The sequence below is a fragment of the Lathyrus oleraceus genome, chromosome 1 (genome assembly GCF_024323335.1).
Source record: "Lathyrus oleraceus cultivar Zhongwan6 chromosome 1, CAAS_Psat_ZW6_1.0, whole genome shotgun sequence".
NCBI lineage: Eukaryota > Viridiplantae > Streptophyta > Magnoliopsida > Fabales > Fabaceae > Lathyrus > Lathyrus oleraceus.
The window spans coordinates 412152504-412224592 of record NC_066579.1 but is presented as its reverse complement, the minus strand read 5'-3'; the positions used below and the strand labels follow the sequence as shown (position 1 = coordinate 412224592).

Genomic DNA, 72089 nt, shown 5'->3' with positions numbered 1-72089 from the left:
ACAACAATCATCAAACAAAAACAAAGTAATGCTGATTGAACAACCTACGAACAAAACAAAAACATGCAAACAAAAACAAATCTATATTTTTTCCGACAACTTTAGCAGAAAACCATGATGTCGATTATGATTATCTACTTAGTTGAATGGATCCTTAATGGATCAACCCAGAATTCAAAATTTAAAAAAGCATACAACTTGAAGACAAAGTCATTGGATTAAGAGAAAAAGGTTTACCAAGAGAAGACAAACCCAGATGAGAAATTAGGAAGAAATCTAAGATCTGAGAGAAAGCATAAGAAGGAGAGAGAGGGCGAGAGGCCCTCTTTTTTTTTCCTCTTTGTTTCTTTTTCTCTTACAAACAACAATTACCGTTGATTCAAGATGATAAATATGTATATATAATGAATGAATGAAAGATGTGTATCACATAGAGAAAGAGATATATGAATGAGAAAAAGGGTATTTGTATCACCTTATATTAAATAAAAAATATATAATTTTTATTATAAATAATTTTTATATTTATTTTTGTAGAGATGAAGAGAGAGAGAGGTTTCTCTTTCTTTCTCATCTACTATCTAATATCTATCCTGTTGTTCAAGAAATACCAAAGGATAGAAGATGGTGACACATTATTTGCCATTTCCCAAGATTGAATTTTTTTTAGAAGAAGAAGAGAAAATAGGAAAAGATTAAAAAATAAAAATAATTTAAAATAATAATATTTAGACATTGTGAGGAAATTTCTCATCATGTCCAAATAAAGATCATTTAATGTTTATTTCTTAATATATTAAAAAAAAAGTAATAATAGTTTTTAACTAATAGTTTTTTTTTTGTTCTATTATATAAAACTTTGATAGTTTAAGATTTCATAATTGATTTAAAATATGATAAATTGGATAAATATTCACTAAAATGTTGTTTTAGTGTTTACTTTTATTTATTTAATATTTTATTTATATATTTTTATAGTTTTTCATTAATCCCAACTAATCTCTTTGATGATTAGTACTAGTACTAGTCTCATTTTAATGGTGGTTCACTTTTTCAAACAAATTCTATATATAAAGGTCAAATATTTGTACCAAACAAATAAAAATATCAATGGTTTAATAAAAATAATAATAATATAATTAATAGTAATTTTTTTAAACAGTCAAAGTTGTAAATAAAAAATCTAAATATTTAATTTTAAACATCAAATTATACTTTAATGTAGTAATCGTTTTAAAAAGTTAGTCTTTATAATTACTTTTATAGATGATAAAATAGAAATTCAATTTTTTATTTCTTTGTAGATTTAATGTTTCAAAAGGACAATAACTACTTAATCTTATTCTAGTGAGTGAAATCAACAAATAGAGAAATAGAAGAGAGAATTTATATCTTGCAAAATGGTAGTACTGATTATTGATTAGGAATAGGAAACGAATAGAGAAATAAATCTGTTAGCATTGCTTGAGTTGAAAGAAATCAGAAATTAGCTGAAATAGAAGATGGTGATGTAATAGGATGAAGAAGAAGTAAATTGGAGTAATTTGGGAAATGGCATGAATTTTAAGGCGAATAGACAAAATGAAGCAACAAGTTGAATAGGCAAAAATATTGATATTAAATACGAGTGGTTGCTGTACAACAACACCTTTCCATCAACTTTCAAATTAAAAATTGAATAATTAATTATTTAAAAAGTTGGGTTATGTGCGAATGACAGAAGGGATTGCTTGTGTATCCACTCATCCGAAGAATAAACAGAGGTATAGGAAGAAAATAAATACATTTTTTGTATAATGCATGTGCATAATCTATTGCTTTTTTCATTTATTAAAAAAATAGTATTCTTCTGTTAATTCATAACCACACCTTTTCTTCTTATTTTTTTATTAGTGTTCTCATGTTTTTTTTTATGATTGATAGTTTATTTGCCTTTTTTTAAAATTTTATTATATAAAAGGGAATATAGTATTTGTAATCTGACGAGATTAAAACGAAAAGTGTTTCTATATACTATGTAAAATATTAAATGATGGTAAATTATGATTATAAGAATGTATAATGAAAGGGTAGTTTAACATATTTTTGAAGAGGATTTGAATGAAAAAAATGAGAATGTATTTTTTTAAATTTATTCAATTCGATCTATTTATTTTGTTTAAGAGTATGTAAAATATGTTTTTCTAATGACCTAAATGATTATGTCAAAAAGGGAAGGACATAATTGTATATGTTTGATTTTATTTATGGAGGTGGTGTTGGTGGTGATGGAATAGACTTTCATATTTTACTAAAATCATCTTTGTTTGAAAATCTTTTCCGGAAAAATCAAACGGGTCAAATTAATTGAAACTTTATTATCATAAGTAAATTTATAAATATAAATTAAATTTTTAATTAATAGTTAAAGATTGTGATGAACCATTGCCTGAAGAAGGACCGGAGCCTGGATCCCAGTTGGGTTTAGTGTTTGATGGAGGTGTTAATGCTTATGGTGATGGAATTGGAGAAATCATCATTACTCCTCAGGGTTCTCATATCCCTTTCACTGCAAGATTGATGTTTGATTGTAAGAATAGCATGGAAAATATGAAGCTTATATCATGGGTCTTGAAGAAGCCATTGATTTGAGAATTAGGATTCTTAATGTATATGGAGATTCAGCCTTGGTGGTTAATCAAATTAAAGGAGAATGGGAGACTCATCATCCTGGCTTGATCCCTTACAAAGATTATGCAAGGAGGTTGTTGACTTTCTTCAACAAAGTTGAGTTTCATCATATACCTCGTGAAGAGAATTAGATGGCACATGCTTTGGCTACTTTGTCTTCTATGTATAAAGTAAATCATTGGAATGACGTGCCTCGAATCATAATTATGTGCCTTGATATGCCTGCTCATGTGTTTGCAGCAGAAGAAGTCATAGATGATAAGCCTTGGTATCATGATATCAAGTGTTTCCTCTAAAGTCAGGAGTACATGTTTGGGGCATCCAACAAAGGTAAGAAGACTTTGAGAAGATTGGCTGGAAATTTATTTCTGAACAAATATGTGTTATACAAGAGAAACTTTGACATGGTCTTGCTCAGATGTATGGATAGACACGAAGCAGACATGTCAATGTAAGAAGTTCATGAAGGATCCTTTGGTACTCATGTCAATGGACATGCAATAGCTAAAAAGATGTTAAAGGAAGGTTACTATTGGCTGTCAATGGAATTTGATTGCTCTAAGTATGTGAAGAAGTGCAATAAATGTCAGATTTATGCTGATAAGATTCATGTGCCTCAAAGTCTTCTCAATATTATTTCATCCCCATGGCCTTTCTCTATGTGGGGAAGTGATATGATTGGTATGATTGAATCCAAAGCTTCGAACGAACATTATTTCATTCCGTTAGCTATTGATTACTTCACTAAATGGGTTGAAGTAACATCTTATGCGAATGTGACCAAGTAGGTTTGTTAGACGATAGTACCGATCTAGAAGGGGGTTGAATATATCAGTTTTAAAATTTAGCGCTTTTTAAAATTGTTTCAACGGTTGTGGAAGCACCCTAGATTATAATCGTCTATACGATCTGTTAATGGAAAGATCGGATATGCGTGAAACCGAATGGAATTACTAAAATAGAGATTATCAACCACTATCTAAATCAATCGATTAACCACTATAATCCTTGATATCGTTACCTCGAATAATACTTAAACGCAATAAGAGATCAAGTAAAATATTACTAAATTTGTGTGAGATTAATTTTATCGAACACTTGGTGTACGTCTGCCCTCAATTCTAAATCGTCCTTGCTTAGGGTACGTCTGCCCTTAATTCTAAATCTAGAATTGAGATGTTTTTATTAACACGTTACAAAGTCAATACAAGAGAACAAATAATCACCACCAATCAACCCCTAGAGTTGTTGTAGATCCTATTATATTCTCTCGTCTTGGTTTGAGTTGAACCAAGTCCTTCAAGCGCTTCGAACAAACCTCCGGTTGCCGCTACCTTATTGCAAGAACGCCACATTCTCCAAAACTTCAGCTCGGCTGATTTCGAACGCAAGTCGCTTGAACCCTAAGCTTTCTTCACAATCCTCTGGTTACCGTTACTTGTTTGACCGAACCTTCCATTCTTCAAACTTTTCACTCGGCCGAATCTGCGAAGCAAAGGTTAGTGCAAAAAACCCCAATTCTTGGAGGACAAAACCCCAATGGTTTTATTTAAGAAAAACACACACAAAGCCCAAACACAAACTAAGATAATCCAATCTAATTTAGATGTTATCACAACAACAATGCCCAATGTTCAACAAAGGTTATTATGTGTGATTATTGAGAAATATAATGAAGTATGAAGATGAAAAGCACTTTGGTGTATATCTTTCACTTTTCTTATTGTAATGTTGAAGAAGAGACTCTAGAATATTTATATGATGCATGGACCAACTAACAGACATAACAAAAATATTTTGCAAAATTACACAGCAGAAAGTTAAGTCTAAGCAGCGGCCACTCGACCTGTTCATACAGGTCATTCGACCTGTATGGACCCGTGGCAAAATTATTCAAGTAAAACAGGTGATGAGTCGACTCAAACAGGAGATGAGTCGACTCAAATAGAGTTTTTTTCAGGGTTGAGTCGACCTGTTCAGACCCGTGGCTACATGGTTCAAATGAAAACAGGTAATGATTCGACGCAACATGTGGATGAGTTGACTCATTCAGTTTTCCCAGGATTGAGTCAATCAGTTAGTCGACCTATTCAGACCCGAGAGTTTTGCTTCGAGTCATGAGTCGACTCACAGTTCTCAAACACCCAAAAATGAGTTTTGAGATGTATTTTGACCAATTTGAATTGATCTCTTGTGAACCTATGATATTAACTATGATCAAGTGCATGATTCACATCTATGATATGATCCTATATGCCTGGACACGTTGCACCTATATTTTGAACATGTTAGAGGATGAATGCCTTCTATGATATGATGATATTTTCCAAAGTACGCGTTATGGGCGATTAAAAAGGTTTGACAACATTAAAATAAGGACTAGGCATATTTTCCCTCACATACTCCCCCTTTTTTATGATGGCAAACTGTGGCACAACCGCGTACTTTGATAGACATCCTCCCCCTAATTTTATGCATGCCTTCAAACATTATGCTATTATCCTTCTACTAAATCATCTATTATGTTTGTTTCCATTGCTTTTCCCCCTTTGACAACATCAAAAAGAGAGAATGAAATGATCAACATGCAGTAAAGATATTCAGAATCACTTAGTCAACGACTTTGCAACATATAGACATCAACAACCATGCACATAACATGAAGTCAATGGAAGAAGTATTGGCATAAATATTTCACGGAGCAAAAGAAAATAAGTAAATAAGATTACAATAATTGTTCAAAAGAAACTATAAGACAAATAAGTAAGTCTGGTAACATGCAAACATAGAGAAATGGAAATGCATTGACTTAAACAATCATTTAAGATCGTCTTTCTCGGGACGGGTCATTTCTGCCTCTATAGCCGTAAGGTGGACGCGAAGCTCTCTCTTCTTCATAGAAGTCGGTTAAGTCAAGGACGTTCCGGTTAAGCGTATTTATGGATCCTGCGAGAGCGCAATGAGTGTTATCAATCCTTTTCATGATGGTGGAGGAAAATGAGTTGAAGTTGTCACTGTGGGTTTGGATTTGACTCCTTAGATCCGAATATCGTTCCTCTTGGAGGGAAGCAAAAGATGTAAAGTTGTCACCTTGCATCTGAAGCTGATCCTGCAAGGCCGTGAATCTCCCCTCTTGAAGTGTAGCAAAATTTTGATGTTGTATTTGCATGTTTCTCAATATTTCCATCACTTTAGAATTTTCAGGTTGAAAAGAGGGTGTGGGCATTAAGGATGAACAGTTGTTGGTCCATCCGGTGTGTTGCCATTCTCCCCAACCTTGATTTTTGAATGGATGTTGTCCTGGAGTAGTACCTAGCCAATCACCATGGTCAGTGACTTGTTGGTCGTGCTCCGTAGGTTGAGAGTTGTCATCATTATTTTATTCCTTATCTTCATCTTCATCTTCATCTTCATCTTCATCTTCATCATCATCATCATCATCATCATCATCGTCGTCGTCATCTTCCAACAACCGAGAATTTGAACCTGGAACTGGTTTACGGGTCTTGTATAGTCGCGTTGTACGATCCCAAGTGTAGCCCATCAAACTTAATGTTTTCTGACAAAACTCTTGATTTATAGTCACGGATTTATATGGAATTCCTTGAACTGAAACTTTAGCTTTGCTTAGGATACTTTGAACAAATGAAGAGTAGCAGAGAGGAATGCCTCTACCTGACTCCTTTAGAGCAAAGGTCCGACTTGCAACATAGTGCGGCCAATTTACTTTCAGCTTGTGTTTCAGTATATAAACCAGGTGCACTTCGGCCTTCTCCACTCTGGAGTAACCTCCTTATTTAGGACGCAGAACATGCGTCACGACCCAGTGTAAAATCCTGTCAAGAGGCTTCAAAAGACCCGTTGTCTCATTTGTGGGGAATATATTACTCGTGACAATATTTGGAGCAAACGGTCTCCTCAGCATTGAGTTTAAGGCATTCCTAAACTCATAGTCTGGAGCAAGCACAATGTCGGTAATCTTGAGATCATTAGGAGATGATAGTGGAGAGATCTCAAACTGGGACTTCCAAACGTCATCATTCACTTCAATAACCTTATTACTAATATTTCATGAAAACTTAAAACCCTCGAATTTTCCATCTATGCCAGTATAAACAAAAAATCAATTCCTTGAACATTTACTCGTTCAGCAATGTCTGGCATGTGCATGCGTCTAGCCACTAACGGTGAGTATACATACTACTTTACAATTATTCTATTTTTGAACTTCGTTTCAAAGGTTTTAGCGAGTTCATCAGAGAGTAAGGATAAAGAAGTTACCGGAGCGTGAGAGAAGGATCCTCTTGCAGTTCTTTTTCCAAATGCTCTTGACGCCATTCAAGAGTTTTTGGTAAGGAGATCTTAGGGTTTTTGTATGGAAGAAAGTGATAGAGATAAGGAGAAGACCAAATGACCTAATGAGTGGATTATGCAAAAAAAAATCTTGAAAACTGAGTCGGCCTAATTAAGACTTAGATTGGCAGTTTCTGGCATCGAAGAGTTGACTCATTGGTCGACCTAGTGGGACCCAAATTTAATGCAATCTCACCATTTGGCAGCGAAGAGTCGACTCACACTTGTAATGAGTCGACACACTTATGTTTGAAATCCCAAAAGAGTAGGTTATGGGTAGCGATGAGTCGGCGCATGGGTCAACCTGTTAGGACCCAAAGGAAATACAAGGATTGAGTTTTCATTGATGAGTCGACTCATGGGTCGACCAGTTGGGACCCAAGGGAAACACTGGGATTGATGAGTCGACTCATAGGTCGACCTGTTGAGACCCGTGCTAGTTTTTAGATGACATGAGATTCAAAAATTCTCCTACCGTGGAATGCATGATAAATAAGATACCTAAGCATGTTCTAGCATAATTCAAGCATAGAAATGGATCACATTTAGTTCAAACTAACCACATGAATGTCAAGAATGACAAAGAACAAGTATATACATACACAGTTGATCAATATAGGTCAAATGAATAGGAACAACATTACCTCCAATGGTGATAGACGACGAGTGCCCTCACATAGCCCGCACTTATAAATCAAGGAATGGACATGCATGATATATATATATTTAAACGTGATCTGAGATATCGAGAACACCAAGTTCCCTACGGATGTGGAGGAAAGGCTCTGTCGCAAATGGTTTTGTGAAAATATCGGCAAGTTGATTTTTGCTATCAACATCCTCGAAGACAACATCAACTTTCTCAACATGATCCCTAAGGAAGTGATGTCGAATTTCAATATGTTTAGTGCATGAGTGTAGTATAGGATTTTTGGTTAAATTGATGGCGCTTGTGTTGTCACAAAAAATGGGAATACGTTCAAAATTGAACATTGAAGTCGAGTAATTGTTATTTAAGCCACAAGATTTGAGCACAACAATTACCCGCAGCAACGTATTCCGCCTCGGCAGTTGACAAAGCAACTAAAACTTGCTTTTTGCTGTGCCAACTTACCAAGGAATTTGAAAAAAAAATGACAAGTGTCATTGGTGCTTTTCCTATCCGATTTGCAACCGGAAAAGTCGGAGTCGGAGTAACCAACCAAAGAGCAATCACTTCCCTTAGAGAACCAAAGCTCGTACTTTGAAGTACCATAGAGGTATCTAAGTATGCGTTTGACGGATTTTAAATGTGATTCTTTGGGACATGGTTGGTACCTAGCACACATACATACACTAAACATAATGTCTGGTCGAGATGTGGTAAGATAAAGGAGAGATCCGATCATACCTCTATATCTTTTTATATCTACGGCCTTACCATTTTCATCTCAATCCATATTAACAGCAGTAGGCATTGGAGTGTCGATTACTTTGGAGTTTGCCATATCGAAGCGCTTAAGTAGCTCATTACAATACTTCATTTGGCTCACAAAAGTTCCTTCTTCAAGTTGTTTGATTTGAAGTCCGAGGAAGTAATTTAGCTCCCCCGTCATGCTCATTTCAAATTCTCCCTGCATCAACTTAGAGAATTCCTTGACCAAATTTATGTTAGTAGATCCAAAAATAATGTTATATACATAGACTTGAACTAAAATGGAGTGTTTTCCTTGACGTCTAATAAAAAGGGTAGTATCAACCTTCCCTCTTGAGAATCCTTGCTCTAGTAGAAATTTTCTAAGACGCTCATACCATGCCCTATGAGCTTGTTTGAGACCGTACAAAGCATGCTTGAGCTTATAAACATAGTTAGGATGCTCATAGTTTTCAAAGCCAGGAGGTTGAGACACATAGACCTCTTCATTAATATAACCATTTAGGAAAGCACTATTAACATCCATTTGAAATAATTTGAAATCTTGAGAACAAGCATATGCAAGCAAAAGGCGTATAGCCTCGAGTCGGGAAACCAGAGCATAAGTTTCCTCATAGTCGATGCCTTCCTCTTGGTTATACCCTTGAGCAACAAGGTGAGCCTTGTTGCGAGTTATGACTCCGTTTTCATCTAACTTGTTCCTAAACACCCATTTAGTGTCGATTACTCGATGGTATCGTGGAGGGGGAACAAGATCCCACACCTTATTTCTTTTGAATTGATTAAGTTCCTCTTGCATCGCTAAAAACCAATGTTCATCGAGTAATGTGTTCTTGGAGTTTTTAGGCTCATTTTGAAAGACGAAAGCGAAATGATAACAAAAGTTACTTATCTTTGATCGTGTGGTAACTCCCTTTGAGATATCTCCTAGAATATTATCGATGGGATGATCCTTTGAAGATTTCCATTCCAAAGGAAGATCATTGTTATTAATAGAATGATCCTCCTCTTTCTTTTAGGAAATTTGATTCGGCTTCTCCTTAGCTTTTCCGGATGGGGTTCAACATGCTCTTCTTCTTGATCTTTTATTATGTTTTCCAAAGGAACACCTGCACCATCAATAGTAATACCTTCTCCGACAATTTTCGGATAAGATTCATCAAAGGAAACATGCACGGATTCTTCAACAATAAGTAACCTCCTGTTGTATATTCTATATGCTTTACTAGATTGAGAGTATACAAGAAAGATACCTTCATCGACTTTTGAGTCAAATTTACCAAGGTTTTCTTTACCATTGTTTAAAACAAAGCATTTACATTCGAAGATATGAAGATGTGAAACATTAGGCTTCCTTCCCTTTAGTAATTCATAAGGGGTTTTGTTTAGAATAGAACGAATGAGTATCCTATTCAATACATAACAAGCCGTATTTATGGCATCGGCCTAAAAATATTTAGGAAGGACGTTTTCATTGATCATAGTCCTTCCAAGCTCTTCTAAAATTCGATTTTTACGTTCCACAACTCCATTTTGTTATGGAGTTCTTGGAGCAGAAAAATTATGATTAATGTCGTTTGTTTCACAAAATTCCTCAAAGAGGTGGTTTTCAAATTCACCTCCGTGATTACTTCGAATAGTAATTATGCTAGTGTTCAATTTGTTTTAAGGCATCTTGGAAAACTTTTCAAAAGCATAAAAAGTGTCACTTTTACTTGCTAAGAAGATAGTCCAACAAAATCTAGAATAGTCATCTATTATAACAAAACGATAGTAGTTTCCACCTAGACTTTTAATTCTAGATGGACCAAAAAGGTCCATATGGAGAAGTTCAAGGGGTCTCGTTGTGGAAACAATATTTTTAGATTTAAAAGAGATCCTTGTTTGCTTTCCCATTTGGCACGCATCACATAAGTGATATTTTGAAATTTTGATTTTGGGAAGACCAGCTACTAGATCTTTTGCAACAACTTTATTTAGCAAGTCAAAGTTGATATGCGCTAATCACCTATGCCAGAGCCACGAGTCTTCACTCATGGAGACGATACATTTAGTGCTAGTCAAAGATATTTCATTCAAGTCAAGCATGTATACATTATTTTCCCTCCAGCCCTTAAGCACATTATACTTATTATCCTTATGTTCAATCATGCAACAATCTTTTGAAAATGATACTTTATATCCTTTGTCACATAATTGGCTAATCCTAATGAGATTGTGCTTAAGACCTTTAACTAAGAGGATGTCTGAGATATTAGTAGAGGATGGATTACCTACACTACCTTTTTCGAGTATAACTCCCTTGTTATTATCACCGTAGGTTACAAACCTTTTCTTCTTAGCCACAAAGTCAAAGAATAAGGATATGTCACCCGTCATGTGTCTTAAGCATCCACTATCGATAACCCATGTTCTCTCTGTATCCTCAAGACATTCCACCTATAAATTTAAACAAGGGAAGGAGGTCCCCAATTTTCATTGGGTCCTAGTGTGTGAGTGAAACTTTGGTTGTATTTGGGCAACCATTGAAAAATTCCTTTTGGGACTAGAAATCTCCTAAATCGACATTTAGCAATAGTATGTCCCCTTTTGTAACAATATAGACAATTTAAGTTAGGATGAGAGTTGCTTTTTCTAACTTGATCCTTTACCACATAAGTGTATTTTTGATGAGGATTATTCATGTTACTTCTAAAATGTGATTGATCAATAGCAAAGGTAACTTTAGGTTGTAAAGCCTTGTCTAATTTGACTTGAAGAGTTCTAGCCTCTCATTGCCAAATGTGACAGGTTTCACATCCAGACCATCTAAACTAAAATCCCTTATCGTCTTCAGTTTTGTATTTAGTATCCTCTATCATAGATTTCTTAAGAGTTTCTAATTCCTTTTTGCAGTCATAAATCTTCTTTTCTAAATAACTGAAGATTTTCTTATTTGAGGCTAAGCGTTTAAAAACTTCCTTAGCCTTGTTGTGTAGAATACTAAAGGCATTTTGCAAATCAACATAATACATTTTCTCAGCATGATCATATTTGGAATGAGTTATATTATTTTTCTTCTTTTGATGAGCCGTAAGAAAAAGATTGACGATTTCTTCTTCATCACTTGAGTTGTCATCACTTGAGGGCTCACTATCGCTCTCCCATGCAATATATGCTCTTCTAGCTTTGCTAGATTTGTTGTGGCGTTTGTCTTTTTCTTTGTCTTTCTTCAACAAGGGACAGTCCGACTTATAGTGATTGGCCTTTCCACAATTAAAGCATGATCCTTTCGACTTAGTTGTCTTACCTTTCTCTCGATTTAGGAATTTTGATTGTCTTCTATAGTTGACAAGGTTTTTATCCGAATGTTGGACTTCATTTTTTCTAAGGTAACAGTTATACCTCCTTACGAACAGCCCCATGTCTTCATTCGAATCTTTATCATCATCACTTGATTCACTCTCACACGCATCATTGGTGGATGACTTATATCTTAAAGCCTTTAAAGCGATAAACTTCCTTTCGGTGTTCTTATCTTTCTCCTTCTTTTCCTTCTTTTGACTCTTCTCATGTTTCTCAAGATTCATGAGCTCTTGCTCATGCTCTTGAAGTTTGCCAAACAATGTTGTCATGTCCAATGTTCTTAGATCATTGGCTTCCTTAATCATGGTGACCTTTGGTAGCTAATCCCTGTTAAGACATCTTAAGATTTTATTAGTAGCAACATCATTAGGGGTAGTTCTACCAAGAGCATTTAACCGATTGATTAGATGAGAAAATCTCTTTTGCATAACGGCAATGGTTTCACCATCCTCCATATGAAAAAGGTCAAATTCTTGAGTTAAAGTGTTGATTCTAGCTAGTTTGACATCATTGGTTCCCTCATGGGTAATTTGCAATAAGTCCCACTTAGATTTAGCACTAGTACAATGGGAAACCCTATAATACTCACCAACACCTAAGGCAGCAATGAGCATATTTCTAGCTTTCCAATCATAGCTATACTTGTTATCATCTTCTTCATTTCATTGTGCTTCATGTTTAGGTATAACAAAACCATCCGCATTGGTCATGGTTATTTCCATAGAACCATCTTGGATGACTTTCCATACTTTCCTATCAATAGAATTGATATGGATACGCATACAATATTTCCAATAACTATAGTTTTCACCTTTAAAAATCGGCGCCCTATTGTACGCCCCTTTAGGATCGTTACTCATTTTCTAAAAAGTTATATGTGAAGCACTAGACCAACTGACGCTCGTGATACCACTTATTAGACGATAGTACCGATCTATAAGGGGGGTTGAATAGATCACTTTTGAAATTTAACGCTTTTTAAAATTATTTTCAACGGTTGAGGAAACACCCTAGATTATAATCGTCTAAACGATTCGTTAATGGAAAGATCGGATATGCGTGAAACTGAATGGAATTACTAAGATAGAGATTATCAACCACTATCTAAATCAATCGATTAACCACTATAATCCTTGATATCGTTACCTCGAATAATGCTTAAACGCAATATGAGATCAAGTAAAATATTACTAAATTTGTGTGAGATTAATTTTATCGAACACTTGGTGTGCACTCCACACCAAGTTTCAATTTTACTCAAATTGAATGTGCATAATTTTACTCAACTGCAATCAAAGTGATTACACCAATTTATCGAACAGTTTCTATGCACAACAATCAAGCAATATTGATTTTACTATTAATTTCACACAAACCGTAATTAATGCATAATTTAAAGAGTTAAGAGATAGAGAGAACAAGACCGGATTTGTTGAAGCAGTTCCCCTATCGTCCTCGCTTAGGGTACGTCTGCCCTCAATTCTAAATCTAGAATTGAGATGTTTTTATTAACACGTTGCAAAGTCAATACAAGAGAACAAATGATCACCACCAATCAACCCCTAGAGTTGTTGCAGATCCTATTCTATTCTCTCCCCTTGATTCGAGTTGAACCAAGTCATTCAAGCGCTTCGAACAAACCTCCAGTTACCGCTACCTTATTGCAAGAACGCCATCTTCTCCAAAACTTCAGCTCGACTGATTTTGAACGCAATTCGCTTGAACCTTAAGCTTTCTTCACAATCCTCTGGTTACCATTACTTGTTTGACCGAACCTTCCGTTCTTCAAACTTTTCACTCGTCTGAATCTGCGAAGCAAAGGTTAATGCAAAAAAACCTAATTCTTGGAGGACAAAACCCCAATGGTTTTATTCAAGAAAAACCCACACAAAGCCTCAACCCAACCTAAGATAATCCAATCTATTTTGGACGTTATCACAACAACAATGCACAATGTTCAACAAAGATTATTATATGTGATTATTGAGAAATGCAATGAAGTATGAAGATGAAGAGCACTTTGGTGTATATCTTTCACTTTTCTTGTTGTAATGTTGATGAAGAGACTATAGAATATTTATATGATGCATGGACCAACTAACAGACATAACAAAATTATTTTGCAAAATTACACAGCAGAAAGTTAAGTCTAAGCAATGGCCACTCAACCTGTTCATACAGGTCACTCGGCCTGTATGGACCCGTGGCAAAATTATTCAAGTAAAACAGGTGTTGAGTCGACTTAAACAGAAGATGAGTCGACTCAAACAAAAAAATAATTCAGGGTTGAGTTGACATATGACTCGACTTGTTCATACCCGTGGCTACATGGTTCAAATGAAAATAGGAAATGAGTCGATGCAACATGTGGATGAGTGGACTCATTTAGTTTTCCCAGGATTGAGTCGACCGGTTACTCGACCTGTTCAGACCCGAGAGTTTTGCTTCGAGTCATGAGTCGACTCACAGTTCTCAAACACCCAAAAATGAGTTTTGAGATGTATTTTGACCAATTTGAACCGATCTCTTATGAACCTAGGATATTAACTATGATCAAGTGCATGATTCACATCTATGATATGCTCTTATATCCCTGAACACGTTGGACCTATATTTTGAACAAGTTAGAGGATGAGGCATTCTATGTGTAACACCTCAAAATTTGCCCTCCTCTCTTAGGACTAGCTTTAGCATATTGCATATCATTTTGTAGGTCATTAGGCATTGCATATTTGCATATCATGTGGCAACATAAGCAAGTCATCCTCCTAAGTCTTGATCAGAAGATAAAGGGGTTAAGATATTCAAGCCTGAGGGTTTCATTGGATTGATCATTAACCATCTGAGGTTGTGTGATTCAAATTAGGGTTTCTTGATTCTCAAGGAGATTGAGCTTCATCTTGGTTGAAATGGTACATCATCATCATCATCATGGTCTTGTCATCACCAAGAGATTCATAATGCTTGATCAGATTCCTTGAGATTAGGGTTTTGACCACTGGTCAACCCTAATCATCTGATTTGTGCCAATCAGGGCTTGTCAAGGAGATGAGGTTTTCAATGGATATGGGGATCATCATGTGATTATATTGAGCTTATGGAAGCTAGGGTTTCATCATTGAGCCATTTTCATCAGGAGATTGAAGCTCAAGTTGATCAATGCATGGCTAGTTCATCTATCAGTCAGAAAAGTCAATTGTGGTCAACTGTGCCTGAATTCGTGGATTTGGAGGTGGGAGAGGGTTATAGATACTTCATTCATGTCCAAACAAGTTTCATTTGACATTTCAAACATCAAGAATGAAGAAAATAAAGTCAGATGAAAACTTTCCAAAAATAGAAAGTGACTTGTAATTCAAAATTGCCAAAAATGGAAAGGTTTTCTCCTCAAAATTACATGTCCAAAAATGCTTCAAATGAAATTTTGTCCAACATTAAAGTTGAAGATCTTGCTCTTACCTTTCCAAAAAGTCCAAGAACATGAATTTCTCATGTGTGGTTGGCAAGTTATGATCAAATCATTGTCAAGAAAAGTTGAATTTCAAAAGTGCATAACTTTTGATTCAAAAGGCCAAATGGAGTGAGGTTTTTTTGAGCAAATTTCTTTTGATCCCCTCTATCCAAAACAAGCATTACATGTCATGAATTTTGCTCACACAAAAAGTCCATTTTTCAAGTGGACTTAATTTGAATTTTGGAGGGAAAAAGGTGTTTTTGCAAAATATTCATTGTTTTCACTCCATTCCATTTGCATTAGCTCACAAACATGTTTTAAAACTTGCTCAAACCAGAAATTGGCACTGTTACATTGCATTGCACATGTGTGGGTGAATAGACCAAATTACCATTTAGCATGAAAATGCATTTTCACTAATCACTTTGGTTTTGGCTAATTAGGATTAAGGAAATGATTAAGCCATGCTATATATTGCTAATCCTAACTGTTTTTCAGATTAACACTTCATTCTAACAGATCTAGATCCAAAAATTGCACATTCTCTCAATTTTTCTTCTTGATTTTTTCTGCAAATTTTCCAAAGAACTTGTGTTGTTCTTCATTGTTTCATCATCTACAATCATTGTTGGGCTTTTGCAAGCAAGGAACCTCCATTTTCGTGCTGTTTCAAGGACTGTTAAAGTGAGCTTCATCAATGGCAAGTGAAGATTCGAGTTGCTTCAAGGACAATTGAGTCACGATCTATCATCCATTCATCTATTGGAGCTTGAAGGATCATCTATTTCAACATTTCAAAGCCAGAAAATCGCGATTCCAGTTCTGCACTTCAGTTAAGGTACCTTAGTTGCTATAGTTCATTGTGAACTTGTTTTTTGCTGTTGATTGGTTGCTTAACCAATTGAGGTATAACATCACTAACTCCATGTAGTCTGGAAGACCTGGCCTGTTACTTGGCCAGGCACCTGTCTGAAGTCCTCCTTAAGAGGCAATGTTTGTGCTTGTTTATCTTTATCCCCAAGCAGGAAAAGACCTTGAATAAGGCAATTGGCAGACACAAGAGATGTGCAATCCATCTCCTGCTCTTCTGTTGAGTCATCCCTTGGCTCACATTACATGTTGATGCCTTGAGGATAGAAACCCAAGATCCTTGTACAGTTGTACAGTTGAGTCAGTGTCATAAGTGTAGAAGGGTTCCCACTTTCTGAACCCACACTTCCTTTGTCTGAAGCTCTCCCTGGCCAGGGATAAGAGCTGTGAGGCACACCCCTCACTTCCTATTTCATCAGCTTCACCCTGACTCTCAGTGTCAGGGTTAAGAGCTAACATCACCCTGATACAGTTGACTTGCTTTGGCAGTCTAACCCTTGTTTGAGCCACCTTTGTCTGTATATAGTGTGTGCTAACTGTGAATGTTTGCTTTGTTTTTAATTATGCTTGCATGCTTTGCTTTGCCTGGTTAGGATTAGCTTGCAGCCTGTGCAAGTAGATAGAAAACTCAACCTAGGACCATTGTGGAATACATGATAACTATTAGGCTCGAGTCAGTCTCCCTTCTAGTTGGTCATTTCCCGGTCTCTGGTTAGGAGAAAGTTTCTCCCCTGTTAAGGGGAACTACGTTGCCCTGATCCTCATACCAGATGAGGTATGTAGGCAGGAGGTCGTACGAGATCTCTCCGGGCACCCTTTTTGTTTTTCACCCTTTTTCTTCTTGTGTGTGTTTGCTTGACAGTTGCTAGGCTCGAGTTCCCGACTCCTTAGTAACTTGTTGCTTGTTCTTCTTGTGTGTGTAGGAGACGGATGTAAGCCCAGCAATTGGCATTCCGTATCCTCTTGTTGTGTGCTTGGAGTCCGGTATAAGTCCATCAAGTGGTATCTGGTTTCCAGTGTGGGTTTGTTTGGTTCGGAAGCTGATGTAAGTCCAGCTATTGGCGTTCGGGTTCCATGTTTGCTTTTTTGTGCGTGTGTTTGTTTCGGCGTGCGTCAGCCGAACTACGGTAGCTCTGATTCTCGTTCCAGACGAGATACGTAGGCATAGGATGCGATATCCTAGCGAGCCCTCTCCCCTCTTCCTCCACATGTGTTTCTTGTGTGTGTGATGTTTGTTTTAGCAACCTTTTTCTATCTTTTGAGCGTGGATCCCGTCGAGTACGACAGACGTGAGGGGTGCTAATACCTTCCCCTTGCGTAACCGACTCCCGATCCCATTCTCTTTGGTCGCGAGACCATGCTTTTTCCAGGTTTACTCTGAGCGTTTCCTTTCCCTCTTTTGGGATAAATAACGCACGGTGGCGGCTCTGTGTTGTTTTGTTTTAGCCCGCCGATTGTTTTTCGCGGATGCGATAGCTGACGACTCTGCTGGGGATAAAGAAGTTGACCTGCTGCTGGTCCATCTTCCCTAAGCGAGTCTCTCCTAGCGTTCTAGGATGGTTTAGGTTGTTTGTGTTGCTTTATTTATTGCATTTATTATTCTGATTGTGTATATATTTGCATAAATATTTGCATGCATCATACTATCATGTTGCCGTTCTCTGTGCAGGTGGTTCCCTGTTTTGGGGTGGGTGTTCTGAGTGAGGCTAAAACCCAGGCCCGAGTATACACCTAGGATTAGCGTGGTCTCACGTTCCTCACATGCTGGTTGAGCATGTTGTTGCGACGTGACATACCACAAGCCGGACGAGGTTCATCTGAGAGTGCTCTTCCTCAGTGGGGTTTTCCACTCTGGTTGGGTTACCTCTTTTGAGCTATTGACTTCGGTGACCGATCTTTCCCAGATCTTTGGTTTAGAAGATCTCAGGAGAGCTACAATAGCACACCCGAAAGGGCAAACCCATTGAGTATCTCTGCCCGATTGTTAAAACCATTATCCGCCTTAGGATGACCTGATTAGAATTTACCTGTGAGGGGAGGGTGATCCGTACAGGTGCATGTTCAGATGGTGACTTTGATGGTGACTTTTGGTTCCGTTGATCAGAGTCATATTTATAAGTCGGATTTATGGACATTTATTTCAGAGACGCCGGAGTTCTGTCTGTGGTATTTATCAGTGGGGATCCGTTTATTTCAGGATTCCCCGGGCCGATTCAGAGGGTTGTGGTTATCTGTTCAGAGATTGTCTGGTGATGATGGTGATGTATCTTTCAGTTCCGTTTATTTCGGAACCCTCAAGTTGGACTTGTGGTTACATATTCCTTCAGATGGTGGTGATCAGTTCAGAGGCCGTAACTCAGTGCAGTAAATGTTCAGATGACTTGGAGGATGGCACAGTGCATTGCATTCACGCATCAGCATCATTCTCATTTTGCATTCATCTGCATCGAACCTATGTCTAGCCATATGGGGAGAATTATTGATTGAGAATCTGGTTGAGAGACATCTTGAATTTCAGAATGTGGATGTCAAAATGTTATCTGTCTCGATGAAACCAGAATCAAAGGACAGAATCTTCCTCATATGGATAGATGGTGCATGTGTGAGTCATGTTAACCTGTTTGCTGTTTTGCAGGTGTCAGTTTCTAACCTGTTTGATTGACGCAGGAATGATGAATTCGCCTAACGTCGACATCCTCGAACTGAAAGGGATTATGAGGGAGTTGTTCAAAGTGGTGCAAGGGCTTGCCTTGGGGCAGAAAGCCATGGCCGAGAGATTGGGAAGGATTGAGGGCTGGATGATCAAGGAGAAAGTTCAGGGAAAGGCTCCATCATCCGAAGTGACAAACCCCTCTGGCTCTGTAGTAGAGGAACCCTCTGGCAGTGGTCCGCTCAAGGAAGAGGTAAATTCAAGTGGTGTGCCAGTAAAAAAGGAACGCGGTAAGGATCGTTATCACCTTTATGCTGCTGCTGTAACCGTTCCTGTTGGTAATCCACCTGTACCACCGCAACAGCCGCCACCTCAACAGAGAGCACAGAGAGCTGGGAACCAAGTGAGAGGAAAGGGGGTTGATCGTCAATTTGATAGGCCACCCATGACGTATGCTCTTCTGTTGAAGAGGTTGAAGGATCTTGGATTGGTGCGGCCAAGGATGTTGACTCCGTTGAAACCTGATCAGAGGCCTGCCGGTTATGATGAGAATGCCAAATGTGAATTTCACTCTGGTGCCCCTGGACACAATGTGGAAAATTGTAAAGCTTTTAAGCATATTGTCCAGGACCTCGTGGATTCCAAGGCCATTAATTTTGCACAACCTCCAAATGTTAATGCTAATCACATGCCCGCGCATGGTCAGATGGGGATGAATGCAATTTCTGAGGATAGGAGAACGATCGGGTTGATGAATGGGGATCAGTTAAAAGCTCCAATGTCTGTGGTCCAGAGACCTCTGATAAAGAATGGAGATTTCCCTCGTTGTGATAATTGCTGTGTGACTGTCGCCACAAAGGGGTGTGTAATGACGAGGGAAACGACTCAGAGAATGGTGAAGGTAGAAATGGATGGTGAAAATTTTGAAACACCATGTCAGGCAGTTGAAACCGTCACGGTGGAGAATGCCATTATTGATGAGAAAGAGAAAAAGCCGTCCAGTTCTTCTTACAAGTAGGTCGTGGAAGTGGTGAGAAATGGAGGGATCCCAGGCTGGGGAAAGATCATAGGCATTGTGGTAAAGGCAAATATGTTCAGGATTGGCTATCAGGAAGGTCAAGACTCGTCTGAACAAAACAGAGGACGTCGTCAGCCGTTCGCATTTGTTAGTGCCGGAATGCTGGATCCAGGTCACGCCTGTGCGGTAGGTGAAGAGACTGACAGTGACTGGGAGATTGATCAATGGATAAAATCGTGCGTACCAGGAAGCTGGAAGGCTTAACAGATCATCACCGTCATTCTACTGGAAGAGTAATATTTCTTGTTTTTAGTCTTTATTTGCATGAAAGCCATACGTGTTGCCCGACACATAATGGTTCATTGTAAGGGCCACCTCATATGTTTCATTTTGCAACGTTTTTGCATCATAAATAAATGGATGTTTTTCAAATTAAAAGAGGTGTTCCCTGTTTTTCATTTATTTTTGCAGTTTAAAAACAAATAAAAATGGCAATGTTTGTTTTCATCTTTGCCCCTTTTTGATTTGTCTCGTTCCGACTTCAAAAAAAATAATTCTCCGTATCTCATTGATAACAAATCGGTTAGTCATTGTTCTCATCAGTCCTGCCTCTTTGATGAGATCCACAATTTCCTTACACTCCAATGCATTCTGAGCCAGTTCTCTCTCCAATGCCAGCCTCTTGTGGTATACATACTTCCACCTGTTAACACTGGAGGCAAAGTGGAAGGACACATTGTCAATAGGAACTTCTGGGACACTGGTTGCCAGCCTGTTGGAAGAAGGCTTCTTCCTGGACATGGATGTTGTGACATCACATGGGACATCAGATTCAGACTCCACCACCACAGCCTTGGTCTTCAACTTCTTGGGCACCTCTTTGCTCCAAGATTTTGTAGGTCCATAACCTTTCCTCTTGTGTGAACTCTCTGTCTCAGGTTGCTTGTGAGGATTTGTCTCACCAACTTCCTTGGAGGGGGACTTCTGCTCCACAGTCTTTTTCTCCCTCCTAGACCTAACCCTCTTGGCTATCCTAGGGACAACTGAAGCCAAAAGTTCATTGTCAGAGAGCTCTTCCACGGTGATCGTTTCAGCTCTAGGGTTGTCCTCAACACTTTGAGTAACATTGGCCTTCTCACCTCTCACTTTGCCTGAGGGTTTGTCAATCTTTGACCCCTCATGAGCATCTGGTTGCTCAACATTGTCAGTGACATCCTTTCTCAACACTACAGCTTTATCTTGACATGCAGCAATATCAGGAATGATTGTGTTCAAGGGAACAGAAACCCCAGGAACATTTCTATTACCAGATAGTATCTGAGTGACGATAGTTGCAATGGAGTTATGTACATACCTCGAGCCTTCCCTTGTTTGTTCATCAAGAGCGATTTCTGATGAAAATCCGGAGACCGTTTCCTTAGGTCTTCTTGCATGGGACGAAGTTGCTGCGTCAACAACAGGATCCTCCCGGGTAGGGTAGTCAGACTCAGTGCTGAGAGAATCAGACATGGTGGTGTAGGCGGTTGAGTCGGAATTGTGCGACATGCTTAACGTCTCGGAGGAGAGTTGAATCGTTTCTTTGGAAGAGGGTTTGCACAGATGGGAGTAGAAACGACGGAATGTGAAACGCTTGACGCAAGAGTGAGGTCTATTAGATTTTGACCACTCAGAGCTCACTATTTGTTGTTTAATAATTTGACTTATTAAACAGTAGCTAACTAACTTCATTAGTTGCTATAACTTTTCAGACGCACGCATTCCCTCTTTGCCCTTACTAGTTTCACACTTAGTAACGTACAATATCATGACATTCCGGGTGACATTGTACTCTGTCTGCATCAGGTTCCTCCATACTAGAGATGACCACTTGCTACCACACGCTAGGTACTGAGTTTCTGCAGACGTCAATAATACACACCTCTGTCTATCCCTTGCTGTCATATCAGTTGTATGGTGACCAATGGGTACCAAGGGCTCATTACTTTTGATCAGACACTTTCCACAGTCTGTCCTTTTATCTAAAGACAGATATGAGACTCTTCTCATAGCTCCCTTGGAAATGCTCTTCTTCACTCCTTTTACCTGAAGGGGATCAAGTCTTCCATGTCCCAGCTTCCCTTCCTGATCTCCCTTGGCCAAAGGACACTTGGGAAAGTTGAGAGAGTCTTTAGATTTCCATAGATAGCAATTATCTTTGGATCTATCTCCTCTCATCACTTCTTGATTGCACCCATTCAACACCACACATCCTCCCTTGGTAAATTCCACCTTGTATCCTTGGTCACACAGCTGGCTTATGCTTATGAGGTTCACAGTCAGTCCTTTTACTAACAATACATCACTCAATTTTGGAGTTTCTGGACAGTCCAGCTTCCCAACACCCATGACTTCTCTTTTAGTTCCATCACCTAATGTCACAAACTTGGTGTTAGAAGGATGTAGATTCACCACTAGGTTGTTCATCCCAGTCATATGCCTTGAGCATCCATTATCAAGGTACCAATCTTGTCTGATATGTCCCCTTGAAGAAGTGTGAGCAAGGTTAGCAACACACTGTTGATTCTCAGGAGAGAAGTGAATCTTAGATGCCAGCTGCTTAGGATTGACCTGAGGTGTCTGCTTAGCCGCCCATGTTTGTTTCTTAATAGGGACATTATGCGTAGACACCTTCTTCTTAGGCCTACCTTGAGAGGTCTGGTTTGGGTAACCATGCAGCCTATAGCAGAATGGTTTTATGTGACCGAATCTACCACAGTAATGACATTTCCATCTCTTGAATTTCTTCTTCTGATGATTGTTCATTCTGGTTCCTCGATGTTGTGACTTTGGATGTGACTTCCCTTTGGATTTTTGAACTTTAGCCTTTGGGCGTTTGCGTTCAGCTGAGGATCTTTTCCCAAAGCCTAAACCAGATGTGGTTCCAGACTTCTGTCCTGTCTTCAGGATCTCTTCCAAGGTGTCAGATCCCTTATTCAACATTTTGATGGATTTGGTCATTTGGTCTAGCTTAGAGGTCAGCAAAGAAATCTCACCCTTCAGACCCTCTATGACTTTCAGCTGCTCTAGTTTCTCAGCTTCTAGCTCTTTGATGAGTTTCTTATGCTTTTCTCCTTGGATGCAAACTCCTGCACTTTTAACACATAGTTCTTTATATGAGGCAGCAAGCTCATCCAAGGTGAGCTCATCTCCACTTGAGTTATCCTCTGAGGCACAAACACTGGTCAGAGCAGTGACATGTTTGGCCGATTCTCCTTCAGATTCACTCTCAGTGTCTTCTTCTGACCAGGTGACAGATAGCCCTTTCCTTTGCCTCATGAGAAAGGTAGGGCAGTCAGCCTTAATATGACCATATCCTTCACATCCATGGCACTGGATTCCCTTGCCTTGGTTGAACTTTTCTTCAGAAGTTGATCTTTTATTTATGTCAGACGGGATGTTCTTGACATTGGGTCTACCCTGTTGATCAAATTTCTTTATGAGCTTGTTGAACTATCTCCCAAGCATGGCTAAGGCTTCTGATATACTTTCATCACCTCTAGTATATCCCGCTTCTGACTCCTCTTCAGCATTAGATACAAAAGCTATACTTTTGTTCTTCTTCTCAGCATACTCATCCAAGCCCATTTCAAAGGTTTGGAGAGAACCAATGAGCTCATCCACCTTCATGTTGCAGATGTCCTGCGCCTCCTCTATGGCTGTGACCTTCATAGCAAATATCTTAGGCAGGGACCTGAGAATCTTTCTTACAAGTTTCTCTTCATCCATTTTCTCACCTAGTCCACCAGAGGTGTTTGCAATTTCAAGAATATTCATGTGAAAGTCATGAATAGTCTCATCCTCTTTCATCCTCAGATTTTCAAACTTGGTGGTCAGCATCTGAAGTTTGGACATCTTCACCTTGGAAGTACCTTCATGAGTTACCTTGAGGGTATCCCAAACTTCCTTAGCTAGTTCACAGTGGTGCACCAGCCTGAAGATGTTCTTACTGATTCCATTGAACAATGCATTCAAGGCCTTGGAATTTCCAAGAGCTAGTGCCTCTTGCTCCTTGTCCCACTCTTCTTCAGGAATCTGCTCACTGCCTCCATCTTCACCTGTCCTCATTGGATGTTCCCATCCTTTGTTGACAGCTCTCCAGACTTTGCTATCTAGAGACCTTAAGAAGGCTATCATACGAGGCTTCCAGTCATCATAATTAGAGCCATCCAACATGGGTGGTCTATTTGAGTGTCCTATATCCTTGTCCATGGTACTAGAAAGTAACTTCCCTAGATCTCACCCAGAAATTCACAGGCAGGGTGCCTGCTCTGATGCCAATTGAAATTCTAGTTATCAGACTTTGGATGTCACACGGGTTGTTATGACATCCAATTCTGCACAGACAGGAATTATGCAGAACTTAAAAGTAAGTGCAGTAAATAACACAAGTAATTGTTTACCCAGTTCAGTCCAACATGACCTACATCTGGGGGCTACCAAGCCAGGGAGGAAATCCACTATTAGTAATATCAATTCAAAGCTAAACTCACCCGTTTACAACTTATCACTTAATCCCTACCCAATGCAATTTCAATCTTACACTAAGATCAGAGTTCCTACTCACTCCCCCTCAATCACCTCAGTGATAACTATCTTTAAACAATATTAAAGACAAGTTGAAGTCACACTTCAAACAACTCTTGATTGTGCTTCACAACTTTAATCAAGATACACAGCACTCACGCTTAAAAGCTTTGAGCGACACAACACTTACAACTCAATGAACACCCTATACCAAAACAATCATCAACGTGATAATGGCTTGGCTTACAAGATATGTCTAATACAAGACTCACAAAAATACAGCAGTGAAGTATGATGGACACACAAAATCTTCACGCCTCAAAATCCCCGAAACTGAATGAAGGAACGCCTTCCTTTTTATATTGCAGTACCTGGGCTTTTGCACCTGTATTCTCCTGAATTTAAGGTCACACGAGTTCCCATAAATTCAACATTTAGGTTACTAACAAATAGGCTATTTGTTAGGTTCATTAACTGTAACTTGGTTGTTGGTTTCCTGGTTTTTCTCTAAGCTGTTGACTTCCTGAAGAATAGCCCAAGAAAAGCTGAAATAGAAAACTGAACAACCTACAATATAGCATATGCTGTCAGGAATGAATGTCACGACATTCAGCTTGACATCAAGGTCCATATGCTGAGTCTGTTTTTCCAGAAAACAGACTGTACAATTTTGCTGACCTGTACATGATCAAAATGACCATACTACAGTAACAGCTTACATTAATAAATGTTAAAGTGTCCAACTTAACATTTACACATTTGGCCTTAAGTTAGTTCTGTTATTCTCTTGAAGAACAAACTAAGTTACATGCTGAAGTATAGCAGAATACCACTCTGTCTAATGTTCAGTAGCTGCTGTTAATGATGAATGTCATAACATCCAATTTGACATTCAGTCAGTAGGCCTTATGCCAGGTCTGGTCTTCCCTTGATAACTAGACTGGAAATAAATACTAAGTTCTAACAGAACACCAGCTGTTCTATTCCTTAGTATTTGTTGACAGGTATGAATGTCACAACATCCAGTTTGACATTCAATAAATCCTGTGTTAGCTAATCCTGCAGTAACTACTCAAGTGTGTCATGACATCAGTCAAGACATCAGAGTACAGTTAGATATTCTAACCTACAATGTAGTCACACATACAAATCATGTCATGACATCAGTCAAGACATTTGTAACCAGCTAGTGTTTTACCATATAATGCAGCCAATTAAACACCTACAAACTCCCCCTTTGGCAAATTTTTGGCTAAAACACTTTGATCCCCATAACAGAGTTCATAGCAGCGGAATCACACACTTAGCAGGAAATAATACTAGCTAATACACTCAGAGTGGCAGCACACTCACACACATGGAAGTTAAATAAAAACTTCACACAGCAGCACACTTCAACACACAGCAGCTGCAGGGGAGGAAGTTAAATAAAAACTTCACACACAACAGTAAACAAGCAGTAGCTAAATACACACTTCATCACACTGCTGCAGTAGAGGAAAACTTCAATCTGTCATGAATGAAAACCTGTTTTTAACAAAGTTTAACACAGTAAACTTCTGTTGTCCTGGGGTATCACTTGTCACTCCCCCTTTTTGTCAAAAATGTTGCCAAAGCAACACTTTAAATTACAGATCCACAAATAGTAATTAGAATTACACGAATGACAGAAAACACACAAGGACAAGTATTTAAGCCTCAGCCTCATCATCAGCCTCCTCTTCAGAGCTGGCCTCCTCCTCATCCTCAGAACTTTGCCTATCAGCTCCATCCGTGTCCTCAGCAGAAGTCTCCAATTGCAAGATGAGCTTTTCCAAAGTATGCTTTCTAGCCTCCAGCTCTTTGCAGGTCTCTCTGAGAACTGCAATAACAGCAGCTTTGTCTGGTTGGTTGCCAGTTTTGGATGTTTCTTCCGATGTCAAGACCATATCAGGGACATGCTTGCCCAGAAACAGTTTGTAGCTGAACGCCAATGGACTCTCTCTTCTTCTCACAAAGTCATTATCTGTCAGGATGTGTGGAAATTGATTCAGCACTATTCCACATATGAGAGACGGAAAGGCAATAGGTCCCTTCACACTAAAACTCCCAGCATGCTTCATGGTCTGCTCAAAGATGTAAGTCCCATAGTCCACCTTTGCCTTGGTCCCCACTGCATAGATGAACTTTCCTAACATCACAGACACAGTTGACTTGTGATTTGTTGGTACCCAGTTGGCTGCTCCAACCTTGTGTAACATTGCATACTTTACACTTAGTTGACTGACCACCAGCTTCCCTTTGAGAGGCCATTTCCGGACTTGCTTTGCTGTGATGACTTGACAGATAGTATTGTCAGTCACTTCAAGCTCTGGTTGCACTTCATCTGCTCTTCCCAAATACAGATTTATCACTGAGGGGGAAAAGGTCACACACTTGCCACGCACATAGACCTTTCTAAATTCTCTGGATTTCCCATCAGCACACTCCTCAGACAGATTAACAATGAACTCCTTCACTAAGGTCTCATAGCATTTAGGGAGTTTAGTCATTGTTCTCATCAGTCCTGCCTCTTTGATGAGATCCATAATTTCCTTACACTCCAATGCATTCTGAGCCAGTTCTCTCTCCAATGCCAGCCTCTTGTGGTATACATACTTCCACCTGTTAACACTGGAGGCAAAGTGGAAGGACACATTGTCAATAGGAACTTCTGGGACACTGGTTGCCAGCCTGTTGGAAGAAGGCTTCTTCCTGGACATGGATGTTGTGACATCACATGGGACATCAGATTCAGACTCCACCACCACAGCCTTGGTCTTCAACTTCTTGGGCACCTCTTTGCTCCAAGATTTTGTAGGTCCATAACCTTTCCTCTTGTGTGAACTCTCTGTCTCAGGTTGCTTGTGAGGATTTGTCTCACCAACTTCCTTGGAGGGGGACTTCTGCTCCACAGTCTTTTTCTCCCTCCTAGACCTAACCCTCTTGGCTATCCTAGGGACAAATGAAGCCAAAAGTTCATTGTCAGAGAGCTCTTCCACGGTGATCGTTTCAGCTCTAGGGTTGTCCTCAACACTTTGAGTAACATTGGCCTTCTCACCTCTCACTTTGCCTGAGGGTTTGTCAATCTTTGACCCCTCATGAGCATCTGGTTGCTCAACATTGTCAGTGACATCCTTTCTCAACACTACAGCTTTATCTTGACATGCAGCAATATCAGGAATGATTGTGTTCAAGGGAACAGAAACCCCAGGAACATTTCTATTACCAGATAGTATCTGAGTGACGATAGTTGCAATGGAGTTATGTACATACCTCGAGCCTTCCCTTGTTTGTTCATCAAGAGCGATTTCTGATGAAAATCCGGAGACCGTTTCCTTAGGTCTTCTTGCATGGGACGAAGTTGCTGCGTCAACAACAGGATCCTCCCGGGTAGGGTAGTCAGACTCAGTGCTGAGAGAATCAGACATGGTGGTGTAGGCGGTTGAGTCGGAATTGTGCGACATGCTTAACGTCTCGGAGGAGAGTTGAATCGTTTCTTTGGAAGAGGGTTTGCACAGATGGGAGTAGAAACGACGGAATGTGAAACGCTTGACGCAAGAGTGAGGTCTATTAGATTTTGACCACTCAGAGCTCACTATTTGTTGTTTAATAATTTGACTTATTAAACAGTAGCTAACTAACTTCATTAGTTGCTATAACTTTTCAGACGCACGCATTCCCTCTTTGCCCTTACTAGTTTCACACTTAGTAACGTACAATATCATGACATTCCGGGTGACATTGTACTCTGTCTGCATCAGGTTCCTCCATACTAGAGATGACCACTTGCTACCACACGCTAGGTACTGAGTTTCTGCAGACGTCAATAATACACACCTCTGTCTATCCCTTGCTGTCATATCAGTTGTATGGTGACCAATGGGTACCAAGGGCTCATTACTTTTGATCAGACACTTTCCACAGTCTGTCCTTTTATCTAAAGACAGATATGAGACTCTTCTCATAGCTCCCTTGGAAATGCTCTTCTTCACTCCTTTTACCTGAAGGGGATCAAGTCTTCCATGTCCCAGCTTCCCTTCCTGATCTCCCTTGGCCAAAGGACACTTGGGAAAGTTGAGAGAGTCTTTAGATTTCCATAGATAGCAATTATCTTTGGATCTATCTCCTCTCATCACTTCTTGATTGCACCCATTCAACACCACACATCCTCCCTTGGTAAATTCCACCTTGTATCCTTGGTCACACAGCTGGCTTATGCTTATGAGGTTCACAGTCAGTCCTTTTACTAACAATACATCACTCAATTTTGGAGTTTCTGGACAGTCCAGCTTCCCAACACCCATGACTTCTCTTTTAGTTCCATCACCTAATGTCACAAACTTGGTGTTAGAAGGATGTAGATTCACCACTAGGTTGTTCATCCCAGTCATATGCCTTGAGCATCCATTATCAAGGTACCAATCTTGTCTGATATGTCCCCTTGAAGAAGTGTGAGCAAGGTTAGCAACACACTGTTGATTCTCAGGAGAGAAGTGAATCTTAGATGCCAGCTGCTTAGGATTGACCTGAGGTGTCTGCTTAGCCGCCCATGTTTGTTTCTTAATAGGGACATTATGCGTAGACACCTTCTTCTTAGGCCTACCTTGAGAGGTCTGGTTTGGGTAACCATGCAGCCTATAGCAGAATGGTTTTATGTGACCGAATCTACCACAGTAATGACATTTCCATCTCTTGAATTTCTTCTTCTGATGATTGTTCATTCTGGTTCCTCGATGTTGTGACTTTGGATGTGACTTCCCTTTGGATTTTTGAACTTTAGCCTTTGGGCGTTTGCGTTCAGCTGAGGATCTTTTCCCAAAGCCTAAACCAGATGTGGTTCCAGACTTCTGTCCTGTCTTCAGGATCTCTTCCAAGGTGTCAGATCCCTTATTCAACATTTTGATGGATTTGGTCATTTGGTCTAGCTTAGAGGTCAGCAAAGAAATCTCACCCTTCAGACCCTCTATGACTTTCAACTGCTCTAGTTTCTCAGCTTCTAGCTCTTTGATGAGTTTCTTATGCTTTTCTCCTTGGATGCAAACTTCTGCACTTTTAACACATAGTTCTTTATATGAGGCAGCAAGCTCATCCAAGGTGAGCTCATCTCCACTTGAGTTATCCTCTGAGGCACAAATACTGGTCAGAGCAGTGACATGTTTGGCCGATTCTCCTTCAGATTCACTCTCAGTGTCTTCTTCTGACCAGGTGACAGATAGCCCTTTCCTTTGCCTCATGAGAAAGGTAGGGCAGTCAGCCTTAATATGACCATATCCTTCACATCCATGGCACTGGATTCCCTTGCCTTGGTTGAACTTTTCTTCAGAAGTTGATCTTTTATTTATGTCAGACGGGATGTTCTTGACATTGGGTCTACCCTGTTGATCAAATTTCTTTATGAGCTTGTTGAACTATCTCCCAAGCATGGCTAAGGCTTCTGATATACTTTCATCACCTCCAGTATATCCCGCTTCTGACTCCTCTTCAGCATTAGATACAAAAGCTATACTTTTGTTCTTCTTCTCAGCATACTCATCCAAGCCCATTTCAAAGGTTTGGAGAGAACCAATGAGCTCATCCACCTTCATGTTGCAGATGTCCTGCGCCTCCTCTATGGCTGTGACCTTCATAGCAAATATCTTAGGCAGGGACCTGAGAATCTTTCTTACAAGTTTCTCTTCATCCATTTTCTCACCTAGTCCACCAGAGGTGTTTGCAATTTCAAGAATATTCATGTGAAAGTCATGAATAGTCTCATCCTCTTTCATCCTCAGATTTTCAAACTTGGTGGTCAGCATCTGAAGTTTGGACATCTTCACCTTGGAAGTACCTTCATGAGTTACCTTGAGGGTATCCCAAACTTCCTTAGCTAGTTCACAGTGGTGCACCAGCCTGAAGATGTTCTTACTGATTCCATTGAACAATGCATTCAAGGCCTTGGAATTTCCAAGAGCTAGTGCCTCTTGCTCCTTGTCCCACTCTTCTTCAGGAATCTGCTCACTGCCTCCATCTTCACCTGTCCTCATTGGATGTTCCCATCCTTTGTTGACAGCTCTCCAGACTTTGCTATCTAGAGACCTTAAGAAGGCTATCATACGAGGCTTCCAGTCATCATAATTAGAGCCATCCAACATGGGTGGTCTATTTGAGTGTCCTATATCCTTGTCCATGGTACTAGAAAGTAACTTCCCTAGATCTCACCCAGAAATTCACAGGCAGGGTGCCTGCTCTGATGCCAATTGAAATTCTAGTTATCAGACTTTGGATGTCACACGGGTTGTTATGACATCCAATTCTGCACAGACAGGAATTATGCAGAACTTAAAAGTAAGTGCAGTAAATAACACAAGTAATTGTTTACCCAGTTCAGTCCAACATGACCTACATCTGGGGGCTACCAAGCAAGGGAGGAAATCCACTATTAGTAATATCAATTCAAAGCTAAACTCACCCGTTTACAACTTATCACTTAATCCCTACCCAATGCAATTTCAATCTTACACTAAGATCAGAGTTCCTACTCACTCCCCCTCAATCACCTCAGTGATAACTATCTTTAAACAATATTAAAGACAAGTTGAAGTCACACTTCAAACAACTCTTGATTGTGCTTCACAACTTTAATCAAGATACACAGCACTCACGCTTAAAAGCTTTGAGCGACACAACACTTACAACTCAATGAACACCCTATACCAAAACAATCATCAACGTGATAATGGCTTGGCTTACAAGATATGTCTAATACAAGACTCACAAAAATACAGCAGTGAAGTATGATGGACACACAAAATCTTCACGCCTCAAAATCCCCGAAACTGAATGAAGGAACGCCTTCCTTTTTATATTGCAGTACCTGGGCTTTTGCACCTGTATTCTCCTGAATTTAAGGTCACACGAGTTCCCATAAATTCAACATTTAGGTTACTAACAAATAGGCTATTTGTTAGGTTCATTAACTGTAACTTGGTTGTTGGTTTCCTGGTTTTTCTCTAAGCTGTTGACTTCCTGAAGAATAGCCCAAGAAAAGCTGAAACAGAAAACTGAACAACCTACAATATAGCATATGCTGTCAGGAATGAATGTCACGACATTCAGCTTGACATCAAGGTCCATATGCTGAGTCTGTTTTTCCAGAAAACAGACTGTACAATTTTGCTGACCTGTACATGATCAAAATGACCATACTACAGTAACAGCTTACATTAATAAATGTTAAAGTGTCCAACTTAACATTTACACATTTGGCCTTAAGTTAGTTCTGTTATTCTCTTGAAGAACAAACTAAGTTACATGCTGAAGTATAGCAGAACACCACTCTGTCTAATGTTCAGTAGCTGCTGTTAATGATGAATGTAATAACATCCAATTTGACATTCAGTCAGTAGGCCTTATGCCAGGTCTGGTCTTCCCTTGATAACCAGACTGGAAATAAATACTAAGTTCTAACAGAACACCAGCTGTTCTATTCCTTAGTATTTGTTGACAGGTATGAATGTCACAACATCCAGTTTGACATTCAATAAATCCTGTGTTAGCTAATCCTGCAGTAACTACTCAAGTGTGTCATGACATCAGTCAAGACATCAGAGTACAGTTAGATATTCTAACCTACAATGTAGTCACACATACAAATCATGTCATGACATCAGTCAAGACATTTGTAACCAGCTAGTGTTTTACCATATAATGCAGCCAATTAAACACCTACAAACTCCCCCTTTGGCAAATTTTTGGCTAAAACACTTTGATCCCCATAACAGAGTTCATAGCAGCGGAATCACACACTTAGCAGGAAATAATACTAGCTAATACACTCAGAGTGGCAGCACACTCACACACATGGAAGTTAAATAAAAACTTCACACAGCAGCACACTTCAACACACAGCAGCTGCAGGGGAGGAAGTTAAATAAAAACTTCACACACAACAGCAAACAAGCAGTAGCTAAATACACACTTCATCACACTGCTGCAGTAGAGGAAAACTTCAATCTGTCATGAATGAGAACCTGTTTTTAACAAAGTTTAACACAGTAAACTTCTGTTGTCCTGGGGTATCACTTGTCACTCCCCCTTTTTGTCAAAAATGTTGCCAAAGCAACACTTTAAATTACAGATCCACAAATAGTAATTAGAATTACACAAATGACAGAAAACACACAAGGACAAGTATTTAAGCCTCAGCCTCATCATCAGCCTCCTCTTCAGAGTTGGCCTCCTCCTCATCCTCAGAACTTTGCCTATCAGCTCCATCCGTGTCCTCAGCAGAAGTCTCCAATTGCAAGATGAGCTTTTCCAAAGCATGCTTTCTAGCCTCCAGCTCTTTGCAGGTCTCTCTGAGAACTGCAATAACAACAGCTTTGTCTGGTTGGTTGCCAGTTTTGGATGTTTCTTCCGATGTCAAGACCATATCAGGGACATGCTTGCCCAGAAACAGTTTGTAGCTGAACGCCAATGGACTCTCTCTTCTTCTCACAAAGTCATTATCTGTCAGGATGTGTGGAAATTGATTCAGCACTATTCCACATATGAGAGACGGAAAGACAATAGGTCCCTTCACACTAAAACTCCCAGCATGCTTCATGGTCTGCTCAAAGATGTAAGTCCCATAGTCCACCTTTGCCTTGGTCCCCACTGCATAGATGAACTTTCCTAACATCACAGACACAGTTGACTTGTGATTTGTTGGTACCCAGTTGGCTGCTCCAACCTTGTGTAACATTGCATACTTTACACTTAGTTGACTGACCACCAGCTTCCCTTTGAGAGGCCATTTCCGGACTTGCTTTGCTGTGATGACTTGACAGATAGTATTGTCAGTCACTTCAAGCTCTGGTTGCACTTCATCTGCTCTTCCCAAATACAGATTTATCACTGAGGGGGAAAAGGTCACACACTTGCCACGCACATAGACCTTTCTAAATTCTCTGGATTTCCCATCAGCACACTCCTCAGACAGATTAACAATGAACTCCTTCACTAAGGTCTCATAGCATTTAGGGAGTTTAGTCATTGTTCTCATCAGTCCTGCCTCTTTGATGAGATCCATAATTTCCTTACACTCCAATGCATTCTGAGCCAGTTCTCTCTCCAATGCCAGCCTCTTGTGGTATACATACTTCCACCTGTTAACACTGGAGGCAAAGTGGAAGGACACATTGTCAATAGGAACTTCTGGGACACTGGTTGCCAGCCTGCTGGAAGAAGGCTTCTTCCTGGACATGGATGTTGTGACATCACATGGGACATCAGATTCAGACTCCACCACCACAGCCTTGGTCTTCAACTTCTTGGGCACCTCTTTGCTCCAAGATTTTGTAGGTCCATAACCTTTCCTCTTGTGTGAACTCTCTGTCTCAGGTTGCTTGTGAGGATTTGTCTCACCAACTTCCTTGGAGGGGGACTTCTGCTCCACAGTCTTTTTCTCCCTCCTAGACCTAACCCTCTTGGCTATCCTAGGGACAACTGAAGCCAAAAGTTCATTGTCAGAGAGCTCTTCCACGGTGATCGTTTCAGCTCTAGGGTTGTCCTCAACACTTTGAGTAACATTGGCCTTCTCACCTCTCACTTTGCCTGAGGGTTTGTCAATCTTTGACCCCTCATGAGCATCTGGTTGCTCAACATTGTCAGTGACATCCTTTCTCAACACTACAGCTTTATCTTGACATGCAGCAATATCAGGAATGATTGTGTTCAAGGGAACAGAAACCCCAGGAACATTTCTATTACCAGATAGTATCTGAGTGACGATAGTTGCAATGGAGTTATGTACATACCTCGAGCCTTCCCTTGTTTGTTCATCAAGAGCGATTTCTGATGAAAATCCGGAGACCGTTTCCTTAGGTCTTCTTGCATGGGACGAAGTTGCTGCGTCAACAACAGGATCCTCCCGGGTAGGGTAGTCAGACTCAGTGCTGAGAGAATCAGACATGGTGGTGTAGGCGGTTGAGTCGGAATTGTGCGACATGCTTAACGTCTCGGAGGAGAGTTGAATCGTTTCTTTGGAAGAGGGTTTGCACAGATGGGAGTAGAAACGACGGAATGTGAAACGCTTGACGCAAGAGTGAGGTCTATTAGATTTTGACCACTCAGAGCTCACTATTTGTTGTTTAATAATTTGACTTATTAAACAGTAGCTAACTAACTTCATTAGTTGCTATAACTTTTCAGACGCACGCATTCCCTCTTTCCCCTTACTAGTTTCACACTTAGTAACGTACGATGTCATGACATTCCGGGTGACATTGTACTCTGTCTGCATCAGGTTCCTCCATACTAGAGATGACCACTTGCTACCACAAGCTAGGTACTGAGTTTCTGCAGACGTCAATAATACACACCTCTGTCTATCCCTTGCTGTCATATCAGTTGTATGGTGACCAATGGGTACCAAGGGCTCATTACTTTTGATTAGACACTTTCCACAGTCTGTCCTTTTATCTAAAGACAGATATGAGACTCTTCTCATAGCTCCCTTGGAAATGCTCTTCTTCACTCCTTTTACCTGAAGGGGATCAAGTCTTCCATGTCCCAGCTTCCCTTCCTGATCTCCCTTGGCCAAAGGACACTTGGGAAAGTTGAGAGAGTCTTTAGATTTCCATAGATAGCAATTATCTTTGGATCTATCTCCTCTCATCACTTCTTGATTGCACCCATTCAACACCACACATCCTCCCTTGGTAAATTCCACCTTGTATCCTTGGTCACACAGCTGGCTTATGCTTATGAGGTTCACAGTCAGTCCTTTTACTAACAATACATCACTCAATTTTGGAGTTTCTGGACAGTCCAGCTTCCCAACACCCATGACTTCTCTTTTAGTTCCATCACCTAATGTCACAAACTTGGTGTTAGAAGGATGTAGATTCACCACTAGGTTGTTCATCCCAGTCATATGCCTTGAGCAGCCATTATCAAGGTACCAATCTTGTCTGATATGTCCCCTTGAAGAAGTGTGAGCAAGGTTAGCAACACACTGTTGATTCTCAGGAGAGAAGTGAATCTTAGATGCCAGCTGCTTAGGATTGACCTGAGGTGTCTGCTTAGCCGCCCATGTTTGTTTCTTAATGGGGACATTATGCGTAGACACCTTCTTCTTAGGCCTACCTTGAGAGGTCTGGTTTGGGTAACCATGCAGCCTATAGCAGAATGGTTTTATGTGACCGAATCTACCACAGTAATGACATTTCCATCTCTTGAATTTCTTCTTCTGATGATTGTTCATTCTGGTTCCTCGATGTTGTGACTTTGGATGTGACTTCCCTTTGGATTTTTGAACTTTAGCCTTTGGGCGTTTGCGTTCAGCTGAGGATCTTTTCCCAAAGCCTAAACCAGATGTGGTTCCAGACTTCTGTCCTGTCTTCAGGATCTCTTCCAAGGTGTCAGATCCCTTATTCAACATTTTGATGGATTTGGTCATTTGGTCTAGCTTAGAGGTCAGCAAAGAAATCTCACCCTTCAGACCCTCTATGACTTTCAACTGCTCTAGTTTCTCAGCTTCTAGCTCTTTGATGAGTTTCTTATGCTTTTCTCCTTGGATGCAAACTTCTGCACTTTTAACACATAGTTCTTTATATGAGGCAGCAAGCTCATCCAAGGTGAGCTCATCTCCACTTGAGTTATCCTCTGAGGCACAAACACTGGTCAGAGCAGTGACATGTTTGGCCGATTCTCCTTCAGATTCACTCTCAGTGTCTTCTTCTGACCAGGTGACAGATAGCCCTTTCCTTTGCCTCATGAGAAAGGTAGGGCAGTCAGCCTTAATATGACCATATCCTTCACATCCATGGCACTGGATTCCCTTGCCTTGGTTGAACTTTTCTTCAGAAGTTGATCTTTTATTTATGTCAGACGGGATGTTCTTGACATTGGGTCTACCCTGTTGATCAAATTTCTTTATGAGCTTGTTGAACTATCTCCCAAGCATGGCTAAGGCTTCTGATATACTTTCATCACCTCCAGTATATCCCGCTTCTGACTCCTCTTCAGCATTAGATACAAAAGCTATACTTTTGTTCTTCTTCTCAACATACTCATCCAAGCCCATTTCAAAGGTTTGGAGAGAACCAATAAGCTCATCCACCTTCATGTTGCAGATGTCCTGCGCCTCCTCTATGGCTGTGACCTTCATAGCAAATATCTTAGGCAGGGACCTGAGAATCTTTCTTACAAGTTTCTCTTCATCCATTTTCTCACCTAGTCCACCAGAGGTGTTTGCAATTTCAAGAATATTCATGTGAAAGTCATGAATAGTCTCATCCTCTTTCATCCTCAGATTTTCAAACTTGGTGGTCAGCATCTGAAGTTTGGACATCTTCACCTTGGAAGTACCTTCATGAGTTACCTTGAGGGTATCCCAAACTTCCTTAGCTAGTTCACAGTGGTGCACCAGCCTGAAGATGTTCTTACTGATTCCATTGAACAATGCATTCAAGGCCTTGGAATTTCCAAGAGCTAGTGCCTCTTGCTCCTTGTCCCACTCTTCTTCAGGAATCTGCTCACTGCCTCCATCTTCACCTGTCCTCATTGGATGTTCCCATCCTTTGTTGACAGCTCTCCAGACTTTGCTATCTAGAGACCTTAAGAAGGCTATCATACGAGGCTTCCAGTCATCATAATTAGAGCCATCCAACATGGGTGGTCTATTTGAGTGTCCTATATCCTTGTCCATGGTACTAGAAAGTAACTTCCCTAGATCTCACCCAGAAATTCACAGGCAGGGTGCCTGCTCTGATGCCAATTGAAATTCTAGTTATCAGACTTTGGATGTCACACGGGTTGTTATGACATCCAATTCTGCACAGACAGGAATTATGCAGAACTTAAAAGTAAGTGCAGTAAATAACACAAGTAATTGTTTACCCAGTTCAGTCCAACATGACCTACATCTGGGGGCTACCAAGCCAGGGAGGAAATCCACTATTAGTAATATCAATTCAAAGCTAAACTCACCCGTTTACAACTTATCACTTAATCCCTACCCAATGCAATTTCAATCTTACACTAAGATCAGAGTTCCTACTCACTCCCCCTCAATCACCTCAGTGATAACTATCTTTAAACAATATTAAAGACAAGTTGAAGTCACACTTCAAACAACTCTTGATTGTGCTTCACAACTTTAATCAAGATACACAGCACTCACGCTTAAAAGCTTTGAGCGACACAACACTTACAACTCAATGAACACCCTATACCAAAACAATCATCAACGTGATAATGGCTTGGCTTACAAGATATGTCTAATACAAGACTCACAAAAATACAGCAGTGAAGTATGATGGACACACAAAATCTTCACGCCTCAAAATCCCCGAAACTGAATGAAGGAACGCCTTCCTTTTTATATTGCAGTACCTGGGCTTTTGCACCTGTATTCTCCTGAATTTAAGGTCACACGAGTTCCCATAAATTCAACATTTAGGTTACTAACAAATAGGCTATTTGTTAGGTTCATTAACTGTAACTTGGTTGTTGGTTTCCTGGTTTTTCTCTAAGCTGTTGACTTCCTGAAGAATAGCCCAAGAAAAGCTGAAACAGAAAACTGAACAACCTACAATATAGCATATGCTGTCAGGAATGAATGTCACGACATTCAGCTTGACATCAAGGTCCATATGCTGAGTCTGTTTTTCCAGAAAACAGACTGTACAATTTTGCTGACCTGTACATGATCAAAATGACCATACTACAGTAACAGCTTACATTAATAAATGTTAAAGTGTCCAACTTAACATTTACACATTTGGCCTTAAGTTAGTTCTGTTATTCTCTTGAAGAACAAACTAAGTTACATGCTGAAGTATAGCAGAATACCACTCTGTCTAATGTTCAGTAGCTGCTGTTAATGATGAATGTCATAACATCCAATTTGACATTCAGTCAGTAGGCCTTATGCCAGGTCTGGTCTTCCCTTGATAACTAGACTGGAAATAAATACTAAGTTCTAACAGAACACCAGCTGTTCTATTCCTTAGTATTTGTTGACAGGTATGAATGTCACAACATCCAGTTTGACATTCAATAAATCCTGTGTTAGCTAATCCTGCAGTAACTACTCAAGTGTGTCATGACATCAGTCAAGACATCAGAGTACAGTTAGATATTCTAACCTACAATGTAGTCACACATACAAATCATGTCATGACATCAGTCAAGACATTTGTAACCAGCTAGTGTTTTACCATATAATGCAGCCAATTAAACACCTACAAACTCCCCCTTTGGCAAATTTTTGGCTAAAACACTTTGATCCCCATAACAGAGTTCATAGCAGCGGAATCACACACTTAGCAGGAAATAATACTAGCTAATACACTCAGAGTGGCAGCACACTCACACACATGGAAGTTAAATAAAAACTTCACACAGCAGCACACTTCAACACACAGCAGCTGCAGGGGAGGAAGTTAAATAAAAACTTCACACACAACAGTAAACAAGCAGTAGCTAAATACACACTTCATCACACTGCTGCAGTAGAGGAAAACTTCAATCTGTCATGAATGAAAACCTGTTTTTAACAAAGTTTAACACAGTAAACTTCTGTTGTCCTGGGGTATCACTTGTCACTCCCCCTTTTTGTCAAAAATGTTGCCAAAGCAACACTTTAAATTACAGATCCACAAATAGTAATTAGAATTACACAAATGACAGAAAACACACAAGGACAAGTATTTAAGCCTCAGCCTCATCATCAGCCTCCTCTTCAGAGCTGGCCTCCTCCTCATCCTCAGAACTTTGCCTATCAGCTCCATCCGTGTCCTCAGCAGAAGTCTCCAATTGCAAGATGAGCTTTTCCAAAGTATGCTTTCTAGCCTCCAGCTCTTTGCAGGTCTCTCTGAGAACTGCAATAACAGCAGCTTTGTCTGGTTGGTTGCCAGTTTTGGATGTTTCTTCCGATGTCAAGACCATATCAGGGACATGCTTGCCCAGAAACAGTTTGTAGCTGAACGCCAATGGACTCTCTCTTCTTCTCACAAAGTCATTATCTGTCAGGATGTGTGGAAATTGATTCAGCACTATTCCACATATGAGAGACGGAAAGGCAATAGGTCCCTTCACACTAAAACTCCCAGCATGCTTCATGGTCTGCTCAAAGATGTAAGTCCCATAGTCCACCTTTGCCTTGGTCCCCACTGCATAGATGAACTTTCCTAACATCACAGACACAGTTGACTTGTGATTTGTTGGTACCCAGTTGGCTGCTCCAACCTTGTGTAACATTGCATACTTTACACTTAGTTGACTGGCCACCAGCTTCCCTTTGAGAGGCCATTTCCGGACTTGCTTTGCTGTGATGACTTGACAGATAGTATTGTCAGTCACTTCAAGCTCTGGTTGCACTTCATCTGCTCTTCCCAAATACAGATTTATCACTGAGGGGGAAAAGGTCACACACTTGCCATGCACATAGACCTTTCTAAATTCTCTGGATTTCCCATCAGCACACTCCTCAGACAGATTAACAATGAACTCCTTCACTAAGGTCTCATAGCATTTAGGGAGTTTAGTCATTGTTCTCATCAGTCCTGCCTCTTTGATGAGATCCATAATTTCCTTACACTCCAATGCATTCTGAGCCAGTTCTCTCTCCAATGCCAGCCTCTTGTGGTATACATACTTCCACCTGTTAACACTGGAGGCAAAGTGGAAGGACACATTGTCAATAGGAACTTCTGGGACACTGGTTGCCAGCCTGCTGGAAGAAGGCTTCTTCCTGGACATGGATGTTGTGACATCACATGGGACATCAGATTCAGACTCCACCACCACAGCCTTGGTCTTCAACTTCTTGGGCACCTCTTTGCTCCAAGATTTTGTAGGTCCATAACCTTTCCTCTTGTGTGAACTCTCTGTCTCAGGTTGCTTGTGAGGATTTGTCTCACCAACTTCCTTGGAGGGGGACTTCTGCTCCACAGTCTTTTTCTCCCTCCTAGACCTAACCCTCTTGGCTATCCTAGGGACAACTGAAGCCAAAAGTTCATTGTCAGAGAGCTCTTCCACGGTGATCGTTTCAGCTCTAGGGTTGTCCTCAACACTTTGAGTAACATTGGCCTTCTCACCTCTCACTTTGCCTGAGGGTTTGTCAATCTTTGACCCCTCATGAGCATCTGGTTGCTCAACATTGTCAGTGACATCCTTTCTCAACACTACAGCTTTATCTTGACATGCAGCAATATCAGGAATGATTGTGTTCAAGGGAACAGAAACCCCAGGAACATTTCTATTACCAGATAGTATCTGAGTGACGATAGTTGCAATGGAGTTATGTACATACCTCGAGCCTTCCCTTGTTTGTTCATCAAGAGCGATTTCTGATGAAAATCCGGAGACCGTTTCCTTAGGTCTTCTTGCATGGGACGAAGTTGCTGCGTCAACAACAGGATCCTCCCGGGTAGGGTAGTCAGACTCAGTGTTGAGAGAATCAGACATGGTGGTGTAGGCGGTTGAGTCGGAATTGTGCGACATGCTTAACGTCTCGGAGGAGAGTTGAATCGTTTCTTTGGAAGAGGGTTTGCACAGATGGGAGTAGAAACGACAGAATGTGAAACGCTTGACGCAAGAGTGAGGTCTATTAGATTTTGACCACTCAGAGCTTACTATTTGTTGTTTAATAATTTGACTTATTAAACAGTAGCTAACTAACTTCATTAGTTGCTATAACTTTTCAGACGCACGCATTCCCTCTTTGCCCTTACTAGTTTCACACTTAGTAACGTACAATGTCATGACATTCCGGGTGACATTGTACTCTGTCTGCATCAGGTTCCTCCATACTAGAGATGACCACTTGCTACCACAAGCTAGGTACTGAGTTTCTGCAGACGTCAATAATACACACCTCTGTCTATCCCTTGCTGTCATATCAGTTGTATGGTGACCAATGGGTACCAAGGGCTCATTACTTTTGATCAGACACTTTCCACAGTCTGTCCTTTTATCTAAAGACAGATATGAGACTCTTCTCATAGCTCCCTTGGAAATGCTCTTCTTCACTCCTTTTACCTGAAGGGGATCAAGTCTTCCATGTCCCAGCTTCCCTTCCTGATCTCCCTTGGCCAAAGGACACTTGGGAAAGTTGAGAGAGTCTTTAGATTTCCATAGATAGCAATTATCTTTGGATCTATCTCCTCTCATCACTTCTTGATTGCACCCATTCAACACCACACATCCTCCCTTGGTAAATTCCACCTTGTATCCTTGGTCACACAGCTGGCTTATGCTTATGAGGTTCACAGTCAGTCCTTTTACTAACAATACATCACTCAATTTTGGAGTTTCTGGACAGTCCAGCTTCCCAACACCCATGACTTCTCTTTTAGTTCCATCACCTAATGTCACAAACTTGGTGTTAGAAGGATGTAGATTCACCACTAGGTTGTTCATCCCAGTCATATGCCTTGAGCAGCCATTATCAAGGTACCAATCTTGTCTGATATGTCCCCTTGAAAAAGTGTGAGCAAGGTTAGCAACACACTGTTGATTCTCAGGAGAGAAGTGAATCTTAGATGCCAGCTGCTTAGGATTGACCTGAGGTGTCTGCTTAGCCGCCCATGTTTGTTTCTTAATGGGGACATTATGCGTAGACACCTTCTTCTTAGGCCTACCTTGAGAGGTATGGTTTGGGTAACCATGCAGCCTATAGCAGAATGGTTTTATGTGACCGAATCTACCACAGTAATGACATTTCCATCTCTTGAATTTCTTCTTCTGATGATTGTTCATTCTGGTTCCTCGATGTTGTGACTTTGGATGTGACTTCCCTTTGGATTTCTGAACTTTAGCCTTTGGGCGTTTGCGTTCAGCTGAGGATCTTTTCCCAAAGCCTAAACCAGATGTGGTTCCAGACTTCTGTCCTGTCTTCAGGATCTCTTCCAAGGTGTCAGATCCCTTATTCAACATTTTGATGGATTTGGTCATTTGGTCTAGCTTAGAGGTCAGCAAAGAAATCTCACCCTTCAGACCCTCTATGACTTTCAGCTGCTCTAGTTTCTCAGCTTCTAGCTCTTTGATGAGTTTCTTATGCTTTTCTCCTTGGATGCAAACTTCTGCACTTTTAACACATAGTTCTTTATATGAGGCAACAAGCTCATCCAAGGTGAGCTCATCTCCACTTGAGTTATCCTCTGAGGCACAAACACTGGTCAGAGCAGTGACATGTTTGGCCGATTCTCCTTCAGATTCACTCTCAGTGTCTTCTTCTGACCAGGTGACAGATAGCCCTTTCCTTTGCCTCATGAGAAAGGTAGGGCAATCAGCCTTAATATGACCATATCCTTCACATCCATGGCACTGGATTCCCTTGCCTTGGTTGAACTTTTCTTCAGAAGTTGATCTTTTATTTATGTCAGACGGGATGTTCTTGACATTGGGTCTACCCTGTTGATCAAATTTCTTTATGAGCTTGTTGAACTATCTCCCAAGCATGGCTAAGGCTTCTGATATACTTTCATCACCTCCAGTATATCCCGCTTCTGACTCCTCTTCAGCATTAGATACAAAAGCTATACTTTTGTTCTTCTTCTCAGCATACTCATCCAAGCCCATTTCAAAGGTTTGGAGAGAACCAATGAGCTCATCCACCTTCATGTTGCAGATGTCCTGCGCCTCCTCTATGGCTGTGACCTTCATAGCAAATCTCTTAGGCAGGGACCTGAGAATCTTTCTTACAAGTTTCTCTTCAGCCATTTTCTCACCTAGTCCACCAGAGGTGTTTGCAATTTCAAGAATATTCATGTGAAAGTCATGAATAGTCTCATCCTCTTTCATCCTCAGATTTTCAAACTTGGTGGTCAGCATCTGAAGTTTGGACATCTTCACCTTGGAAGTACCTTCATGAGTTACCTTGAGGGTATCCCAAACTTCCTTAGCTAGTTCACAGTGGTGCACCAGCCTGAAGATGTTCTTACTGATTCCATTGAACAATGCATTCAAGGCCTTGGAATTTCCAAGAGCTAGTGCCTCTTGCTCCTTGTCCCACTCTTCTTCAGGAATCTGTTCACTGCCTCCATCTTCACCTGTCCTCATTGGATGTTCCCATCCTTTATTGACAGCTCTCCAGACTTTGCTATCTAGAGACCTTAAGAAGGCTATCATACGAGGCTTCCAGTCATCATAATTAGAGCCATCCAACATGGGTGGTCTATTTGAGTGTCCTATATCCTTGTCCATGGTACTAGAAAGTAACTTCCCTAGATCTCACCCAGAAATTCACAGGCAGGGTGCCTGCTCTGATGCCAATTGAAATTCTAGTTATCAGACTTTGGATGCCACACGGGTTGTTATGACATCCAATTCTGCACAGACAGGAATTATGCAGAACTTAAAAGTAAGTGCAGTAAATAACACAAGTAATTGTTTACCCAGTTCAGTCCAACATGACCTACATCTGGGGGCTACCAAGCCAGGGAGGAAATCCACTATTAGTAGTATCAATTCAAAGCTAAACTCACCCGTTTACAACTTATCACTTAATCCCTACCCAATGCAATTTCAATCTTACACTAAGATCAGAGTTCCTACTCACTCCCCCTCAATCACCTCAGTGATAACTATCTTTAAACAATATTAAAGACAAGTTGAAGTCACACTTCAAACAACTCTTGATTGTGCTTCACAACTTTAATCAAGATACACAGCACTCACGCTTAAAAGCTTTGAGCGACACAACACTTACAACTCAATGAACACCCTATACCAAAACAATCATCAACGTGATAATGGCTTGGCTTACAAGATATGTCTAATACAAGACTCACAAAAATACAGCAGTGAAGTATGATGGACACACAAAATCTTCACGCCTCAAAATCCCCGAAACTGAATGAAGGAACGCCTTCCTTTTTATATTGCAGTACCTGGGCTTTTGCACCTGTATTCTCCTGAATTTAAGGTCACACGAGTTCCCATAAATTCAACATTTAGGTTACTAACAAATAGGCTATTTGTTAGGTTCATTAACTGTAACTTGGTTGTTGGTTTCCTGGTTTTTCTCTAAGCTGTTGACTTCCTGAAGAATAGCCCAAGAAAAGCTGAAACAGAAAACTGAACAACCTACAATATAGCATATGCTGTCAGGAATGAATGTCACGACATTCAGCTTGACATCAAGGTCCATATGCTGAGTCTGTTTTTCCAGAAAACAGACTGTACAATTTTGCTGACCTGTACATGATCAAAATGACCATACTACAGTAACAGCTTACATTAATAAATGTTAAAGTGTCCAACTTAACATTTACACATTTGGCCTTAAGTTAGTTCTGTTATTCTCTTGAAGAACAAACTAAGTTACATGCTGAAGTATAGCAGAACACCACTCTGTCTAATGTTCAGTAGCTGTTGTTAATGATGAATGTCATAACATCCAATTTGACATTCAGTCAGTAGGCCTTATGCCAGGTCTGGTCTTCCCTTGATAACCAGACTGGAAATAAATACTAAGTTCTAACAGAACACCAGCTGTTCTATTCCTTAGTATTTGTTGACAGGTATGAATGTCACAACATCCAGTTTGACATTCAATAAATCCTGTGTTAGCTAATCCTGCAGTAACTACTCAAGTGTGTCATGACATCAGTCAAGACATCAGAGTACAATTAGATATTCTAACCTACAATGTAGTCACACATACAAATCATGTCATGACATCAGTCAAGACATTTGTAACCAGCTAGTGTTTTACCATATAATGCAGCCAATTAAACACCTACAATCAGCATGACGAGTCTTGTCGAAAAGAGCATGCAATTTACCTTAGCAAAAAGTTTATCGACTGTGAAACAATACATTCACTGTTCGAGAAAACTTGATGTACTTTGGCATAGGCTGCTCGCCGACCGAGACAGTGTATGCTGGTTCATACCACTTTGTGGATTTCAAGATGGATCTGATCAAGTATATATCTGAGAAGCCAGCAGTGACCGGACGGGTTGCAAGAGGGCAAATGATTTTGATTGAATGTGATATTCAGTACACCGCTCAGAAAACAATCAAGGGGAGTGTATTGTCTGATTACCTCGCCTAGTAACCCATTGAGGTATATCAACCAAGGAAGTTTGAGTTCCCTGATGAGGACATCTCGAGGTGCTCCAATCGAAAGATTGAGAGTAACCGATCCCGGAGGAGGGGCCTGACCCCGAATCCGAACGGGTTCTGATGTCTGATGAGGTTAATGGTGGGAGTTGGTGTTGTTTTGGTCACGCCAAAAAGGTCCCATATTTCTTTTGTGGCCCGGATAACACTTGAATGCACCAACAATGGTGGCTAAGTACGAAGCTTGTGTCCTGGGTATTGTACCTCGGTACATCTACTGGGGCAACACCTTTCTCACTGATATATGGGATGGAAGCTGTGCTACCGGTTGAGGTTCAAATTCCCTCTTTGAGAGTCCTGATGGACGTGAAATTGCAAGAGGCTGAATGGGTAAGAACCCGGTATGAAGAGTTGAGCCTGATTGAGGAAAAGAGGCTGGCAGCCATATGTCATGGGCAGTTGTACCAGCAGCGAATGAAGCGTGCTTTTGACCAAAAGGTACGACCTCGGGTGTATCACGTAGGTGATATGGTGCTGAAAAGGATCCTTCCTCCTCAAAACGACTGTAGGGGCAAGTGGACACCCAATCATGAATCCCCAGCATGGTCAAGAAGGTTTTCTCTGATAGAGCCTTGTTGTTAACGACCATGGATGGCGAGGATTTTCCATCCCCTGTGAATGCAGACGCAGTTAAAAAATACTTCGTATAAAAGACCCGCTGGACGAAAAGAACAAAATAGTCCAGGCAAAAATGGGCATCCCGGCGAACCAAAAAACAGAAAGAAAAGGTTCGGGCAAAAATTAGGGATAAAAAGAAAAAACTGTACACCCGGCAAGTCGAAAACCTGGAAAGGCGACTTGGGCAAAAAAGGGTATCCCGGTGGACTGAAAACCCGAAAGGGCGGTCTAGGCAAAAGAGGGATTGAAACGAACAACTGCGTCTGACATGATCGTTTGTACATTGGATATGACATGGACACCCGGTAGGGGTCAGTCGGAATCGTCTTGTTCAGAAGGCAGAAAGCACGGAGAGTCTGAGGACATATGGGGTGTAACCGAGTTGGAACTCGATGAGATCACGGGTTTCACATTGCCATTAGGATAGATTTTTCCTTTTGTGCGCAATTACCTCTTTTCAGGAATTGCTTCCTTTATATTGCTCAATTTTGAGCCACACTTTTTCAGTCAATAAAATGCATATTCAGTCAAATAGTTTTGTTTTTGTTTTCATTACCGCTTTGATTGCAAAAACATCCGATTATTTTGATAAAGAATCTTGCATTTTAAGACATACAGGTCCCTTCCAATGCATGCTTATAAGATTGAAGCTTGAAATCTTATTCGGAAGGTTGAGTGACCCAAGTGTTGAAATCTTGACACGCCTGGGGCACGGTTTTATCTAATGATCTCTTTTGCAGGTGCTGTTAGATATTTTTCACTCACTTGCAGGTTGTGATGTGGAAGCTTTTGACGAAACAATCCCCATGGAGTCCAATCAGGGATGAACGAATAGAAGAACGATGAAAAGACGACGAGACGTACGACGATCCTTGGAATTAATCAAGAAGACTCTTCAAAGTCGGAAGATTGAAAAGTTTGTATAATTCCAAGGAGTTCGATATCCGTCGAGCGCGGAGCAGTTGGGAATACAAGATGATGGAGCAGAAAAGTCCAGATGAGTCTGGGAGTTCTCAAAATTGGAAAGCTGACCTGGGAGTTGGATATGAATACCATGGTTCGACGAGTCATCGGGTGTTCAGTACCAGACTGTCCTCCTCCCCAAGCAGAGTCGTGAGGACTAATTCCCCAGCAGATTCAAGGTCTGTGGATTCCCTAGCAGGGTCAGGATGGTTATCCCCAGCAGGTTTTAGATTGATGCTTCCCCAGTCGCCAGGACTGAAGGTTGTTGTTTCCCAGCGGAGGTATCTGTGAGTGGTGGTTTCCCAAACAGAGTCTGGAGTGTTGCATCCCCAGCAAGTCAAAGACTGTTGTATCCCCACAGAGTGCGTTGGTGGATTCTTCCCCAGCGAAATCCCCAAGCGGATCGGGTGCAAAGGAGTTTTTCCCCAGCAAGGGTTGCCTTTCTCCCAGCAGCAGCGCTATTCCCCAGCAGGGTGGAATCGGAGTGTTGTCGAGTTCCTCAGCAGAGTGTCTCGAGCTCCTCAGGAGAGTCCCTTGAGGGGGATACTTTTTATACATTCATCATGTAGAATAAGCATAGCATATTGCATAATAAATCGCGTAGCATTTCCATAATTATGGAGCATTACGCTGGAAAAATATCATGCATCATTGCAAACATACGCTAGTCTCAAGCCGTGGTTACCGTTTGAGATTTGGTTTTGCCAGTGGATGAAGATGCTACTCAAGCCGTGGTTACCGTTTGAGAGGTGGTTTCGCTGGTTGGAAGATCAACATCACAATTGCAAGCATAAGTTAACCTCAAGCCGTGGTTACCATCCAAGAATGGGTTTGGCCGGTCAGTGAAGATGTTACTCTGAGGAGTTTAGCATCTTGATGCCAGATCAGCAATGTTCCCCAGTAGTACGATACTGGAGGAAACTTTTCCGTCGGACAGAGATGGAAATGTTACGCGATCAGCGCGATTCAAGCCGTGGTTACCGCTTGAGAATGGGTTTCGCCCGAGGGTGAAGATGTTACTCTGAGGAGTTTAGCATCATGATGTTAGATCAGCAATGTTCCCCAGTAGTACGATACTGGAGGAAACTTTTCCGTCGGACAGAGATGGAAATGAAGATCGCGATCAGCGCGACTCGAGCCGTGGTTACCGCTTGAGATTTGGTTTCGCCGGATGGTGAAGGTGTCACTCTGAGGAGTTCAGCATCGTGATTTTGGAGCAACAGTATTTCCCAGTTAATCTCCGGCAAGCGTCTGTCTGGTGTTGACATATGTGGATGTCATCCTTGCGATACCAGTAAGTGTCGTGTCGATCCCTGTCTGGTCGAGCTTTCTTTGGTGTCAAGTAAACATCATTGTTCGATGTCAAGTAAACGTCGAGTTTCCTCCCGGTCATTGGTTAATGTCTGGTCGAGCTTTCTTTGGTGTCAAGTAAACATCATTGTTCGATGTCCAGTAAACGTCGAGTTCCCTCCCGGTCATTGGTTAATGTCTGGTCGAGCTTTCTTTGGTGTCAAGTAAACATCATTGTGCGATGTCAAGTAAACGTCGAGTTTCCTCCCGGTCATTGGTTAATGTCTGGTCGAGCTTTCTTTGGTGTCAAGTAAACATCATTGTTCGATGTCAAGTAAACGTCGAGTTTCCTCCCGGTCATCAGTATATGTCTGGTCGAGTTTTCTTTGGTGTCAAGTAAACATCATCGTTCGATGTCAAGTAAACGTCGAGTTCCCTCCCGGTCATTGGTTAATGTCTGGTCGAGTTTTCTTTGGTGTCAATAAACATCATTGTTCGATGTCCAGTAAACGTCGAGTTTCTTCCCAGTCATCAGTCAATGTCTGGTCGAGTGCCCTCTGATATGTCACCATCAGAGTGGTGTTTGGTGTTATTTCCGACGTTGCCAGCATAATTATCACAAGAGAGCGGAGAACGGGGTTCAAATGGAGAAAGGTAGGCACGAGGTGTTTTCTGGAGAATGGGGTTCACAATGGCGATCGCAAGTTATCGTTAGGCGACTGGGGTTCAAATGGAGAATGGGGTTCATTATTTTGGCAAACAAGATGTCGGGGTTCAAATGCAGCGATCCGGGATCATTGGCGTGAAGGAAAATTTCGGGGTTCAAGAAAACGAAAAAGAGAAAAAATTCGGGGTTCAAGAAAACGAAAAAAATAGAGATGATAATAATCCCCAGCGGATGTGGTGTTCAGGCCATGGTTATCCCTGTGTTACCATTTATTTTGGTATCCAGGTCGACGTTTCTGTTTCGGTATTCAGGCCGACTTTCTCCGTACCATACGGGTTTTTCTTTCAGAGGTTGTTTCTTTGCCGATTCTGACAGGCATTGTTAATTATTTTCCCATCAGAGTGCAAATTGTTTGTGTGTTCTTGGTATTCAATCACTCTTCATCCTGATCATCTGAAAGCCGAGGCTATTCATATCGACAGGTTCATAGTGGATTGAATAGGGGCAGCTGTAACACCTCAAAATTTGCCCTCCTCTCTTGGGACTAGCTTTAGCATATTGCATATCATTTTGTAGGTCATTAGGCATTACATATTTGCATATCATGTGGCAACATAAGCAAGTCATCCTCCTAAGTCTTGATCAGAAGATAAAGGGGTTAAGATATTCAAGCCTGAGGGTTTCATTGGATTGATCATTAACCATCTGAGGATGTGTGATTCAAATTAGGGTTTCTTGATTCTCAAGGAGATTGAGCTTCATCTTGGTTGAAATGGTACATCATCATCATCATGGTCTTGTCATCACCAAGAGATTCATAATGCTTGATCAGATTCCTTGAGATTAGGGTTTTGACCACTGGTCAACCCTAATCATCTGATTTGTGCCAATTAGGGCTTGTCAAGGAGATGAGGTTTTCAATAGATATGGGGATCATCATGTGATTATATTGAGCTTATGGAAGCTAGGGTTTCATCATTGAGCCATTTTCATCAGGAGATTGAAGCTCAAGTTGATCAATGCATGGCTAGTTCATCTATCAGTCAGAAAAGTCAACTGTGGTCAATTGTACCTGAATTCATGGATTTGGAGGTGGGAGAGGGTTAGAGATACTCCATTCATGTCCAAACAAGTTTCATTTGACATTTCAAACATCAAGAATGAATAAAATAAAGTCAGATGAAAACTTTCCAAAAATAGAAAGTGACTTGTAATTCAAAATTGCCAAAAATGGAAAGGTTTTCTCCTCAAAATTACATGTCCAAAAATGCTTCAAATGAAATTTTGTCCAACATGAAAGTTGAAGATCTTGCTCTCACCTTTCCAAAAAGTCCAAGAACATGAATTTCTCATGTGTGGTTGGCAAGTTATGATCAAATCATTGTCAAGAAAAGTTGAATTTCAAAAGTGCATAACTTTTGATTCAAAAGGCCAAATGGAGTGAGGTTTTTTTGAGCAAATTTCTTTTGATCCCCTCTATCCAAAACAAGCATTACATGTCATGAATTTTGCTCACACAAAAAGTCCATTTTTCAAGTGGACTTAATTTGAATTTTGGAGGGAAAAAGGTGTTTTTGCAAAATATTCATTGTTTTCACTCCATTCCATTTGCATTAGCTCACAAACATGTTTTAAAACTTGCTCAAACCAGAAATTGGCACTGTTACATTGCATTGCACATGTGTGGGTGAATTGACCAAATTACCATTTAGCATGAAAATGCATTTTCACTAATCACTTTGGTTTTGGCTAATTAGGATTAAGGAAATGATTAAGCCATGCTATATATTGCTAATCCTAACTGTTTTTTAGATTAACACTTCATTCTAACAGATCTAGATCCAAAAATTGCACATTCTCTCAATTTTTCTTCTTGATTTTTTCTGCAAATTTTCCAAAGAACTTGTGTTGTTCTTCATTGTTTCATCATCTACAATCATTGTTGGAGCTTTTGCAAGCAAGGAACCTCCATTTTCGTGCTGTTTCAAGGACTGTTAAAGTGAGCTTCATCAATGGCAAGTGAAGATTCGAGTTGCTTCAAGGACAATTGAGTCACGATCTATCATCCATTCATCTATTGGAGCTTGAAGGATCATCTATTTCAACATTTCAAAGCCAGAAAATCGCGATTCCAGTTCTGCACTTCAATTAAGGTACCTTAGTTGCTATAGTTCATTGTGAACTTGTTTTTTGCTGTTGCTTGGTTGCTTAACCAATTGAGGTATAACATCACTAACTCCATGTAGTCTGGAAGACCTGGCCTGTTACTTGGCCAGGCACCTGTCTGAAGTCCTCCTTAAGAGGCAATGTTTGTGCTTGTTTATCTTTGTCCCCAAGCAGGAAAAGACCTTGAATAAGGCAATTGGCAGACACAAGAGATGTGCAATCCATCTCCTGCTCTTCTGTTGAGTCATCCCTTGGCTCACATTACATGTTGATGCCTTGAGGATAGAAACCCAAGATCCTTGTACAGTTGTACAGTTGAGTCAGTGTCATAAGTGTAGAAGGGTTCCCACTTTCTGAACCCACACTTCCTTTGTCTGAAGCTCTCCCTGGCCAGGGATAAGAGCTGTGAGGCACACCCCTCACTTCCTATTTCATCAGCTTCACCCTGACTCTTAATGTCAGGGTTAAGAGCTAACATCACCCTGATACAGTTGACTTGCTTTGGCAGTCTAACCCTTGTTTGAGCCACCTTTGTCTGTATATAGTGTGTGCTAACTGTGAATGTTTGCTTTGTTTTTGATTATGCTTGCATGCTTTGCTTTGCCTGGTTAGGATTAGCTTGCAGCCTGTGCAAGTAGATAGAAAACTCAACCTAGGACAATTGTGGAATACATGATAACTATTAGGCTCGAGTCAGTCTCCCTTCTAGTTGGTCATTTCCCGGTCTCTGGTTAGGAGAAAGTTTCTCCCCTGTTAAGGGGAACTACGTTGCCCTGATCCTCATACCAGATGAGGTACGTAGGCAGGAGGTCGTACGAGATCTCTCCGGGCACCCTTTTTGTTTTTCACCCTTTTTCTTCTTGTGTGTGTTTGCTTGACAGTTGCTAGGCTCGAGTTCCCGACTCCTTAGTAACTTGTTGCTTGTTCTTCTTGTGTGTGTAGGAGACGGATGTAAGCCCAACAATTGGCATTCCGTATCCTCTTGTTGTGTGCTTGGAGTCCGGTATAAGTCCATCAAGTGGTATCTGGTTTCCAGTGTGGGTTTGTTTGGTTCGGAAGCTGATGTAAGTCCAGCTATTGGCGTTCGGGTTCCATGTTTGCTTTTTTGTGCGTGTGTTTGTTTCGGCGTGCGTCAGCCGAACTACGGTAGCTCTGATTCTCGTTCCAGACGAGATACGTAGGCATAGGATGCGATATCCTAGCGAGCCCTCTCCCCTCTTCCTCCACCTGTGTTTCTTGTGTGTGTGATGTTTGTTTTAGCAACCTTTTTCTATCTTTTGAGTGTGGATCCCGTCGAGTACGACGGACGTAAGGGGTGCTAATACCTTCCCCTTGCGTAACCGACTCCCGATCTCATTCTCTTTGGTCGCGAGACCATGCTTTTTCCAGGTTTACTTTGAGCATTTCCTTTCCCTCTTTTGGGATAAATAACGCATGGTGGCGGCTCTGTGTTGTTTTGTTTTAGCCCGCCGGTTGTTTTTCGCGGATGCGACACTATGATATGATGATATTTTCCAAAGTACATGTTATGTGTGATTAGAAAGGTTTGACAACATTAAAATAAGGACTGGGCATATTTGCCCTCACAAGGTTATGGTCAGATTTATCAAGAATCAGATTATTTGTCGATATGGTGTTTTAAGTAAGATCATCACTGATAATGGGTCGAACTTGAATAATAAGATGATGAAAGAGCTTTGTGACGACTTCAAGATTGAACATTATAACTTTTCTCCTTACAGACCTAATATGAATGGGGATGTTGAAGGTGTAAATAAGAACATTAAGAAGATTATCCAGAAAATAGTTGTGACATATAAGGGTTGGCATGAAATGCTCCCTTTTTCTTTGAGTGGGTATCGTATATTTGTCTGCACTTCAATAGGGGAAACCCCTTTCTCTCTTGTGTATGGCATGAAAGCAGTAAAGGTTGAGATCCCTCTAATACGTGTCTTGATGGAAACCAAATTGTATGAGGATGAATGGTGTCAAAGCAGATATGATTAATTGAATTTGATTGAAGAGAAGAGGATCACATTTCTGTGTCATGGCCAATTATATCAAAAAAGAATGAAGAAAGAATTTGACAAGAAGGTTCGACCTCGCGTATTCAGAGAAGGCGACCTCGTGCTCAAAAAGATCTTGTCTTTTAACACTGATTCTAGGGGCAAGTGGACTCATAATTATGAAGGTCCATATGTTGTTAAGAGAACCTTCTCTGGCGGTTGTCGTATCTCGAAAAATACAATTCCTCGCGATGGTCATGGAAAAATTTAGTTCGATCAGAGTCGTCACCGAACTTTATTTATTCCAATGAAGGAATAGGAAAATATCGATAAAACCTTTCAAAAATAGAATAATGGTCGTCGCAACCATATTCGGGTTTGGGAGTCGATTACGCAAGGGGAAGGTATTAGCATCCCTCACGTCCGTTGTACTCAACGGGAACCTTTTAGTTTAATTTGCGATTTGAATGTTAGCTTATGTTGTTTGCTTCCTTCGAGCGATAAAAATTGTTAATAAAGATGGATGGAAACCTCAAAAGGGGGTAATATGGAGGTTTTTTATTAGTGTGCTCGCCAAGATCTCGCAATCTCGTGCCTACGTATCCTTATGGTGCAATAAGGAAGTCAGAGCATTCGTAGTTCGAGGAACTACGGTTGGTTGGTGTCTTTTACCGAACAACTGTTTAGATCGTGTTCTAAAGGCTAAATATTGGCTTGTCTACTCTCGGTGGAGGCTTAAGCACTAGTTTGTTATACGCATTAGAGAGGATTAAATAGTGTTCTTTCTGAAAAGAGTTTTGGTCACACGGGGGTGACAAGTTGAGTTAATATGTTTGATATTTTGTTTGATTGGTTTTGAAACTTGTTGTGTTGAGATATTTTTGTTGGATGACAATTACTCGGATAGTCGAGTAAAACGACCCGTATCCTAATAGTCGAGGAGACGAATCGAAGGCTCTAGACCATCTCAATTTTCATCCTTAATTGCGAAAGGATTTGATAATAGTTAAGGTGTCTTAAATGGATGACGAATACTCGGATAGCTGAGTAAGACAACTCGTATCCTAGTAATCGGGAAAGGGAATAGAATACTCTAGACCACTTTCTTTTTCATCTTTAATTGATTATGAAAATAGGTTTATGTATAGTTGATGTATTTTAGAATAAACGACAAGTACTTGAACGGCTGAGTAAGACAACTCATATCCAAGAATTTGAGGAGAGGAATCGAAGACTCAAGACCATCTCCCTTTTCGCGTAGATTATTATGAAAATGATTTGATTAATGTATTAATTTGTGGAAAATGATAATTGTTCGACTAACCGAGTAAGAGAACTCGTATTCAAACAATTGAGGAGAGAAGCTGAAGGCTCAAAGCTATCTCCCCTTCCATTTAGCTTATTATAAGAGCATTTTGATTTAATCGGGTTTAGAAGTTTGTAAAGAAATGACGAGTGTCTAACTAACCGAGTAAGAAAACTCGTATTCAAACGATCGAGGGGAGGAGTTAAAGGCTTGAATCCACCCCCTTTTTCATTTCATTTATTATAAGAATGTTTTGATTGGGCTTAGGCAAGTTAGAAATGACAATTATCTGACTAACCGAGTAAGAGAACTCGTATTCAAATAATCGAGGAGAGGAGTTGAAAACTCAAAATAATCCCCCTTTTCATTTCTAAATAAAAAGGTGTTTAATCGGGGTTAGGTATTTTAAATTAATTTGAACAAAAATACTTGATGTTGGATCGAGGTTTTAAATTAATGTTTTGTGAATAAATTGGATTTTTATTTAGTGAATCGATCATCTACTCGATTAATTAAAATTGAATAGGTCTCATTGTAAGAAAGCCCAAGAGTAAGCTATGTGAGGTTGATGGCGATGCTAAAAGCAATCGACTTACAAGAGTATGAAAAGTGACTCGACATTGAATCGAGAATTGTGTGATTTTAGTGGTTTAAAGTCGTTTGGAATTGAGTTTGTATTTCACAATGATTTGTCGGGATTGTAACACGCCATACATATAAGGCTAATTAACTTGTATGCACAAATGAACAAGCACAAAAGGATAGTTCAAATAAATCCTAAAAAAACATTTAAATCATATTGAGTAAATAATAATAATACAACATATTAATTGTTTAAATAATAAGGAACTATAGAATTAATATTGAACAAATGTCATAATAAAGTTTTAATTAACAAGATTTAGGTTGCTTTCTTTTAATTAATTTTCATGTTAATAATAGCAGGGAATGGACTATCAAAAATAGGCCTTAAGGGTCTCTAAAGCCCGTCAGGCGCTCAACCAGCAAGAGAATCAGAATGGGCCTGATTTCGTGGAGCCCCAGGGTCGAAACCGGGACTTGGTTCGATCCAGGAATGAGGTCGGATCTCTCACCGAACCTCTTCTCCTTCAACTGCACATCTAAAGAGGAAAAGAAAAGAATTTTTTTTGCAATTCCAACGGTCATATGGGAAATGTGGTAACCAAGGAAAGTGATTATTGATGCTGACGGAAAAATGAAAAGACAGCAAGTGTTGGGCAGTGGGAAAGGAATCCACATTAATGACCATTACTCAAATTTAAAACAAAAGCAACTCATAATTTCGGGAATAAACGCAAATCAAAGCTTCCACCTTCATCTTAAAACCTTCTCTCTCCCTCTTTCCCAAATCGTCAATCTCTATCCTTCTTTCCTTTTCCTCTGTTCTTAACATCTCTTCACACATACTAGAAAAACAGGTTTTGAAACTTGTTGTGTCAAAAAGAAAAAGAAAACTCCCCACCCCGAATCGAAAAAAAAAATTCAAACAAAACAATATCACATAATCAATCAGGGATCTACCTTGCACAAACTCTTAACCGCATTCAACAGAGAAAAGGAAACCAAATTGAAACATCAAAATCCAAACCACAACAAAGCTTAACAGAAAGGAAACGCAGATTTAATCAAGCATGTTTATGCAGTTAGTGGATTACGACAGAAATCATATGAACACGAGATGAGGAACGGAAACAGCTAAACTTAAATGAAACGACATTTCGGGTGGGCTTAAGACACGGAATCTAACCTTGGGTGAGTATCTTTCTTCCTTCTTTGCCTTTTGATTCTTTTCGGCATCCTCCGGACTCCTCTTGTTCCTTTATATCGTCCCTTGTTCGCTAGAAACTTCTATTCTTGTGGGGTGGCACGGTTTAGCTCGAAATGTACTCAGATTCTGATGATGAATCTGAGCAGTTCAGTCGTAAGAGCTTTTAGTAGGGGTTTTCTTTAGTAATTTTTCCAGAATTTTGTTAAGGATCCTCCCCATTTTGAATGAATGTGTTGTTATTTATATTAACAGGCGAGTGGTCCTCCTCAGGTACACCCACTGAGCTGTCAATTTACTAGATGCGAGCAAAACGGTTAGAGAGAATTTTCTCCTCAGATTTGTGGGGACCAATTGGCTGAGTGTCCAATCCAAAGAACAAATGTTGATGGATTTGTCTGTAGTGAGATTTCCACCTTTCTCGAATTCGAGTGGTCCCCTTCTTGCTATGACATCATCAACCGAATTTATACTTTGTATGTGAGTTTTTGATGGATTTGCTTATGTGTTTTTATTTTGTTCATGTGTCCTATTTCATAACTGGTTTATTTCCAGATTGGTTTTGGCGAACGGATATGAAAGGATAATTTTGGCCAGTTTGGTTGCTATTGATGCATCGCAGGGTATTGTCAAAATTTCACATATTCATGCAGATTGGTCAAACCTTTATGTTGTAGAGTGGGTTTCGTGGTTACGGTATCATTGCTCTTGTCGTGTTTCATTTATCGGTTTACTTCTTAAGGCACTGTGGTATGATCTTCCTATCTTGTCACTTTAATCTCTGCTCATCCTCCTTTAACACACCTGTAAATGTTATGCTAAATGCAATTGTATGGGCCTACCTATGTATTGATCTGATTATCTTTATTACAGGCAGGATTTGGCTCATCGTCGTATTCCATGGCATACACTTGCAATCAGACTTGCCCCGTGCGGTAATGTGTGCGCTTTGCTGTTCGAAGAAGTTAATCAAATTTCTTAATCTTCTGTAATCCATTGAATCAGTCTTGGGGCCTCATTTTCCTGACAAGCATCAAGAGCTCGTTCTAACATGCGGGAAGTAAGCTTTATTTGTCAATGTTTTTTCATAAAATTATCGAGCTCATCCGTGCATTCATGCTGACAGTGGATTGAAATCGTGCAGTCAGTATTTGGCCTTATATTAATGATTATGGGATACGTGATCCCCCATTTCTATTACTTGATGTATATTTCAACTGAGTATTAATCAGAGTCTGCAACATTGAGTCCGTGCCGTAAACCATGTTTGTATTATGCTCATAGGTTCTGTGGTTTGGTTGATCCCCGCGTCTTACTGAAAAGTGTTTAAACGTTGGTTCGTGTTTTGCAGTGTGGTGGACATTAAGTAAGCAGGATGCCCTTCTTGTCACCATATTATGGAGATCCAGCAACGGCATTTGTAACAAGTATAAATCCCAGATGGATGGGCAGATATAAAGGCAACATATGAAAACACATCTACAACTAAAACTGAATGATATCAAGAGCTCCTTCAGGCTAGCATTCCGTTGCAGGTTAACATGAATCGCTTGTTCATTACTTTCACCATCCTCTGCAACTCCTGCTACAAATATGTTGGTGTAAGCCCTAGAGGCCAATACTTTTGGTACTTGTATCGAATTATTTATTAATAATAAAAGGCTTTTTCTTTATTATGTTTGTTTAATAAAGTCCCTAGAATAGCTAGTCCGTTTAATGTATCAAGTATGACTTAATCATGAGATCACATTAAACATAAGGACACTATTCTTAAAGTATCCGTAGTCGAGCTTTATTATGAAGTGGGATAACATTAAAGCATGAAGACTATTATGTTTATAGACTGATGATCACATCTCATGGATCATGGATAAAGAGTTATCAAGTCTTAAACATAGGTATGAATATTAAGAGTAATATTTATACTGGATTGACCCGCTATGAGAATACTATATAGAATGTTATTCAAAGTGTCATAAGTTATTCTCATGGTGATAATGGTGTATACCACTCTTCGACCTGAAACCACTATGGACCCTAGGTGTATAGTCGAGTGACTTATTGCTGATCAAACATTGTCCGTAATTGGATGACCATAAAGACAGTTGATGGGTACTCCACGAAGCATGCTAAGGGACATGAGTGACCTAGATGGAATTTGTCCATCCTGCGTAACAGGATAAATGTCTATGGGCCCAATATTGAACTGGACAAGGATGACACAGTCTATGCCTTGTGTTCAATATAGACATAAGGGCAAAAGGGTAATTATACACATAATTATTATCATAGAAGGATTTGTCAGATCACATGACATTTTCGTGTCTTGGGTAGCAGTGATGTGTTGCTAGATACCGCTCACTGTTTATTATGTTAAATACGTGATTTAATATAATTGTCAATGCCGCGAAAACCTCTAGGGTCGCACACAAAGGACGGATTGATGAGAGATAGAGTAATTAAGGAATACCGTAATGTACGATGCCCTTAAGTGAATTATAGAACATCGTAAGGTATGGTGTACTTAAGTAGAATACGAAATATGGTAAGGTACCACACGCTTAAGTGATTTTGGCATATTATAAGATATGGGCCATATACACTTGAGTGGGCTTTTTAGCTTGTAGCTCACACAAGTGGTTCTATAAATAGAACCCTTGTGTAGAAGCATTGTAACACTTGCAATTTCGTTTCTCTATCTCTCTCTCACTCAAAGCCTTCATTCGCAGCAGCTAGCACTGAGATTGAAGGAATCCGTTCGTGTGGACTGAGTAGAGGCGTTGTCATCATTCAACGTTCGTGATCGGTCCATAGATCTGCGCAAAGGTTGCAATCGCCACAAGAGGTAACGATTCTATCACTGATCATGCCCATTCGTAAGGATCATTAAAGGAGAAATTTTAAATTCCGATGCGTTTTGGATCGCCATTCTCCTTCAGTGGTATCAGAGCCACTTACAAAACCATGAATCTGATAACTGTTTATTTTCTGTATTAATACGATTAAAGACAAAATGAATCAAAGATTAAATTGAGATCGATCAAGTTATATATATGATATAAGTAATCCTGATGCAAAATACATTATATATGATATAGTGTTCTTGTTTCGTTCATTCAAACACTCAATGGTTGTTTTCCTTTGAGCGATCAATGGTCGTTTGCTTCTTGATCCGACATTAGTATGGTGAAGCAATGACGTGTTGATCAATCATACTGAATCAACAATCGAGATGTGTTTGACGGTCTGAAATTGGTGCATCAGGGTTAGTGACGGCACAAGGGTTGTGTTGTCAGAGAGTTATGCGATTAGGGTTGTGACTGCACAAGAGTTGTGCTTTCTAAACACTTTTTCGAACAGTGTTAACCGGTTAACGCATATGGTTAACCGGTTAACGCGAAACGAAATATAGCTTTCTAACAGATTTTCAATAGTGTTAACCGGTTAACGTATTTGGTTAACCGGTTAACGCAAAACAGAATACAAATTATGAACAGATTTTCAAACAGTGTTAACCGGTTAACGCATATGGTTAACCGGTTAACGCAAGGCAAAATTCACCCGTTCGGCTAACTCTGCGTAAGGTGATCGGTCGTCGAGATTTAATTTGGTTTTAATTGATTAAAAGAATTAAAATTGATAATAATAATAATGTGTTTATTATTGTCTTGTGGTGATCGGTTATGGCCTTAGTTTTCCTTTATTTTGTTTTGGGTTTTAAAATACGACCTGCGTGTCGTGCCTCTCTTTTAATCTCTCAATGTGACTTCTTTTCTCATCTCACTCCCTCGTATGTAAAACGAGTTTCTTTATGTAATGTAATGTTATGAAGAAAGCAAAGAAGTCAGTGCCAAAGGAGGACAACCTTGAAGATCTTGCTTGGAGAAGCTTAGATCGTTATTAGGTTAGCTTAGGTTCTCTTATTGGCTTGGGAGAACAATTGCACTAGGGGCCATAACTGTTTCATTATATATGTATGTTGATGCATGTGAGAGACGATTTATATGATAAATAAGCCGGTGAGATCAGAATTATTGCAAATTCCCTCAAATTAAATATTAAGTTTATGCTTTCCAAGTTTTAACACTCATCAAGACTAGTATCGGATAATGTAGGTTTCGCCTACGCGAGGTGCATGTTCTATATTAGTAAGGTGCGATGGGATAATTGTAATATCCAATTGTTAAAACAATGGGTCAAACTTGACTAAACAAATTATAATAAGATTATATATGTTTAGAAGCAAGAGTTGGAAATTATCCATGTGATGGATTGGGATAAGGAGTTATTCACCCAACTAAAATATTCGAGAGTTGTATTAGATACAATTGGAAGGAGTTCCTACCTAAATAACCTAGTTTTGTGTAATCCGTCTACGCGGACTTAGAACGAAGTGAAATATGGATCTCGACCCACTAGAAAATCTTCCAACGGGATTTTTCGAATCAAATGATGAGGGTCATTTGTTTTGAGTAAAATAGTGGGAACATGTTTAATTAAAGGCCTAATTAAATATGTCAATGATACTTATATTTTCATTAATTCTTATGTAGATTACCATGACAACAAACACCTCTAACAACATCTTGATCAATCCTTGACAAAGAAAAATTGTCTGGGACAAATTTTCTGGATTGGCACCGAAACCTGAGGATTGTCCTCAAACATGATAAAAAGCTGTATGTCTTGGAGAAACCTGTTCCTGAAGAGGAACCTCCTAGTTCTGCACCTAAGGCAGAAAGAGATGCTTATAAGAAGCATGCCGATGATGCCAATGAAACTGCTTGTCTCATGCTAGCTACCATGAACTCAGAATTGCAAAAGCAACATGAGAACATGGCAGCGTTCGATATGATCGAACACCTGAAGATGCTCTATCAAGAGCAAGCAAGGCATGAGAGGTTTGAAGTTTCAAAAGCCCTTTTTCAAGGCAAGTTAGCTGAGGGAGCCCCTGTAGGTCCCCATGTGCTCAAGATGATTGGGTATATGGAGAACCTTGAGAGATTGGGTTTTCCCCTCGGAAAGGAACTTGCGACTGATTTGATCTTGCAATCGTTGCCAGATAGATTCAGTCAATTTGTCCTAAATTTCAATATGAATGATATGGACAAATCTCTTCCTGAACTGCTCGCCATGTTAAGAACTGCTGAGCAGAATCTGAAGTCAAAAGGGAAGTCCATTCTAATGATCGGAAATGGAAAGAGACAGAACAAAAGGCCCACCAAGCAGGGTGATAAAGGGAAAGGCAAGGAAGTTGCCAAACCCAAACCCACCATTGCTGCTTTAAAGTCTAGTGGAGGCATATCAAAAGAAGGCACCTGCTTCCATTGCGGTAAGACCGGACACTGGAAGAGAAACTGCCCAAAGTACCTGGAAGATAAGAAGAATGGAGTAGAGACTTCAACTTCAGGTATTTTTGTTATTGAAATTAATTTATCTACTTCTGCATCATGGGTATTAGATACTGGATGCGGTTCTCACATTTGTACAAATGTGCAGGGACTAAAAAGGAGTAGAGATTTGGCAAAAGGTGAAGTCGGCCTACGAGTTGGCAATGGAGCAAAGGTTGTTGCTTTATCCGTAAGAACTTATGTATTGACTTTACCTGGTGGTTTAATAATTCAGTTAGAGAACTGTTATTATGTACCTGCAATTAGCAGGAATATTATTTCCGTTTCTTGTTTGGACAAGTTGGGTTTTTCATTTATAATAAAGAACAATTGTTGCTCAATTTATTTGAATGATATATTCTATGCTACTGCACAAATGAACAATGGATTATATGTCCTTGATTTTGAAATGCCTATTTATAACATTAATACTAAAAGGATGAAACCTAATGAGTTAAATCCAACTTACCTTTGGCATTGTCGATTAGGCCACATAAATGAGAAGCGTATTTCCAAACTCCATAAAGATGGACTCTTGGACTCTTTTGATTATGAACCATATGAGACATGCAGATCTTGTTTAATTGGAAAGATGACAAAGTCTCCATTCACAGGAAAAGGTGAAAGAGCTAATGATCTTTTGGCCCTCATACATACTGATGTATGTGGACCACTGAACACACCAGCCAGAGGAGGTTTTTAGTACTTCATCACATTCATTGATGATTTCAGTAGATATGGTTATGTGTATTTAATGAAACACAAATCAGAGTCCTTTGAAAAGTTCAAGGAATTCAAGAATGAAGTACAAAACCAACTAGGTAAGAATATTAAAACTCTTCGATCAGATCGAGGTGGTGAGTATTTAAGCCTAGAGTTTGATGACCATCTGAAAGAGTGTGGGATCCTATCCCAACTCACTCCTCCTGGAACACCCCAATGGAATGGTGTATCTGAGAGAAGAAATCGAACCCTGTTAGACATGGTCTGATCCATGATGAGTCACGCCGATCTTCCAAACTCCTTTTGGGGACATGCACTATTGACAGCAGCTTACACACTTAACCGTGTTCCATCCAAAAAGGTTGAGAAGACACCATATGAGATATGGAGTGGTAAGAAACCACATATGTCTTACATGAATATTTGGGGTTGCGAAGTTTATGTGAAACGACAAATTTCAACTAAGCTCGAGCCCAAATCTGACAAATGCTTATTTGTGGGGTATCCTAAAGAAACAAGAGGGTATTACTTCTACAATCCTTCTGAGGGCAAAGTGTTCGTCGCTCGAACTGGAGTTTTCCTAGAAAAGGATTTTATTTCCAAAGGAATCAGTGGGAGGAAAGTAGAGCTTGAAGAAATTCAAGAATCACAAAGCATAGATACACCTATGGAGGAATTAGAGCAGGAAACACAAGTGGTTGTGGAAGAGCAACCTGCTCAAGTAGAACAAGACCAGCGTAGGTCAAGCAGGATACGTCACCTACCTGAGAGATATGGATATCTCATAACAGATCAAGATGATGTATTACTCATGGATCAAGATGAGCCTGTGACCTACCAAGAGGCCATAACTGGTCCCGAGTCTGAGAAGTGGCTAGAAGCCATGAAATCTGAAATGGATTCCATGTATACAAACCAAGTTTGGACCTTAGTAGAGCCTCCTGTAGGAGTTAACCCTATATGATGCAAGTGGGTCTTCAAAAAGAAGACTGACATGGATGGTAAGTTACATACCTATAAGGCAAGACTGGTTGCAAAAGGATATAAACAAATTCATGGGGTTGACTATGATGAAACTTTTTCACCAGTTGCAATGCTTAAATCTGTTCGGATTTTACTTGCTATCGCTGCATATCATGATTATGAAATATGGCAGATGGATGTCAAAACTGCTTTCCTTAATGGGAATCTTCTTGAGGATGTGTACATGACACAACCTGAAGGATTTGACATACCAGAAGAAGCCCAAAAAATATGTAAGTTACAAAGGTCAATCTATGGATTGAAGCAAGCTTCCAGAAGCTGGAATCTTCGTTTTGATGAAACAGTAAAACAATATGGATTCATCAAGAACGAAGATGAGCCTTGTGTCTACAAGAAGGTTAGTGGGAGCATGATCGTGTTCCTGGTATTATATGTAGATGACATATTACTCATTGGAAACGATGTCCCTACCCTGCAACAAGTAAAGTCTTGGTTGGGGAAATGCTTTTCTATAAAGGACCTAGGTGAAGCAGCCTATATATTAGGAATCAGAATCTATAGAGATAGATCACAAAAACTGCTTGGCCTAAGTCAGAGTACGTACATAGACAAAGTGCTGAGACGCTTTAACATGCATGATTCCAAGAAAGGATTCATACATATGCAACATGGCCTGTGTCTATCAAAAACACAATCCCCTTCAACTAAGGAAGAAAGGGATCGCATGAATAAGATTCCATATGCATCTGCAATAGGATCTATCATGTATGCCATGTTATGTACTCGACCAGATGTCTCGTATGCTTTAAGTGCAACGAGTAGGTACCAATCTGATCCTGGTGATGCCCATTGGGTAGCTGTCAAGAATATCCTTAAGTACTTGAGAAGGACTAAGGACTCATTCTTGATATATGGAGGTCAGGAAGAGTTGGGTGTAATTGGATACACCGATGCCAGCTTCCAGAAAGATAAGGATGACTTTAGATCGTAATCTGGTTATGTGTTTTACTTAAACGGTGGCGCTGTGAGCTGGAAAAGTTTAAAGCAAGATACAGTTGCTGATTCTACAACCGAGGCCGAGTATATTGCTGTCACAAGTGCAGCAAAGGAAGTTGTTTGGATCAAAAAGTTCATTAGTGAACTTGACATAGTTCCTAGCATTGTGGATCCCATTGGTCTCTATTGTGATAACAATGATGCTATCGCACAAGCTAAGGAGCCTAGATCTCACCAACAATCCAAACACATACTTAGGCGTTATCACCTCATTCGAGAGATAATAGATAGAGGAGATGTGAAAATATGTAGAGTACCTACACTTGACAATATTGTTGACCCACTGACAAAGCCTCTTGTGCAGCAGAAGCATGATGGCCATACTAGATCTATGGGCATTAGGGGTATGCCTGATTGGCTCTAGTGCTAGTGGGAGATTATTGGTGTAAGCCCTAGAGGCCAATACTTTTGGTACTTGTATCGAATTATTTATTAATAATAAAAGGCTTTTTCTTTATTATGTTTGTTTAATAAAGTCCCTAGAATAGCTAGTCCGTTTAATGTATCAAGTATGACTTAATCATGAGATCACATTAAACATAAGGACACTATTCTTAAAGTATCCGTAGTTGAGCTTTATTATGAAGTGGGATAACATTAAAGCATGAAGACTATTATGTTTATAGACTGATGATCACATCTCATGGATCATGGATAAAGAGTTATCAAGTCTTAAACATAGGTATGAATATTAAGAGTAATATTTATACTGGATTGACCCGCTATGAGAATACTATATAGAATGTTATGCAAAGTGTCATAAGTTATTCTCATGGTGATAATGGTGTATACCACTCTTCGACTTGAAACCACTATGGACCCTAGGTGTATAGTCGAGTGCCTTATTGCTGATCAAACGTTGTCCGTAATTGGATGACCATAAAGACAGTTGATGGGTACTCCACGAAGCATGCTAAGGGACATGAGTGACCTAGATGGAATTTGCCCATCCTGCGTAACAGGATAAATGTCTATGGGCCCAATATTGAACTGGACAAGGATAACACAGTCTATGCCTTGTGTTCAATATAGACATAAGGACAAAAGGGTAATTATACACATAATTATTATCATAGAAGGATTTGTCATATCACATGACATTTTCGTGTCTTGGGTAGAAGTGATGTGTTGCTAGATACCGCTCACTGTTTATTATGTTAAATACGTGATTTAATATAATTGCCAATGTCGCGAAAACCTATAGGATCGCACACAAAGGACGGATTGATGAGAGATAGAGTAATTAAGGAATACCGTAATGTACGGTGCCCTTAAGTGAATTATAGAACATCGTAAGGTACGGTGTACTTAAGTAGAATACGAAATATGGTAAGGTACCACACGCTTAAGTGATTTTGGCATATTATAAGATATGGGCCATATACACTTGAGTGGGCTTTTTAGCTTGTAGCCCACACAAGTGGTTCTATAAATAGAACCCTTGTGTAAAAGCATTGTAACACTTGCAATTTCGTTTCTCTCTCTCTCTCACTCAAAGCCTTCATTCGTAGCAGCTAGCACTGAGATTGAAGGAATCCGTTCGTGTGGACTGAGTAGAGGCGTTGTCATCATTCAACGTTCGTGATCGCTCCGTAGATCTGCGCAAAGGTTGCAATCGCCACAAGAGGTAACGATTCTATCACTGATCATGCCCATTCGTAAGGATCATTAAAGGAGAAATTTTAAATTCCGCTGCGATTTGGATCGCCATTCTCCTTCAAAATGCAGCAGAGGAAACCGCTTTTCAAAACTACTCTCGAAGACAGACAAAAGTCATGGGCTACCATGGCTCATTCTATTACTCCCAGGAAGTTTTGATATGTTTTCCAAGTTGTTCTACATGGTTGTTGGTATGATATCCACACTTGCCATCCTACTCCCTTTTCCATTGCCGTTTTGCTTCCTATTAGCCGGGATCTAGTTTTTCTGCAGGTCATAGCTAGCATTGTATTTGTTTCTTGTAATGATAATATTTTGGAAAGTCACCTGGTTTGAACCCTTATGATGTAATATCAATCAATGTATTTGATTTAAATTTTTCTGTAATGCACTTTCTGTTTACTTATGATGTCCATCAACCCTGCTAGGTTATTAGGAAAAATTGACTTATATTAAGGCATAATATAATGGTGATTGCATTCCTGCTACCTCATTTTCTCCTGCCAACGACTGTGAGTTTTGCCGATGCGTTTATTGAGATCACCTTGGTCTTTTGCTGGTTGGTGTTCCTCATAACAACAATTAGTTGTCATCACACCTTGCGTAACAAGCTTACCGTGGCATTGGTTGGGGGTGGGCAGCCTCGGTAAGAAGGAACATGAGCTCATCTTGATGTTGGTGACGATGACAAATGAAGATGGATCGAATGCAAAGGGTAGCAAGAGATGCGACTCAAATGTGAATGAAAATTTGTTGTAGCTGGATCAAGTCTGATTGGATTTTATCTTCTCTAGTGAATGGTGAATGCCTTGAGAAATCACCATCACAAATCCGGTTATGACGAGTCGGTCTTTTGTTATCACCACCAATTCTACCTGTGCATAACTCAGTAAACCAAATTGTATGAGACATGTTTTGATAATATTGATGTTGTGCAATGTTGGACTCATTCCTTTCTCTTATCTTGTAAATGCTGCTATTAGTAGACTTGGACAAACAAAGATTCTTGTTTGGTCTTTCTTTATTGAATCCAAAATCTGGTTGTATGGTTTCTTTGTCACCCTTTGCATCGATATTAATTCGAACATACACGATATTGTGAGGAAATGTCTTCGTGATAGAATCCGAAACAACTTCAATTGACTAATCCACCGCTTTACTCGATTGGTCACCATTAAGTTTACCTTGAAGATCATAAAACCGAATGGTCGTCGTGACCGAGAGCCTAACTCTTCTATCTTGTAAATCTTTTTGAAAACATCACTTTATTGTGTCTATCTTTTCTCTAGCCCCTGTAAAATTCTATCACTTTAAATGAATAATGGCTTAATTTTGAGATAGCTTTGGTTTATTGGCATGGTTTTGTTTAGGTGGATGGGTTGTGGTTGTAAGATGGTTAATGCAGGCCCGCGCATGATAATAAATTTGGAGAGGTGACATTCTTCGTGGGGGTACATGTTCTCTAAGCATATGTGCGTGTCCTCAGTCCAGTCGCGCTCATGATTTCCATACGTAACACTGTATTGTCCTGGTTAAATTGTTTGATAAGCATGTTGTACACAAACATGACTTTCCTCAAAGTTCCGTGAATGAACCATGTAAAAGCAAACCAAACCAAAGCCAAAGTCACCGACGGTTTTTTTTCCGGACAAAATTGGGGGTATTACAGCGGTGCAATGAATTTTACGACTATGGATGGTGAGGAGCTCCCTCATCCTTTGAATGTCGATGCAGTCAAGAAATACTTCACCTAGAAAAATAAAATAATAGCTTGCTAAGTTGAAAACCTGAAAGAATGGCTTAGGCAAAAATGAGTGTCTTGGTGGATTGAAAACCCGAAATGGTGGTCCAGGCAAAAAACTAGAGACATAAACAAAAAATAATCATCCTAGTAGATTGAAAACCCGAGAGGGAAATCTAGGCAAAAGTTAGGGATCATGGCAAGTAACTACATCAAGCCAGACTTGATCATTTGAAGCAACAATAACTATCAAAGATTCCCAATCAGTCATCCTTAGCGGAAGTTTTGAGCATAGTGGAATTCAAAGTTGTTGGGGGAGAATAGTGGTCATTGTATTTCAATACAACCCTTTCCATGTGCTTAACATTTTTCAACTTTGTAATGATCCATGGAGTTACGCCATTTGCGGACTACAATTCTATCAATAAAATTTGAGCCTTTTGCCTATTTGTTTTTTGTTCATATCCTTTTTCAGTTTACGAAATTTCATTTATTTTTTATAATAATTTTTAAACAAAAGATATATAAACAATCATGACTTTGAAATTTACAAAAATATTTCCTTCGATTTGTGAATAAAAGTGGAATGTCAACAGTGATATCAAGGTTGGTAAGATCTTAAGGAGTGGAACTCAATATTCTCCTAAAGACATGATTTTCCTTATGAATGTATCCAGACTCATCAGTTCCAACAACAGAGATTGCGAAAATGGTAGAATCTCTAGTGAAGTCGCCAACAGGTCTTCGTAATAGAGTTTGTTTAGATGTTTCTTAACCCCGACAAACCTTTCCCTCCCTCGGAACGAAGTTCATGCTTTTAGAAGATTAAACTTTGGGTTTACAAGCAATATCTTTGTCTCTCTCCAGAAGGATTTAAGCCTTGTATCAGGATTTAGCTCCTTTGATGGCTTATGATCATTTGTTACAGGATTTGATTCAGCTGAATCCCTAGCAAGATCTCCAGTAGCATCTCCACCTTGTTGAGATTAGTCGAGTATCCGGTTGTACTGTGTTATCTTTCTAACCTTTTGTGTCTGTTTTGTCCGCATATTCATACACATATTCATACGCATATGCATAACACCATGATGTTTATTGTTGCAACTTGCATTACTTGGTGCCTTCCCCACTCTCTGGTGTTATTCTCCCCACAGAGTGTGTGCGCCCTCTCTCCAATAGAGTATCGATCTTAAGCAAAAAGCGCTTATCTTTTCTAATTCCCCATGGAGTTTGATCCTCGTTGAGGGTTTTGTTTCAATTTTTTCCAATTCATTATCTGAATGGAATTATTCCCTATTTGAGTTTATTTCCTCATTGGATTGAATCCTCTTTGATTGTTTCTCTCTAGTTTATTCCTGGGTTGAACTTTGGTACTTGGAGCTTATTACCTTTGTTAAGTTATCACTTGGTTGATAGTTGGTAATCTTTCCTTTTGGACTTATTACCTTTGTTAAGCTATCACTTGGCTGATAATTAAGTAATATTGCTTTTTACCTCTGGTTGGTTACCTAGTTAAGCTATCACCTGGCTGGTAGTTGGTAATCTTTTCCTGTTGGGCTTATTACCTTGCTAAGCTATCACTTGGTTGATAGTTAGGTAATTTCTCCCCCTAGTGGAGTTGGGCATCCCTTTTGATTGATTTTCCCCCCGCAAAGTCTTGCTTTGATAAGTCTTCCCCCATTGTGTCTTTGGTTCGTTTGTTTTCTAACTCCGCATTGGTTTATTTCCAATACAATAGTTATTCCCGAGTCGAGTCGTTTCCCGGTGCTTTATCTTCCTGAAGGATATCCTTTTGTCTCTAGCAGTTTCATGTCGTAGTTTTGTCTGCGCGTCTTTCCTTTCCCCCCTTGTAAATTTATGTGTCCCTAGATGGATCCCCCTTTGGAATCTGTTATTCCCCTTCAGAGTTTCAGTTTCGTCTTTTCTCCAATAGTTCTTTGTCTCTCATGGATCTATATTACCCACAAAGATCCTTGTCTGCATTCAGATCATATCATGAGCATTTTTGCGGTATCTTAGGGCCAAAAATTGGATCTTCTGTATTTAAGTCTCTTCAATCTCGTCGAGACAAAGATTTCAATATTCATATCTCTGGATTGAAGAAACTTAAATAGGGGCATCTGTCATACCCTAATTTTTAATCCTAAGATCCCACATATCATTTGCATCCTTACATACAAACAAGGTCACACCTTTGTCCCCTCCCTCTCATCTTTGGGGTTGCCTTTTGCAGAGATCATCAAGCACCTCTTTGTTGGTGTTTTACCTTTGTGTTTATATGTTTATTTTTTATCTAACCACTAATCAAAATAGCAAAAATAAGTCTTGTTTTCTTTAAATTTATTGTGCAAGGTATGACTTTTTCATCAAGAGTTAAAGTGTGCTCAACCATTGATTCTCAAGAAGCTTTTCTATCAAAGCATGATCTTTAAGGTTCTCAAGCATCTTTCAATCTCATTTTGATCAAGAGTACCTCAAAGTTTGGTTGCTTATTTCTCAATAAAAACCAAAGGTTCATGTGTTTATTTCCATGCATTCTTCAATAAGTTACCTTAAAATTTGAGCAATTGAATCAAGATACATTCAAGGACACCTTATTTTGAGTTCATATGATCATCCATGTACCTTAAAATTTAAGAAAAGTCCAAGTGCACACGTTTTGTTCCAAGGGGTTTGACCAAAAAGTCAACATTTAAAGTCAAGGTTCAAAGGATCACAACTCCTTCAATTCTTAACATTTTTGAATGATCCCTTTTTCATATGACTCTTATCAATATCCTCTACAACTTATCTTTACATGACAAGATTCAATTATGCTTGGAGGATTATCAAACGTTTGGAGACATTATAGGACATTTGTGGACTTAGTGAAATTTGACCTATTTTTAAGTGACTTTTTCTCAACTTTCAAGGTTCATAACATCTTCAATTTTTAACATTTGAGGATTATTCTTTTTTCACAATATCATTTGTGATGTCCTCTATAAGTTTTCTTCAAGGATCAAAGTCAAATTTGGCTTGGAAGGCCATGGAATTCTTTTGATACATTATAGGTCATTTTCATCCATTTGGGACTTAGAGTTTTCGAAGTTGCATTACCAAATTTTTGTGCCAACTTCAACATGCCATAACTTTGTGCTCAAACATCCAACTGCAACCTTTCTTGGCACATTATGATCTTTGATATGATGTCAACAAATTGCAAGAAGAATGGGATCAAAATCCCCCCTGAGTAAGATGCCCCATTGAGTTAAACATGGTGACTTGGAACTGAAGAAATCATCATGATCAGAATTTTGAACTTCACTAATCCTTAATTACAAGCCAATTTACCACACGTTTTGGACCTAAACATGTTTAATCAAGTCTCCAAAAGTTAAATGACTCATAAAATGCATGATTTGGCTGAGTTTTGATGGTTTTGCAAGTCACACTTTTCTCACATCATGAGCAAATTCGTTTTGCACGAATTGAGCATCATTTGACATGTATGAGATCACCAATCACTTCCCTATAAATAGAGAAACGTATTTGCTTCATTCCTAAGCTTTGGAGAGCCAAAGAACCTCTGCTTCACTATGAAACTTTTCCAAAAAATTGAGCTATTGTGTTTTGATTTCTAGCTTGTTTCAATTTAATTTCTTGATTCTATTAGCACCTTCGGTCTCCTCTGAAGATTTTGCAACAATTCTCAAGCTCTAAGACCTTTTGAAGTGCCCTGACCAGATCAAGCTTCTTCAACCTCTGATCATAATTTGGAAAAGGTAGTTATGAGCATCATTTGGACTCAAACAAGTTACCACAATATAGTCCTCCACTCTCTGATGCTTTCCCTTAACTTATATGGTGTTAATTTATCATGTTCATCATTTAATTTTAATTTTTGTTGCTTTCTTGTTTCTGAAACTTCTCTGAAATTATCCATGCTCAATTTAGATAAATAAATTTTGAGCATGAAGTTGAATTCATGATGAAGAGACTATCACATTGGTGGTAGCCTCATGTTCTTATTTTTCCAAACGATGAAGCTTTGATGAGGGATCATCAGAGAAGATGATCGAAGTTATTTCAGGTCATTTGAGTTGGCTATCCACGTGGCGTTTTGAAATGTTCTGATTGGTCCATTTTGAAAGTGATCTAGTGTTTTATTCCGGCTATTTTCCACCATGCGCCCTAGCCTAATAGCTATTAGATCTGCCATGTCAATTAATGAGGCCAGATCCAACACCTCTGTTTTTTTTCTGCTTTTTATTTCTTTTTCTTTCTTTCTTTATTTTAAA

General features: G+C 39.8%; 2 protein-coding genes and 1 long non-coding RNA gene across 8 annotated transcripts in view; 1 reads left to right on the top strand and 2 right to left on the bottom strand.

Moving 5' to 3' along the window:
* Positions 1–615, bottom strand: part of LOC127076747 (heterogeneous nuclear ribonucleoprotein 1) — a 3526-nt gene extending 2911 nt beyond the window's left edge. The window contains exon 1 of one of the 3 annotated variants that reach the window (XM_051018535.1): positions 476–615. The gene's annotated coding sequence lies outside the window, so the exon portion shown is untranslated. Of the gene's footprint in view, positions 1–237; positions 447–475 lie in introns of those variants that run through there. The other 2 variants (XM_051018528.1, XM_051018520.1) reach the window with 2 other exon arrangements.
* Positions 616–13210: 12595 nt separating this feature from the next.
* On the bottom strand, positions 13211–56517 carry LOC127076782 (uncharacterized). Its single transcript, XR_007786870.1, has 2 exons — positions 56239–56517; positions 13211–13590 (listed from the first exon to the last, which is right to left on the bottom strand). It is a non-coding gene; the product is annotated as an uncharacterized LOC127076782 (long non-coding RNA).
* Positions 55655–57929, top strand: LOC127076768 (uncharacterized). Of its 4 annotated transcripts, none has more exons than XR_007786869.1 (4): positions 55655–56243; positions 56512–56732; positions 56812–57316; positions 57608–57929. XR_007786869.1 is itself a non-coding variant. In XM_051018559.1 (4 exons), the coding sequence occupies exons 2-4, from the start codon at positions 56639–56641 to the stop codon at positions 57236–57238; spliced, it is 402 nt and encodes a 133-aa protein (XP_050874516.1). In that variant the 5' UTR covers positions 55655–56243; positions 56530–56638; the 3' UTR covers positions 57239–57929. The 4 variants fall into 4 exon arrangements, 2 of the variants coding, with proteins under 2 accessions (XP_050874516.1, XP_050874505.1); XM_051018559.1 differs by having other exon boundaries at positions 56530–56736; positions 56812–57006; positions 57130–57929; XM_051018548.1 differs by having other exon boundaries at positions 56512–56736; positions 56812–57006; positions 57130–57929.
* Positions 57930–72089: the final 14160 nt, after the last annotated feature.

Bases quoted from the DNA above. Each gene is read 5' to 3' on its own strand.
- LOC127076768 (XM_051018559.1), top strand. From the start codon at position 56,639: ATGTTGATGGATTTGTCTGTAGTGAGATTTCCACCTTTCTCGAATTCG. The intron at 56,737-56,811 runs GTGAGTTTTTGA...GTTTATTTCCAG, and splicing joins ACCGAATTTATACTTTGTAT to ATTGGTTTTGGCGAACGGAT. The intron at 57,007-57,129 runs GTATGATCTTCC...TCTTTATTACAG, and splicing joins TTACTTCTTAAGGCACTGTG to GCAGGATTTGGCTCATCGTC.